Source organism: Lytechinus variegatus, chromosome 11, assembly GCF_018143015.1.
Source record: "Lytechinus variegatus isolate NC3 chromosome 11, Lvar_3.0, whole genome shotgun sequence".
Lineage (NCBI taxonomy): Eukaryota > Metazoa > Echinodermata > Echinoidea > Temnopleuroida > Toxopneustidae > Lytechinus > Lytechinus variegatus.
In genome coordinates, this window is record NC_054750.1 from 35,484,291 (window position 1) to 35,556,379 (window position 72,089).

Consider the following 72,089-nt stretch of genomic DNA (forward strand, 5'->3'; position numbering starts at 1 on the left):
TATGATTATTTATTTCATTCAAAGTAACATGGGTGTAAGCAGATCATCCGTGTTGCAATTGTAAGATACGCGATGTATATGTCTACGCAGGCACTTCTCTGTTGCTTATCATCTTTAGATGCAAGATAAAATTTATTACAGATAGAAATTCATATTATATCTCTGATAAAATGTGATCTCAGAATACCAATTTCATTTCAAAACGATAAAATATTTTAAAGAAAAAAATCACCCCAGAATAATGCTCAGAACTTTTACAAAGCAAAGTCCACAGATACTTTGCTTCTTCAAATCCCTGTCTGTAAAACAAAGACTGCACTACATGTTGGAGACCAAGCATTTTCTAGTGCAGCCCTAAAATTGTGGAATAATTGGCTATATCAAATGAGGATTTTCTCATAAGTAGAAACATTTAAAATCAGACTAAAACCTCTATATCTAGAAAGTTTTTTTCCTTTTATTTTTTATTTGATTTCCCAAGCATTTCAGGGTCTCTTACAGCACATAGGTAGATATAATTTTGTGCTATATATATATATATATATATATACAAAAAGAAGATGTACATTATGTAGATGGTGTCCTTCATACTCAAAATAACGAAAGAGTGCATTATCTCATTTTCACCAAACAATTCACAAATTGATGTAGGAAAACTGCTGCCAGGTTACAACTTGCTCTGTTATCAAAGGTCAAGTTCACCTCAGAAAAATGTTGATTTGAATCAATAGAGAAAAGCATAAAAGATTCATCAATATCGGATACGTATTGTGACATTTTAGATTTTTGTTTCTTATTTTTCACAAAATAGTTAAATGCACAATTTATTCACATGCAAATAAGAGAATTGCTGATGTACTTCAGTCACTATTTCTCTGTTTTTTATTGCTTGAATATTTCAATTTTGACAGATTTGACAAAAAGGATCAACTTGACTAAACTATAAAATATTTAACAATGGTAATTCCACATGTTCAGGAGAAATTAGAATATTCCATATTTCATATAATAAAATACAAAAGAAATAGTGAGTGAGTGATGTCATCAATTCCCTCATGAGTATACTGACCAGGATATGTATATAACTATTTTGTGAAATTAAGTGAAACTTAAAAATGTCATAACTATCATATTTTACATCCGATTTCAACGAAATTTTCAGTGCTACACTTGGATTTTTCTCTTTTTTATCTTAATCAACTTTTTGTTGGGGTGGACGTGTCCTTTAAAAGGATGCTTTCTTCTGATAATTGGGAATTATTTCTTTAATTGAACTTACGTCCAAGCATAAATTGCATAGAGAAGGTTATATTGTACATAGGACATTCCTAATCCTTCTTCACAGTCAGATGCATTCCAGTGTACCGATGCATTCTCGCATGTAAGGTTCTGTGAAATAAAAAAAAATACAATCTCACAACCACCATCAAACAAATAGGCCTACTCTTCTTATGTAATGTAGGTCCCACTGGTAGACAAGGGTAATTAAGAAAGATGAAAAAATGGAACACAACCTCAATTGGTAAAGAAATAAAAGAAATGTCATTTTCTCAGAAAATTGAAAATGAAAAAGGTTTTCACTGTACCTCTTGTACATCACTAGACAAAACACTTCACATCCAATCATGAAAAGAAAACAAAAATAAGTCATCAGGGTCCATTTAGAAAAAAAGTTAAATTCATGCATTTTATTTTACATAACATATGGTACAGCTGCTTGTTTATGACATCACAAATCTTAAAATTCTAATAACTTTCTAATCTATAACCAATTTTCCTCAAACCTTCAGCAATTTTTTAAATTATTTTTATCTGCTATTTGTTACAACAAACTTTTCTTCAGGGTAATCACCCCCTTTCAGACAATGTTCAGCAGCTGTTATGAGGTTAAATTCAAGAAAAAAAATACATATATTTATACATATGTAGGCCTACATATAGTACAAACTTCAGATTCAGACTTGAGTGTATTGATAGAAACAATTACCTTGCATTGTTTGTACTGAAATTCATTTTTTTGGGGGGGGCTCTCCCCCATCTCATTTGTCTTCTCTATATCTTTTTTTCAATTCTTTAAACATCGCTGATCTCCGATCTTAGCAGAGAAAAACGCAAGAGAGAGAGCCAGGGTGCCAACATATAGGTATGCCATTCAAGTCATCATGAAAAGCAATATTAACCAAATCAATAGTAAGATTGAAGATTAGTTTTGACCTCTCAGAGCCTCTCTTCATGCTTACCCCTTGAAAGACCCCCTGTAACACACTGGGCATGTCAAAACAGAAGTATGTTCCAAATGTCAACATGCAGTTGAAGAACAGGACCACAAACCTGTAATAAGCTGGAGGCCAGAGGAAAGACAAAAAAAGAAACAATATTGTATTGATTATTAATTGATGGGGGAAAATCAATAATAAAATTAAAAAAACCTAGGCTTATCAAATATTGGATCTGAAGAAACAATAATCAGATCAAATTTTGGTCTATTCAGATTTGACATGAAAATAGTGTAAATGCCAGTTCTGGTAATAATTTCAAATGCACACATAAAGAATCAAATTTTAGAAAAATAATCGTTTCTAGTTAGTAGTATAAATAAAAGATGAGCGCCAAAAGGATTCTGGTCTCTGGAAAAAAATATGTAGGCCAATCTGAGCAAAATAAAGCATGTGTTGTGTTGAAGTTGGTGACCTTCACTACGTCTAATTTTTGAATCAATATACCCGGTATATCAAAATATGAATCATAACAAAATGGCCGATCAAGACTGGAGTAGGCCCTAGATTAGAAGAGAACTTTTCGTTTTTTGAGGTTCCAGTCTGTGCCTCGATGTCAGGATTCTAACAGGATTCGATAGACCTTCATCCATATAATCGTGGTAAGTGCATAATTTCTGTTTTCACAATCTATCTTGTTAGATATTTTGACCATAATTTTGACCCTTGTCCCGTTAGTATGGCCTGGGTAAATACACAAACACAGTGAGCTCCTGGGTATTAATAGTCAAAGACAATTTAACTTACATTTTGATGCGTGTAGAAGCACCATTTTTTGCGTCTCACTCTGACTTTTGTCACGACAAAGTCAAGGAAGTTGGATTCAATTCAGATGTGTCAAAAAAAAATCTGTCACAGCCACGGGCACGGCTAATCTGGGACTGGGTCGAATTCTCAATCTCACTCTCAGCATCCACCACCGGGAGCATCCATTTATGCTATTTCTTGTCTTTTTAGTTTGAACTGAAGACCAAAGCAGGCTACTGTCTTACTGGCAGAAATTAGCAAGTTCGAGTTGTCCTACATGTAGGCCTAATAATAGTAATAGAGAGTCTTGCCTCTTGGCTCAATCGAATAACAACAACGCTATACCGGACACAAGCGACAAGTCACAACATAAATTATAAACGTAGTTAGGCCCTACACTACAGCTTTGTGTCGCATGCAAAGTCAACTCTCAGCATACATGTGATCAGAAGAAAGTCATGTGAGCAGTCACCTGAGGTCATGCCAGTGGGGCCAGTGCATAGAGATATATCTCTATGGGCCAGTGCCCCTTTAGGCCCGTATTCTGAAGTCGGATCTACCTCCAACAAAAGCTTGATTTGAATAAAAAGAGAAAAATTCAACCAGCATAACACTGAAAATTTCATCAAAATCCGATGTAAAATAAGAAGTTATGGCATTTTAAAGTTTCGCTTCGTTTCACAAAACAGGTTATAACTATATGCACATCTCGTTCAGTATGCAAATGAGGAACTGATGACATCATTTACTCAATATTTCTTTTGTATTTTTTATTAGATGAAATATGAAATATTATTTTCTCGTCATTGTCATGTGAAATGAAGTTTAATTCCTCCCTGAACACGTGGAATTCAAGGAGGTCCTAATCGTCAAATTCGTAAAAATTGAAATCTTGTATAATGTTCAAACAATAAAAAACAAAAGAAATAGTGAGTGAGTGGCATCATCGACTCTCTCATCTGGATGTAACTGACTCGTTCATATAACTATTTTGTTAAAAATAAGCGAAGCTTTGAAATGTCATAACTTTCTTATTTTACATCCGATTTTGATGAAATTTTCAGCAATGTGCTTGTCTGATTTTTTTCAATTGATTCAAATCAACATTTTTTCTGAGGTGGACTTTACCTTTAAATAGATGGTCCGGGCTGAAAATATTTGTATGTAAATAAATAGAATAAAATTCATAGAGCAAAATTCTGAAAATTTCATGAAAATCGGATTACAAATAACGAAGTTATTAAACTTTTAGTATCAATATTTTGTGAAAGCAATTATGTGCACATCGTCATGAATATTCATTAGGTGGGCTGATGATGTCACATCCACACTTTCCTTTTTCTGATGTTCTTACATGAAATCATAAATGTTTCATTTATTTATAAATGTGTAAATGATGTGTCTCCATTATGATGAAATAGGATATGTGGCACTTAATGCACTTACTCAGTTGTCAATCCAATTGTTTTAGTTCTTGTATGGTAGAACATTTTTGAATAAACATAATTTTGTATAATAGAATACAAAAGAACAATCCAGATTCAGATTTATTTCCAACAGAAATGACATAAATATTGATACAAATCATTTTTCATACATTATAACAAATATTTACAAAACATTAATGATAATTAACATATGAAAATAATACAAAACATTTTTGTAGACAAATTATAATATATAGTTTAGATAGAAGAAAGGTATCTGTGGAAATGGGAAATTCACTCAAAAGCATAGCTTGTAAAATGTGACCCCCCCCCCCTTTGGGGATTTGACATCATCAGCCCACCTAAAGAATATTCATAAAGACATGCCTAGACATGCTAGAACAGTTTCACCGGAATAATGCAAATCTTTGAAATTCAATAACTTCGTTATTATCCGATTTTGATCAAATTTTCAGCATTTGGCTTTGAACTTTACTCTGTTTAGTGAGATATGAATATTTCCAGCCTGGACCATCCCATTAACCATAGATATATATATCACAATATCGTATGGGTTTAACTATAAGACCACGGTCTAGCACTGTGCTAGAATTATGGGGAGCCAAAAGTTAAAAAATTATGTTTAAATTTTATATTTCTTAGGTATACTATTTCAGCGACTGTTCTGCATGATCTGTAGATTCTCCCACCTGGATCTCCTAGCAAACTGGAGACTCGAACTTGATGAGCGCGAAGCGCACATGGTGAACGCGAAGTCCTTTGCAGTCGGGGTCCAGCGAGTTCTCGCTACTAAAGGGCCCAGGAAGCTCGAGGGTTCTGCTCTTTCTTGCTATCTCAGGCTAATTTTTCAATATATGATGGCAGACCAGTGGTGTTATGAGCCAAAAATTTGAGGGGGCTCGATATGGCGTATCGCATAAAATTAACCAAGTTGCGAGCAACCAAAATACTTTTACTTTTGAAATCCAACATTGTGATAGATTTTTGACATGATATTAATGTAAAGAAAATGATATCATAATTCACCCTAGCTTCTCTCTTTCCTTTTCTCTTTTGTTCTTGGTCGTGATATTTTGGGGGTGTACGCCTTCGGATGGTACATAATTAACAATTCAATGAATCAAAACACACATAGAACCTAATATAAGGAGGGATCATGATGCTAGCTAGCTAGCTTGCTCGCGCCCGCTAAATTTACGAGTATTAGCATGATTAGTTCTCATTAGTGCAGGCTTTGCACAGATTTTACACACAGGCTTGCACAAGCTATGCACAGAAATTAAACAGGCTTTGTTATATACTTTGCATGCAATTGGTGGTTCACTCTCTTGATGAAACCAATTGGTATGTTCATTCTTCAAAATTAATGAAACCACTACATGGTTCATTGAGTAGTAGTATGATATTTTCCCCTTAAATTAGTCCATTACAGTACTTGATGATGATGATGATAATGATAATGATTAGGATAAGGACAATTTTTATTGTATATTTGGTTTTCTATTCCAGTACTGACTATTTAACATATTGTAAAATATACACATAATATTAAAAATCAAGAACAAAATGTACAGCTGAAATAATAAGTAAAGCGAGGTATATCTATTTGATATAATGATATCTATACTATTTAGTAAAGTTGTCTTGAATTTTATTACAAATATATTTTATATGTCCATAAACATGAATGAATAGGAACTAAATTATGTTTTAGTAATTCAAAAGCTTTTTATCTTCTTGAATTGTAAAAACATTTCCGATATTAATTGCTTTTAACAGACAAAGCAGTGATTTACAGATTATAAAAAGTGGGGTATATAGTTTGGTGTTGACATTTAGGTGTTGGTTCGATATTGAAATCACCATTGCACCAAACATAAACTAAGGCCGGTCTTGGGATTTGTCTAACAAGATGTTGAGCGACAGTAATGAGTTCAAACCTAAAATGAAGAAGGTCCTGGGATTTATCTCACAAGGTGTTTAGCTACAGTAATAAATTTAAACCTAAACTGGAGAAGGTCCTGGGATTTATCTCACAAGGTGTTTAGCTACAGTAATAAATTTAAACCTAAACTGAAGAAGGTCCTGGAATTTATCTCACAGGGTGTTTAGCTACAGTAATAAATTTAAACCTAAACTGAAGGTCCTGGAATTTATCTCACAGGGTGTTGAGCTTTAGTAATACATTTAAACCTAAACTGAAGAAGATCCTGGGATTTATCTCACAGGGTGTTTAGCTACAGTAATAAATTTAAACCTAAACTGAAGAAGGTCCTGGGATTTATCTCACAAGGTGTTTAGCTACAGTAATAAATTTAAACCTAAACTGAAGAAGGTCCTGGAATTTATCTCACAAGGTGTTTAGCTACAGTAATAAATTTAAACCTAAACTGAAGAAGGTCCTGGGATTTATCTAACAAGGTGTTTAGCTACAGTAATAAATTTAAACCTAAACTGAAGGTCCTGGAATTTATCTCACAAGGTGTTGAGCTACAGTAATGAGTTTAAACCTAAACTGAAGAAGGTCCTGGGATTTATCTAACAAGGTGTTTAGCTACAGTAATGAGTTTAAACCTAAACTGAAGAAGGTCCTGGGATTTATCTTACAAGGTGTTTAGCTACAGTAATGAGTTTAAACCTAAACTGAAGAAGGTCCTGGGATTTATCTTACAAGGTGTTTAGCTATACAGTAATGAATTTAAACCTAAACTGAAGAAGATCCTGGGATTTATCTAACAAGGTGTTTAGCTACAGTAATGAGTTTAAACCTAAACTGAAGAAGGTCCTGGGATTTATCTAACAAGGTGTTTAGCTACAGTAATGAGTTTAAACCTAAACTGAAGAAGGTCCTGGGATTTATCTTACAATGTTCTAGCCAGGGATGGCATCGGGAATTGTACTTCTAACATCAAACTTGAAATCACCCACTGAATGCACATTACCCTTTGGAATTTGGCCATTATTTTCCAGAATTCTGTTATGATTTAATTTGAACTAAATTTCACATCACTTTAGGTAGAGTCATATCTTTCTTTTCACATTATCCGTATTTGGATGCTATGAGGCTTCACAGTACTTCTTAGGTACACTGTAATACTCATTATTGAATTTTCATTATAATTATACATTGTAGATGATCAGAAAAATTATTGGGCACAATATTTCCCAGAAGAAAGCAATTGCCGAATATAATAAATGTATTTAAATAATGTATCTTGGGTCTGTTATATAAAAGTTACTTTACCATGGTAACATTACTCTGCAGTCGAACAGATTCAAGGATTGCATTAAACATGAAATAAGAAGTAAATTTTATGCTAAAAGAGACCCAGTTCTGTACTAGATTACTTTGCCAAATGACAACATAATGTACATATTATGTACATATATATGTACATGATATTGTTATCTCATTTAATAAATTCATCTCTAGAAAGCAATGATGGAAAATGGATATATTTTGTTAGAGGGTTTTGACCATTTTGTTGTCTTTGTTAGTGGAGGTTTTAGTTAGTATTAAGTAATTTAAAAAAGAGAGAAAGAGATCAGTGGCGTAACTACGGGGGGGGGGGCACGTGCCCCCCCCCCATGGGCTGGCAAAGAAAAAAAAACGGGGAAAAGGGGAATAAGATCAGGGAAGAGAAACGTAGTGGGAAAAGAAGAAATTATTGTTCATTATAATGTTATATTATGTTATGGGATATGTTATGTTACATAAGAAGCATTTTTTCATAACTTCGTAAAACATTATTTGCTTCATTGTGTCTTCGTTGTTCATGTTGTTCCTGGTGCTCGTATAGACTAACTACATATATATATATATATATATATATATATATATATATATATAATCATGTTGTACTAAAACCTCCCGTTTTCAAATCAATATACAACAAATATATTTCCTCGCAATTCGAGTTATTATTGTTTTATGTATCGACATATTCTTCTTTTTCATGACTACTTAAAGTGATTACCCTATTTTAAGGTGTTAATATAAAACATTTCCTGTCCGTGCTAACGTTCGCATAAGTAGATTGGTGAGATTTCTGCTCTTCATGAACTTAAATCAGTCCTTAAAACGTCAATTTTTCTGATCTGAATATAAAAAATGTTCAGCTCGCGCCTCGTGCTCGCATCACTTGGTTAGTGAAATACGTAGGGTCTTAGTGAATTTCTACAAAGAAGCCTTAAAATCCCCCTCTTCAGGTCTGAATTTCCTACATAATTTTCAGCTCCCGCTTCGCGCTCGCAGTATTTGATTAGTGAGATGCGTATGATAATCATGATTACAATTATTTCAAAAAGTACTTAATGTGTTTAGATGTAATTCTAACAAAATCAGCAAGCGCTTGACACTCGCATTAGTTGACTATGGTTAGATAATTATTATGTATACTCTTATTGAATTCCTAAAAAACATAGTCCTTAAAATGTCCATGTTTGGGGTCAATATATACCAAAATTTTAGCTCACGCTTCACGCTCGCATGATTTTGTTATTGAAATATGCACGGTCTTAGGGAATTCCAACAAACAAGCCTTAAAATGCTTCTCTCCATGTCTGAATTTCCTAAATTTTCAGCTAGCGCTTCGCGCTTGCAGTATTTGATTAGTAAGATGCGTTTGATAATCATGATTACAATGACTACAAAAGGTGCTTCATGACTGTTTAGATGTAATTCTAATAAAATCAGCAAAGGATGGCACTAGCATTAGATGACTATGGTGAGACATTTATACTCCTAATGGATTCTGAAACATAGTCCTTAAAATTTCCCTGTTTAGGGTCAATATATACAAACATTTTGGCTCGCACTTCATGCTCACATTGTTTGTTTAGCGAGACAATTACGTATCATGATTAAAACAAAATTGCTTATAATGTCCCTTTTTAGCTCTGAATATCAAACATTTTCAGCTCGCGCTTCGCGCTCGCATTATTTAATCAGTGAGATACATATCCGTTTAATGGCACTGCATGTCCATAAAATATCTTGGCTCCCAGTAAAGAAGAATATTGTCTTTAAATTACTTCTTTTTGTCTTCAAATCCTTTAATAACCAGATGCCAAAATATATCAAAGATAGCCTTTCTTCCCATAGACCAACTCGCCCTAATCTCCGTTCATCTAAAGACCCATATTTGCTTGCCATACCCAAAACTCGTACAAAATCAGGTGATCGCACATTTAGTGTTACTGCTTCTAAAGAATGGAACAACATACCCACTTTCATTAAATCATCAAACTCTTCAGATCAATTCAAGAAACTTCTAAAAACATACCTCTGTTCCGATTAATTTCTTTTGAATGTATTTTTATTGTAATTATTACGCACTCTTGTCTTAAACTCGTTTGTGAACGTTGTGATATAGTTAACTATGGAGAGCGTACTAAATGCTAGTTATTAAATATCTCTATTAGGCCAGTATACCTGACAACTGCGCGCGCTTCGCGCGCTCCCTAAGTGACTCAAATTTTTTCTGGTGCCCCCCCAATGCCGTGATCCACGGTATACGCCTCAGTGGCGTAACTACGCGGGGCATGGGAGGCATGGGGGGCACGTGCCCCCCCCCCCAATCGGCTGGCCAAAAAAGGGGGAAATGGAGAAAAAGAGGGAGAGAAAGGAAGAGAAACGTAGTGGGGAAAGAAGAAATTATTAATTTTATATTATACTATGATTATGTCATATTACTGTATATTATTACAAAAATAAACTTTTTTGTAATAACTTATGAAACATTTGCTCAAGGCCCATGTCTTCATTGTTCATGGTGCTCGCATTGTCTGTTTAACTAGATATAATAGCTCAAATACTTTTTTTCCGGAATACTATAGTTTTCAAGTATATTTGAGAGACGTGATGTTGTCAAATCAAGTCAATATACACCAAATAGGTTTCCTCGCACTTGGAGCTATTATTGATGTAGTGACATATACTTCTTTTTTATGACTACTGAAAGTGATCGCCCCATTTTAAGGTCTTAATATAAAACATTTCCTGTCCCTGCTTACGTTCGCATTAAAGGATTGGTGAGATATGTCTGCTCATTCATGAATTCCTAAAATCAGTCCTTAAATGTCCCTTTTTCTGATCTGAATATAAAATATTTTCAGCTCGCGCTTCGCGCTTGCATCATTTGGTTAGTGAAATACGTACTATGGTCTTGGTGAATTCCTACAAACAAGCTTTAGAATGTCCCTCTTCGGGTCTGAATTTCTTATATTTTCAGCTCGCGCTTCGCGCTCGCAATATTTCATTAGTGAGATGTGTATAATAATCATGATTACAATGACTACAAAAAGTGCTTCATGTACTTTGATGTAATTCTCACCAAATCAGCAAGCGCTTGGCACTCGCATTAGATGACTATGGTGAGAAATGTATACTCTTAATGGATTCCCTTTAAAAATAGTCATCAAAATATCTATTTTTCTGATCTGAATTTCAAAAATTTGCAGCTCGCGCTTCGCGCTCGCATCATACGGTTAGTGAAATACGCACGGTCTTAGTGAATTCCAACAAACAAGCTTTAGAATGCCCCTCCTCGATCAGGTCCAAATTTCCTGTGATATTTTGATTGTGCTGGGTATAAAACATGCATTGTTTTAGCCTTGCCATTTTACCTCTGACATTTTAAGTTTAAGTGGTGTAGCTACTGATGCCATCGATGAAATTAATCGCATACATTCGTAATTCCGAAGCTTCGTTATTTCGAAGGTTCGGATATTCCGAACGTTCGTATTTCCGAAGGTTCATATTTCCAAAGGTTTATAATTCCGAAGTTTCGTTAGTCCGAAAACGTAATGATTAACGAACGTTATTTCGTTTTCGGACTAACGAACCTTCGGAACATCGAACCTTATTTCCTTTTCGGATTATCGAACCTTAAAAAACATCGAGGCAGTGGCGTACCGTGGGTCATGGCGTTGGGGGGCACCAGAAAAAAAAATTGAGTCACTAAGTGAGCGCGCCCAGTTGCCAGGTATACTGAACTAATAGAGATATAAACATTTTCTGTCCGTGCTTACGTTCGCAGTAATGGATTGTTGAAATATGTCTGCTCTCTGTGAATTCCTAGAATCAGTCCTTAAAATGTCTCTTTTTCTAATCTGAATATAAAAAGAATTTCAGCTCGCGCTTCGCGCTCGCATCATTTGATCAGTGAACTACGTATGGTCTCCGTGGATTCCTACAAACAAGCTTTAAAATGCCCCTAGCTCTTCAGGTCTGAATTTCCTAAATTTTAAGCTCGCGCTTCGCGCTCGCAAGATTTGATTTGTGAGATGGGTATGTTAATCATGACTACAAGTGCTTTATGTGCATGTTAAGATGTAATTCTAACGAAATCAGCAAGCGCTTATTGGCACTCGCATTAAGATGACTATGGTGAGATGTGTATTATCTTAATGGATTCCCAAAATATAGTCCTCAAAATCTTCCTGTTTGGGCGTCAATATTTACAAAAAATTCAGCTCGCGCTTCGCGCTCGCATTATTTAGCGAGACAGGTACGTATCATGATTACAAACGATTGATTATAATGTCTCTTCTTAGGTCTGATCATTATTCGACCAGTGAGAGACATATCCGATGGGCGGGACTTAGTCCTCCTCTCAACCAATTAGAATTAACAAACATGACGCAGTACTATTCCACGTTTCTTCTTTGTAATCATAAAATGCAATCACTGTCTCTTAACAAATCAGACAGCAAATCCAATTTCAGAAAAAGAGCAAGAGAAGTACCGCATCGCAAAGAAAAGAAGAGATAAATTTATAGGTAAGAAATTACATTTATCCAAGTCTTATCATTTCTTCATCACATCTATTTCTTTGGCTAATTGCATTAATTTTCAGCAAAAAGTGCGCAGAGATAATCTAATCTTTTTCAAATTTATCATTTCTGCTATGATTTTCAAGTAGTGAAACACACAAGAAGAGTGTTGGTAAAGAAAAGGGGGTATATCTTCATCCCTACACTAAGGTTGGTGGTGCCATACGAGTCATGGAAGATAAGATCGCGCGAAAAAAGGGAAAGTATACTCAAAACACTAGTATACAAATTCAAGAAATACACCCATTTCTCTTTTATTCCCCCTTTTATCTTTTGAAATATAGACCCACCATTATCATTGACACGAAAATTTATGCGAGTCGCACATGTTTCAACCATCTTGAGTTGGGTACTCCTCCAATGAGTTTTATGCATCTAATGTGATATGTAACAGGAGCATCAAATCCATAGCTGTGACATCGGACATTCAAGATGGTCAATCTATTACTCTGGATGATTTCTGTTACCACAATTGCTACTGCTTCTGGTCACGGTCCGATCAGTGGTATGAAGTCCGGCAACATTTTATTGCCTTCTCACCCAGTGGCGTAACTACGGGGCTGACCCCCCCCCCCCAAAAAAAAAAAAAAGAGGAAAAGGAGAAAAGAGGGAGAAAGGAAGAGAAACACAGTGGGAAAGAAGAAATTATTATGCATTATAATGGTATATTATATCAATATATGTTATGTTATATTGCATATAGGAAACATTTTTTTCTTAACTAAATGAAACATAATTTTCCCAGAACCTATGTCTTCATTGTTCCTGGTGCTCGCATTGTGTGTTTAACGAGATATATAAATCTGTTGTACAAAAACCTCCCGTTTTCAAGTCAATATACACCAAATATATTATTGTATTATGTAGTGACATTATGCTTCTTTTTCATGACTAGAACTACTTAAAGTGATTGCCCCATGTCAAGGTCTTAATATAAAACATTTCCTGTCCATGATTACGTTCGCATCAGCGGATTGGTGAGATATATCTGCTCTTCATGAATTCCTAAGATCAGTCCTTAAAATGTCCCTATTTCTGATCTGAATATCAAAAATTTTCGCGCTCGCATTATTTGATTAATGAGCTGTGTATGTTAACACTCATGATTACAATGACTACAAGTGCTTCCTTAAAATGTTTCTATTAGGTCAGTATACCTGACAACTGACCGCGCTTCGCGAGCTAAGCGACTCAAAATGTTTGCTGGTGCCCCCCCCCCATGCCGCGCCCAAAGGTACACCACTGTTCTGAAGATCTTGAAACGGCTTGATAATATTTGATGATATTCATATTTCTAAATTAATTAATTTGGGCTGCAACGACTTTGAAATATGCATGATTCCAACCAGGAGCGGATCCAAGATTTTTTCAGGATGGGGGGGGGGGGGAATTTTGTACACTAAAAAATTAACAAGCCCCCCCCCCATAAAAAAGGTGATTTAGGTCAGGAATAAAATGAAAAGCTACAAAAAAGCTATGTACTACAAAATGGATGTAATTTTCTTCCAGGTAAAATTTGACCAAAATAAATAAATCAAGTATTCACTACAAAATGAAGGTCAATTCGTTCCAGGAAAATATGATAAGCAAACAAAATAAAATAAAAAAGGTCCTCACTTGAGTATGAACGACATATTCCCCTTACAAACTGATTCCAATTTTCCAAGTTTCAAATATAGCTAGCCCGACAAAAAAGCGTATCATTTAATGATTAACATGAAAGTTATATTGTCATATAAAAGTTTTATTTGCAAGGTTTTTGTCTCACCTGCATAGCAGAGTGAGACTATAGGCGCCGCTTTTTCCGACGGCGACGGCGGCGGCGTCAACATCAAATCTTAACCTGAAGTTAAGTTTTTGAAATGACATCCTAACTTAAAAAGTATATGGGCCTAGTTCATGAAACTTGGCCATAAGGTTAATCAAGTATTAGTAAAGATCTTATTGGAGTTTCATGTCACATGACCAAGGTCAAAGGTCATTTAGGGTCAATGAACTTAGACCCTGTTAGGGGAATCAACATCAAAATCTTAACCTCAGGTTAAGTTTTTGAAATGTCATCATAACTTAGAAAATATATAGACCTAGTTCATTAAACTTGGACATAAGGTTAATCAAGTATCACCAAACATCCTGCATGAGTTTCACGTCACATGACCAAGGTCAAAAGTCATTTAGGGCCAATGAACTTTGGACGATTGGGGGTATTTGTTGAATTACAATCAAAACTTTAAAAGTTTTTGGATCTTATTCATGAAACTTGGACATAATAGTAATCAAGAATCACTGAACATCCTGTACAAGTTTCAGGTCACATGATCAAGGTCAAAGGTCATTTAGGGTCAATGAACTTTGGCCGAATTCGCTACTTTTTGTTGAATTACCATCATAACTTTAAAAGTATGTTGGTCTAGTTCATAAAACTTTATAAGAGTAATCAATATTTATCACTGAACATCCTGTGCGCATTTTAGGTCACATGACCAGGGTCAAAGGTCAATGAACGTTGGCCATAATGGGGTATATCTGTTGAATTACCATCATAACTTTGCAAGTTTATTGATCTGACTTTTGAAACTTAGACATAAGAGTAATCAAGTATATCCTGTGCAAGTTTCAGGTCACATGATCAAGGTCAAGGGTCATGTGAGATCAATGAACTTTGGCCGCATTGGGGGTATTAGTTGAATTACCATCCTATCTCTGTAAGTGTATTGGTCAAATTCAAACGTGGAAATAAGAGTAACCAAGTATCACTGAACATCTTCTGTGAGTTACAGTAGTTTTCAAAGTCAGCACTGCTGCTATATTGAATCGCGTGATGCAGGTGAGACGGGCCAGAGGCATTCCACTTGTTATAAAAATGAAGTGAATATAAAACAATTCTATTCCAATCATATATATTTGATACCGCTCATTTCACATTATTTCCATTTTTTTTTGTATTTCATTCAAGTCTTTTACGGATAAAAAGACAATGCATATAAGACAGCAACATCGAATACATAACAAATTCCAAGTTAGATAGAAATGAAAAGAATGCCTGCTAAAAGTCAAGTATTAGTCTCCACACTTGCGCCAACACATCAAATTTCAAATTCAAGAAAACAGATTTTTAAAAACAATATACCAGAAAAAAATCTTAAAGAAAGGGGTTAAGCAGATATACCAGTCATTTTAGCCCAAATTTAACCAAACTTGGAACAAATTGCAACATAATTTTTTTCACCATGATGCATTTCTGTAAGGTCCCTAGGACAACATACTTAAAGTCCCAAACTATCCGAATAGGGGAAAGACATCTAATTTGCATAATCCAAGATGGCTGCCAAAATCAATTGATTTGCCTTATGCCTTATATTTTTTGCATAGATAATGTGAAAATCTTAAAATGAATACACAATTCACGATGATTAAAATATTATATATCGATTGCAATCGTTTTCGGGACTGTCCGGTTAATATTTTTCGAAAAATGTGAGAATTTATGCCAAAATTTTCATGTTTTCTGTAAAATATTTGCATGTACGTTGATATCTTTCTTTTTGATCAATAGCATAAACAATTAATGCAAAATATCAGCATTCGACAGGAAAGGGGATATATCAAGGAGAAAATTGATATGCTTCATGACAGCTCCAGAATTGAGGAGCTGGCCAGAGAGTGGTCGAGTGCCATCTCTCGACTTCTTTCAGTTAATGTTTATGTGTACTGTGTATGCGATATGCCTGCTGCCGCTGAGCAGCAGCAGCTAGCGCAGGCGGCCTGCTTGATCTTTGACTTGGAGGATTCATGTCGATGGTAGCACGTTCTGGTCCCGAGATTACGCCCACCGGAGGTCAAATATATCAGAAAGAGTAAGTAAATCATTGTCTATATACCTTTGATGATTAGAGACATCATTTTGCCACGTTTTCTTGTTTGCATTTTTTTAATGTGAGTGAGAACATGTGGAATTCATTCTTGTTGGTGTTTCAGAGATTTTTTCTTGCGGTATGATCGCGAATGATGAATGAATGAAATTGGTTGGAGGACGTCCCCTTTGCCTTGGTCGCGGCGGAGCAGCTAGAGAGCAAGGGGAGGGTCCAATCTGAAACGACCGAGTGCTGCGATTATCATGCCGGGTGAGCTGTAAATGAGGCAAAGCTCGCTCGACAGCACTCATTCAGTGAACAAGGTTATGATACTTCTTCTTCTGGAAACAGTACAGTCCACCGTCTGGTGCATATCATAACCTTGTTCATTGAATGAGTGGTCTGGTGTATTGTCGTACTGGTGAAGTGCTGCGTGCAAGTGTATGGTCATTATCTGATAGAAAATTACTTGTCTTAGGCCTACAGCGTGCAAGTAAAATAATTAAAAACAACCACCGTTATTAACAGAGCTGGGTCTTTTGTACCTCTTGTTTAAAGATGTATAGAGAGGTACAATTAACTGTGCTTTGGGGGAGGGAGTTCCAAAGTCTTATCGAATCTGGGAAGATCGAAGAAGCTCCTCTGGTAGACAAGTGTTTTGGCAAAGGGAACAAGGATCTTCTGAGAATGACCTTTTTTTCTCTGTTACTCCCCCTGTGTGGTGTATTATGAAGTATGTATTAAACTTCCTGTTATCCTTTCAGTCATTCACCCTCACTTGTTTACAAACTCCCCCAATGTCATCTAAGTCTAAGAATTCCTAACCCCCCAATACAATTTAACTGCTAAGCCTTGACCATAAAAAGACCAACCCTCCAGCCCCAGTCACTTGCACCATGCTTGCACAGAGCATCACCACACCCCTTATACCAGAGAAAGTTTGATAGACAGTTACCTGTAGACCAATCAGATCAAGTTTAGATCACAGTCACTCCCACCTGAAATAGTTACACCCCAAAACTAATGAAATAAGACTTCTTGATTATTAGAGAATATAGAATACCAACCATGAAATACTAGACCGACACTCATCCATATGGACTGACTGACTTCAAGACTTAGTTGTCCATCGATCCAGTATAATTTTTAGCTTCACTCTGAATCTTAATCTTATACTTCGAAACTATTTCATTCATCGTCTCCCGATATATCTGAATCTTTGTGTACTTCGAACTGTAGCTGAATATTGATGATTAAATACTTTGTGATTTTGAACTGCATAAGTTTTTCCAAAGTTTCCTCATTAAGCTTCCCCTCCAATAATCACCGATCCGATCTCAAGATAACATGAGGTTGGCAATGCTTGGCTTATTTTCTCTTTTTCTTCAGGACATATGCTTGATATTTTGACACTGTCAGGTTCCATTACAGCTATTCATGATATAACTTGGCTCTTAAGTAAATTTGATTCTTTAAATTAATTTTTCTTAATTAAAAATAGAGATTAAAAAACTACAATTGTCTTACCATATTACTTTCCACCAATAGAGGGCGTACACAAAAATATGCCCAAAATTCAAGTTTTTGAGCGCTAGGGTGAATAAAAAAATTACCCCCAAGTTACTAATGAAAAATGAATTGCAACTGTATGGAAATTAGTATTTTTGGATACAAAAGTGATATTCTAATGATTTTTTAAATTGTGTGCTGTGTACAGCATTGGCATCTATCTGTAGATTCCCCTTGTGCAGGCAGGATGGTAATGAATCCTTGGGTTGCTCGACAGGTGCAGGTACGTGTGTGAATGGTCAGTTACATGTAAGCCTTTCGGTCGTATAGTTCAGAAATTTTTTGGTTAGACACATTTTGTGCCCCATTATTAAGTTTTCTTTACCGTGGATTAGCAAAAACCGAGTCTATGGTCTCTGAGCTCAGCTGAGTCTTTTCTTTCCTCAAGAGTCAGAATTTGACAGGAAGATTTTTCAGTCTAGGTCAGAAACATACCCAGGGCATGAGACATTTGTAGAGTAAAAATAAAGTGAGGATGATAAGGTTACTATAGCGACCACTAGAATCCCATGTCATAGATGTTTGTATGTAAAATCATAAAGTACCCGTCAATCACGCTACATTTTCAATTTCTGTTGGCTTTTATGTTCAGGGCGACCAGACGTCCCGTATTTCCCGGGATTGTCCCGTATTTTGCTCCTTTGTTCCGGCGTCCCGACAAACCCTTCCCTATTTCAGAATATTGAACAAAATAATGAATACATAGAAAGGTGAGAATTTTCATCAAAATTTAATTACCAACAGATGATGAAGCAGAGACAATGTTATAAAATCGATTACTGTAAACTGAAATTGTAAGTTCTGCAGTGATTTTCTTGCTACCATTATCTATTGCAATCAAATATATTTGTTTCGATCTACACACAAACACACAGGCATGTACATGAAGGAACTAAGCAGATTGTCAATGGTGCAAACAATCTCACAATGTAAGCAGTTTTTCCACCAATATAAGCACAAAATCGGCAGGAAATTTTTATAATTATATTATGAATTCTCAGATTACTGATTTGGATCATTTGGTGATGTAGTCGGAGGAGCAAGTTATTGAATTTTCAGCTTTCGTTGTGAGTCTTGTTGTGATTGGTGCAAACTTGTAATGGGATGAGAGCTAGATGCCTGTGAGTGATGCCACAATGTTTCATCTACAGTAAATGATGCCATGATGTTTCATCTGAATTTCAAGTTTTACAATCCGTCACTTTTGAAATTTTATAATTTCTTAAACACTTTTTTAGAAAAAAAATCATTTCTAAAACATTTCTATAGTTTTCTAGCAATGTTTGAAATTTGAATTATAAAAAAAATATATATTTTGGAGTAATTTCTGATGCTGTTCTGTGCATTTTGAGGAAAAATATGTTTTCTGTGATTTTTTTGTTTGAAAAGTCACTTTCAAAAGGCCGTTTTTGTGCATTATGTTTGGTTTCTGCAATTGCAGAAAATCATTGTCATGTCCCTACATAATAGCAGGTATAAGCGACAACAAGAGAAAGGTTATCAATATCACTAAGTGGCAAAAAACAAGCAATTAGTGATAAGGAGGTTATTGATAATACATGTAGCACTATAAGTATGGCATCAAATTATTTGGGAGGAGAGGACATACTCATCCAGGTCAAAAAATTATCATTAGGTGTACATGACTGCTGTATTTCCTTAAATTGGGGATTTGTGAGGAGTCATTGTCAAGGTTTTTTATATACTCACAAGGTAGAACATGAATTCACTGTCAGGTATGGACAATTTTTACTGTACTACATTTGTACATCTACATTGTACATCTATGATTGAAGTTATTGAACCATGATCCATCAGTGAATCTCTCTTTGAGCTTCTGTCCTTGCTTTACCTCAATATTGATTGTCCTTGTCTTTCTGTTGACATTTATTCTTCTCTTCTTTATCTATTCCATTTGTGGGAAGAGTTAAAATAAAAGAAAATGGATCTATGATAGCTTTCTAGTGGAAGACATGCGATAGACAGATATTGAACATTATGAAGGAGAAATAATTGTCAAAAATGTTGCATGTAATGTTAAAATTATGTAATTGTAACAAGTATATATTTTGCTGAATAACTTGGTAGAAGAGTCCCTACACAATATTTACTAACTTTTGTGAAAAATACACTTGGCAAAAAAGTTCTTAGACACTTACAAAAGTTAAAATATTCCATTTGATTAAAGGCAAATTATTGTATGTCAATATGACCAGACAATATTCCTCTTCCAGTATGACATGAAATTTTCATGTGAACAGTCATGCATGGGTGGTTAAATGCTTTTAATAAAAATAGCAATGTCAGTAAAAGAAACTTTGTTGACATACAATAATTTGCCTTTAATATCTATATGGAATATTTTAACTTTTATAAGTGTACAAGAACTTTTTTTGCAGAGTGTATACTACATGTAGTATTCATCTGCCAAACTTCAAAGTCACACATTGCTGCAGCAGTACACAATGTAAAATTGTCTGGTTTCAAAGTTCACTGGAGATATTAAAGTTCTTTGAAATATTTGAAGGCAGAACCAAACCCCTTTTCAAGTCCTCAACTACTTGATTCTGGTTAGGTTTATAAGTTACCCATTATGCAACACTCAGAACAGTGTAGTCTTCTATTTAGACTCACCTGAATGATAACATGTAATTCACTATTCAATACATTCATAATAATAATTAGTAACAAAAGCAAGTTCTTTCCTCTCAAAAACATTTTAGGTTGTTTGTGATTTTATCCAAGTAAGATTAAAAGTTTATTAATCTCAAAAGGTGTCCTTCAATTCTAGCTATTTCAGTGTTGGTCGATTTGCTCCCCTTTGAATTTCTACAGGTCTTTCCTGCTTCCATATCAATGTCTGCTTGCTTAAGCATGATATTCCTGAATTCATTCCAATGTTCTTTGTAGCAAATTTTGCTTACAATTTGTAGCATGCATTTCGAACATTAAAATAACCTCTCTAAAAATTGCATACTAGTATTAGGATAGGTATGTAACAGTTCCTGCCACTAATGATAGAAATCAATCACACTAGAAAAAGGGAATTTGGAATTGAATTAATATCTGAAAATGACAATACCCTTGCTCACTCATTCATAATAATAATAATAATAATAGACATTTGTATAGCGCCATCTATAGATCTAGAAACAATCTATTCTGAGGTGAATTGTTTTTTATCATTATTACCCCGGCTTTTATAGCTAGAGCTGCCTTTTAACACTCATACATTTAAGGAATTAATCATGCCGGGTACTCATTCACCTCACCTAGGTCAAGTGCAGCACAGTGTGGATAATTTTCTTGCTGCAGGAAAACAATGCCATGGCTAGGATTCGAACCCATGTCCCTGTGATTGGAAGACGAGAGTCAGAACCACTAGACCACGATGCGCCCACATTATACATGTACATGTACATGATTGTATTAAACATCAATTTTCTTCACTTTTACACAAAAATGTGTATTCAGTGGCTCTTATCATCAGGCTTGGCTTGAAAGGTTTGCCTTTTAGCCATTATGCTGTCTTGTGTTGTTTTCTTTGTCTTTTTCAAAATATGATGGATATTGATTTTTTATTTTCTTTTTTAGGGGGTGGGGGTGACTTAGGGCCTACATGTTCTAGTTTTTATTTTTATTATTACAGGCAGTAGTGCAAATAATATACCTTGAATCTGTGATGAATTTATTCATATCATATTAGATACATGTATTTTTAGGTTTTCATATAAAATGTCAGTAATATGTTTAAAAAATTGAAAACAACTTTCTTGAATAATCATCCTGAAATTCATGTCTCTCAATCCAGGGTAAGAAGTGTGATTTGTGTTCTATTTGACAATGCTAAAAGTGATAAAGCATTTACTAGAAAAGCTAGAATTGGTCATAGCCTAGCCCTATGGAGTCATAAAATGTGCATTAACCTTTGTCCACTATGCCATGAATGTAAGGGAGAGAAGGCTCAGTGTACACTATGCAATGCAATGAAATTTTTTAAAATGAATTGTAATTTGCAACAGTTACGAAAGTTTCAAGAATAAAAATTATTTTCTTTGAAGTTCTTCTGCATGATGTTAGGAATTATAAAAATCAGAATTCTGCTTACTAGCAAGCCCTGTAGTTAGATTAAAGTCCAAATGGGCTTCAAGTCTCAATAACAGTGGTCCTGGTGTTGATCCCAGAGCACACGATTCACTGTGATCCAAATTTCAAAGAAATATATTCCAACCAATAGAATGTTGATGAAAATAATAAAGGTATTCAAGTATTGTACTTCTGACAGTGATGATACTATTTAAAATAAACTTAATAATAATGAAAACAATATGATAATAACCAAATGAAATAAAACAATAATATTAACAATAATAACAATAATATAGTAAAACATCAATAAAAGCAGTTATACAAATAAACAATATTAATGACGAGGAATATAAAGACCAAATTCATGTATAATAATAAAATTAATAATTATAGAGTAACTCGCTTGTTCATATGTTTACCTGTTTACATGATTTATTTACTTATTTTGACTATGGAATATAAGAATTTATTACGAACCAAGACCTTCGCTATACATGTATATGATATATTATTCTGTTCTCTTTTCTATCTTGTATTATGTTCTATATTGTATGTCCTGCCTTGGCAGTAATAAGCCAGGACCTGGGGGCCGTTTCATAAAGCTGTTCGTAAGTTAAGAGTGACTTTAAGAACGACTGGTGATCCTTTCTTACGCGCTAAACCATCGCCTATGGTGTATACCATTTACCAAAAGAAAGGATCACCAGTCGTTCTTAAAGTCGTTCTTATCTTACGAACAGCTTTATGAAACACCCACCTGGGCTTTACTTCCTTTGTTAATTGTGTTTGTAAACTACAATGTAATCATTTTATTTTATATGTCATCTGATCCTTTATGAATATTGAAATAAAGTGATACAAAATCAAAAATAGGATAAGTCATAAGAGTTTGGAATAGTGGTATGATGGTTCTACCACTATTCAGAACTCTATACGCTTCTGGATTGGCAACCAATGTTGTAGCTTTTGGAGAATTAGTGAAATGTGTTGATATTTTGACGTGCTAGTTAAAAACCTGGCAGTTGTATTTCTGAGCATACTGAAGTTTACTAAAATTGCGTAAGGTTATATTAAAAAGAAGAGCGTTTCCAATATCTAATCGAGATAGTACAAATGAGTGTATAAGCATGGTGGCCTGCCAGGTTCCCATTCACCTCACCTGGGTTGAGTGCAGCACAATGTGGATACATTTCTTGCCAAAGGAAGTCATGCCATAGTTGGATTTGAACCCACGACCCTCTTTTCACAGAACTGTACAAGACTGATCCACTAGGCCACAAAGCTCCATACATGTACATTCTTCAGTTCATGTATGTTTCACCATGGACCCTAACCCAGAGGGCTCCCGACCGCTACGCGGCCGGGAGCCCTCTGGGTTACATGGACCCTAGAGTCACATATTGAGTCCTTATCAAAGCTTTTAAAAGTCGTGGTAAGGGGGGGGATGCAGGCTCAGGGTCTTCTGACTTTGAGGCTTACATGTACAAGTAGTACATCAGCAGACATCAACAAGGCATTTTATAATTTGATTTCTGAATTGCATCATTTGGTTTTGCTCATGATTTTCCCTTTTGGTAAAAAAGCTTTGAGAGAGGAGGATCCTGGATGTTTCCTAGGAAATTAATTTGCTGATGTCACCAGAGTTCAGTGTGATGGTGTTTGATTTCTCTCCAGCTATTTCAGCAGTGAATCAATGTTGAGAATCAAATTCTAGGAGTCATAGGTGACAGTGAGAGGAAGGCAGCAGCAACATTGCATTTTGGAAGTCTCTCTATAATCTTTGTTTAGCTCTCACTGTAATTGTCATCCTTCTTGGTCATAGTTATATTTATCATTTACATCACCAAGTACACATCTGTGCTATATGATCTGCATTCATCTTGATTGGGATACATGCATTGATTGTGTTTTCATTGTGTGAAGGGAGTGTATAATGAAAAGTAAGTTCTACTTACCGTTTCATGTTTGTTAAGAATAATTTACATGTAGTCCGTTTGTGTTTTCAAAATTATGCATGTGGCATTGTATATTTCCACTGAAGTCACATAAAGGAGTTTCATTTAAACGTAATTGTTCGAAGAGAAAACTTTGCAGATACCTACACATACATGTACATTTTTTTTTTTTACATTGAGACTGGAGGACAAATTTTTCATAAAACTATTGTGCCTTTGGACAAAGAGTACTCATTAGAATTCAGGCAGAAACAGACTTGTCTATTTCAAAGGGGGAGAGTTGTACCTCTATGACATCTTGGTTGCATTGTCATTGAGAGGATCTTCATAACATTAGTGATTTTGCTTTTCATATTCTCATAATTTTCCTAAAGAAATTTGGCCACTGCCCAAATGTTCTCAACTTTTCATTTGTCTTAATATTCTTACAAACCTATTCCAATAATTTTATTCTGTAATAAAGTGCTAAATACTGTGTAGATCAAGGACTTACATGTACTCCATGATTAATCTCACAAGTAGGTACATAGGTGTTTTGGTATACCATTGGTCTATTATATACACATAAAGTGGGAGGTGTCCCCAGATATTGTTTTATGGTGGTAATAAAGTTCAGAAAATAATCAAAAGAATATTGTTTACTTTGGAAAATAACTGTTTTTAGAGGCTGATAGAGCCCAAATAAACAGTCATTTTGTATTGTACTTGTGCAATGAAAATATTAAGAATCATACTTCATTTTGTGCAGGTAAAATTTACAAGAAAATTACTATCATTTAAGATCGATTCTGAAATGCGTTTCTATAATTTTCTACATGTACATCAAATTTACTTGCACCACGGCATGGAGCCACAGTACTAGTAGCTCAATGCATTTGTTGCACTTTTTTTAATGTTGGAAATTGCACCAATTGCTGAAACACCAGACGTTTAGTGCGCAATGATGATAAACAGTAGATTGTGTAGGTTAAATCTTTGTTTTGCTCTTGATAAGAATAAGCTGTATGTATCTAGTGAAAAATCAATAGGTTGATTGAGCACTGTTTACATGGTAAAGTTCACTTTCAAGATGATGGCATAACAATTTTATACAATGATTTGGAAATTTAGCATTGATTATTTGTTTTGCAAATAATTTAATGGTACCTAAAGAAAAAGGATCACCTTGATCTTTTCACCTTGCTATTTAAAAAATATAAAATACTTTGACAAGTTTGTATAGAAGTTCTGTTAAGATTAAAAATAGGCAACAATTTGTGCTAAGAAATCAACTTCAAAATGAAATGAGTGAATATATTGTTTCAAAACTTTAATATTCTTGTACATATTGATGCGAATTGACGAGAATTACTTGTACAGGATATTATTGATAGCAATAATTTTAAGGCAGTATTGCATAAATTTATTTTACAGGCGTTAAAGAATATTACAATGTTTCAACTAATACCCCGCGTTCCAACTAACCCTGATCTCCCCTACATGTAAAATGCAAAATTTCACCTTATAAAAAACTTATTTTATAATTTTGATGTACTCTATTACTATACCTTTAGCCTTATACGTTTTAAATACAAAGTCTTTCACTTTCAAAAAATTGATTAAATAATATTGCAAAAAGTTGTCACATTACACTTGTCCTTTTTGCAGTTAGGGCATCGGGGGGGGGGGGGGGGGGGCTCAAATAATTGTCATTGTATGATTTTGTTGTTGTATAATTATAATTTTTTATATACATGTACTGTATATCTTTGTTTACTTAACTTTCTTTGAAATCTTTTACAATGTTTTTTTACCATACATTTGTAGCTTTTTTTATTTTTGGCTAAATGCCGACAAAGCTATCGGTAATAAACTATGAGACACAACAATGTGCAAATGAGAGAACTATTAAATGATATCCCTCTCACAATTTTTATATTTTTTCTTTCTCGCTAGTTTTTGCATGTGAAATTACTTTTTTTCATTTTCATATACCCTTTTTACACACACTAAAATTTCCTTAAAGGGGAAGTTCACCCTGAAGAAAACTTTGTTATAAAAATAGCAGAAAAAATAGTAAAAATTATTGGTGAAGGTTTGAGGAAAATCCGTTAAAGAGTAAGAAAGTTATTAGAGTTTAAAATTCTGGATTTGTGACGTCATAAACGAGCAGCTGCCCCATGTGTTATGTAATATAAAATGTATGAAATTCAAATTTTGTATGGTTCCTGATGACTTAATTTTATTTTCTTTTCATGATCGGGTGTGAAAAGATTTGTCTATTGATATACAAAAGTTACAGTGAAAACCATTTTCAATTTTCTGAGAAAACGACATTTCATTGATTTTTTACCATTCGCTATGTAGGAATGCTGCTCGCATATGACGTCACAAATCAAATAATTGAAATTCTAATAACTTTTTAATTATTTGATGAATTTTTCTCAAACCTTCGGCAATATTTTTTATTATTTTTTCTGCTATTTTTACAATGAACTTTTTGTCAGGGTGAACTTCCCCTTTAACCCCGTACTATAGGTGGGGCTAAATTGCCATTTAGCCCCACCTATAGTACGGGGTTAAGCTTAGCCCACTTTCTTTTTACACAGCATTTTTGCAAAGTGGGCTAACCCCACCTTAGTACAGGATTATTTGGCCCTGCAAAAAAGCAGGGTTATCCCAGCAATTGCGGTGCTAAGAGCGATAGTACGGGGTTAAGATCGCTAGTGTAAAACGAAAGTGGGCTAACCTTCACCCGTACTATAGGTGGGGCTAAATGGCAATTTAGCCCCACCTATAGTACGGGGTTAAGGAAATTCTAGCGTGTGTAAAAAGTGGACGAGTGAAGTACCTGTACTACAAATGAGCGACAAATGTATTTAAAGCATGAACTACCACTAGTCGGGGTTAGCGAGTTTCGTGTGTGAAAAGCAAGCATTCCTCATCCTGGGTTAGCAATAACAATTTGGCATGTGTGAAAAGGAAAAAAAATAGTACGGGGTTAAGGATAGTACGGGGTTAGCGATAGTCCGGGGCTAAGAAAATCCTGTGTAAAAACGGTAATAGATTACAATAAACACCAAAGAGCTCTTCTTTGAATCACAATTAGGTTAAAACTTATTTTATGTTGTTCGATGGGAAGTTAAAGAGGCATTTTTGTTCAATTAAAGTTGAATTTTCATGTTTTTATCAAGTATAAAAAGAAAAGTGAATGGATGATCTTTACATTGATTTTATAAGCTCTCCTTTGTTTTGATTCATACCAAGACTTCAGAACTTTCCTATTTTTTTTAGAAGAGTAACATTTCTTCTTTCTTTTCAGAGACTAAGAAGACGGATCAAAGTTAGTTAGAATTATTCCAAAGCAACAGCACAAAATCATGATGAAGAAGACAAAATTAGGTAAGTTTTAAATTTCTCAATCAGATTTGTGAAAAAAGTGTTGTCTTTGGAAAGAGTAAGATATGTTTAAAGCTTGTGTATAGTTTTGGTAAATCCACCAAAATGCACCTATCACTATTCCAATTCATTGCTAGCTAATATGAATGGATATGCCCTATAACAGTTATGATGGGGAGGATATGAAATGAAAATGTGTTTTACAGGATAAATTTTGCGATTTTACATGGAAATGTAACTCGGGTCACTCGATCAAATTAAAATATCTGTGTGTTTTTGTCTTTCAATTAAATCCTCTTCCAAATCATGGAATGGGCTGAAACTTTCAAGATATGTTCTTTGTCTGTAACTTTTGGATATCTAATCACTAAATTTATAAGATAAGTGCTTGAATGCCCATTTTTTTAATTTAAAACAAGCATCGCAGAGAGAGGGCGCTATATATCCAAGATTTGAATATTTGAAATTTTCTCAGAGAAGTGCAGTTGGAAAAATATCTAACGGTCTCTACGCTGCAGTAAGACTGTCATATTAGATGATATTCGATTATCAATCACATTATTGACCCTTTACCAAAGCTATACACAGGCTTTAAAGATTCTTGAAGAAATGGATCTTGACAAAATCTTGCATTTGAATTAAAATCGGTTTATCATGTGGCAGAGTTGAAAATCAATCTACTAAGGCTGCGTTTATGCGACCTCGACCCAGAATCATGATTTGAATCACAATTTGAATCATGATTCAAAACAGCAGCATGAATCACGATCCGACAGAATCAGCGTTTATACGACCATCTTTCTAACGCTGTTTCTCCCAGAATTCGGGCCGATCCAGTGCGCATCACAGTGCGCAGTTTGACCCAGGAAGTATAGGTCAACATTTTCGCACGTGTTTCTAACTTCACGTCGGCTGCTAGATTTTTGCTGCCGCCGGAGCTAACGGGCGATCGTTTGTGCAAGTGCAACGCTTACTCGGCTTCCGAAAAATAAATCTTTTACTTCCAGAATTCCGTGTATTGTACCTCATATTATTTTTGATTGGGAACCAGAAGGGTCATCATCCTCCCTCCCACCTCCCAATCGATTTTTCTTGTCTATGATGGTCCTGTACTGGGCACGAATTCTGTTAATTTTGTCCCGACAGGCGGTGCCACATCTTCGTTGAAATCCCTCCCTCGCAAGCGCCACTGAAAGGATCGTCTTATTTCTGTGAATCCCGGTAAGGGATGCTTGTGCTTCAGGCTGAGCCCAAAGCACAAGCAGAGCCCTGAGTTCATCGTCAGTCCAATTTGTGCCTTTGGAACTTGAAGAAATGATTGATGAAAACAATGAAATATACAAATGATGCTGCAGTACAACCACGGAGGTACAATACACAGAATGATAATTCCTAAATGCTGGCAATACTGCTACACGAAAATTAACCTGCACGAAACACAGTGCACGCCTTTGAGTCAAACCCGGAAGAAGCACGACACAATGACGTCATAGAATCATGATTCAAATCACGATATCGTTCATACGACCTTTTTCGTTCGTGATTCTACAGAAACGTCTTTCCAAACGCCCCTTTTTTCGTGTTTCATGTTTGTGATTCTAATCATGATTATATTCAATTTTGACTAAACGCAATCGTGATTCTGCAGAATCGTGATTTGAATCATGATTCTAATCATGATTCTAGGGTAAAAAAGTGTCGAATAAACGCACCCCATGTACATCTGAGCTGAGGTATGATTTCTATGAATAAACGATCAGATTGTAGAATGTCAACAATGAAGAAGTCTGAAGAAAATTCCTGTACTTTACTTTTCTTTTCGTTAATGCTCTTTAAAATTAAACTTCAGGCTCTTGGCTTTACTGCAATTTCCTGGTATAAAGTTTAATGTCACCATTAGTGACAATATTTTTTTTCAAATATTTTATTTTATTTTGTTAAAAGCAGGAGGGATGGGGGCATTGGGCAGGGGGGTGGGGTTACTCCATTACAGGGTACTGATTACTGAATTACTTTCAGATCCATGTAACAAAACTCTGAAAATGAGGTACAATGTTCGAGAATAATATTTTAATATGCCCGTCCTACATGTAGATGTGACGTATTATGGTATCACGCTCGGTGTCCATCCGTCTGTCCTTTCACTTTTCCTTGTAAATGCGATAACTTCGGTTTAGCTTAACCTAGGCTCATATAATTTAGTATGTATGATAAGAAATGACCCAGAGGCAGAGGGTTTGTTCTAAAGATACATGTACAGTATGATCTCTGATTATTTTCATCAAAGTCTGTAGTAGAGAAGTTGATGGGAATCAGACTCAGAGAGTGAATAAAAAATATAAGAGGGGATAAGGGGAAGGGGTTTGATAATTATGTGGAAAACAAAAACTTGGTCAGGATCGGGATACTCTGTCAGATAGTGGAAATTTCTTTTGATCCAGGTTATTTTTCAAAGTCCCTGACCTACTAGGAATTTGTTCTTTTTCTGGGGAGGTCAAGCAAAAGGTTAGACAACAGCCTCAGTTTTTATTGGCAATCTGGGAAATGGGAAAATTAGGATGGCTTTGACGATGAGGTTGGGTTTACACCAAATCCTTAGATACTCTTAAATTCAAATATACTTATGTTTGGTTAATAATTGTTTACAAGACATTTGTGTTGTAATATTGCTGAGCTAATGTATATGTATTTCTGAAAAAGTTGTAATTTGAGAACGATGAATATTCTTGGCTGACTGCTTTTTGTCTCACCTATATAGCAGAGCGAGACTATAGGCCTACATGTAGGCGCCGCTTTTCTGACGGTGGCAGTGTCAACATTAAATCTTAACCTACATAACTTAGAAAGTATATCGACCTAGATTATAAAACTTGGACATAAGGGTATTCAAGTATTACTGAACATCTTGCCTTGGTTTCAGGTTACATAACCAAGGTCAAACATCATTTAGGGTCAATGAACCTAGACCATGTTGGGGAATCAATATCGAAATCTTTACCTAAGGTTAAGTTTTTGTCTCACCTGCGAAGCAGAGTGAGACTATAGGCGCCGCTTTTCCGACGGCGGCGGCGACGGCGGCGGCGGCGTCAACATCAAATCTTAACCTGAGGTTAAGTTTTTGAAATGACATCATAACTTAGAAAGTATATGGACCTAGTTCATGAAACTTGGCCATAAGGTTAATCAAGTATTACTGAACATCCTATTAAAGTTTCATGTCACTTGACCAAGGTCAAAGGTCATTTAGGGTCAATGAACTTAGACCATGTTGGAGGAATCAACATCGAAATCTTAACCTGAGGTTAAGTTTTTGAAATGTCATCATAACTTGGAAAATATATGGACCTAGTTCATGAAACTTGGACATAAGGTTAATCAAGTATCACTGAATATCCTGCATGAGTTTCACGTCACATGACCAAGGTCAAAGGTCATTTAGGGTCAATGAACTTTGGCCGAATTGGGGATATCTGTTGAATTCCCATCATAACTTTGAAAGTTTATGGATATGATTCATGAAACTTGGACATAATAGTAATCAAGCATCACTGAATATTTTGTGCAAGTTTCAGGTCTCATGATTAAGGTCAAAGGTCATTTAGGGTCAATGAACTTTGGCCGAATCGGGGGTATCTGTTGAATTACCATCATAACTTTGAAAGTTTATTAGTCTAGTTCATTAAACTTGGACATATGAGTAATCAAATATCACTGAACATCCTGTGCGCGTTTCAGGTCACATGACCAAGGTCAAAGGTCAATGAACTTTGGCCGAATTGGGGATATCTGTTGAATTCCCATCATAACTTTGAAAGTTTATGGATATGATTCATGAAACTTGTACATAAGAGTAATCAAGTATCACTGAACATCCTGTGCGAGTTTCAGGTCACATGATCAAGGTCAAAGGTCATGTATGGTCAATGAACTTTGGCCATGTTAGGTTTTTTTTTTGAATAACCATCATATCTCTGTAAGTTTATTGGTCTCGTTCATAAAAAGTGGACATAAGAGTAACCATGTATCACTGAACATCTTGTGCGAGTTAGAGTAGTATTCAAAGTCAGCACTGCTGCTATATTGAACCGCGTGATGCAGGTGAGACGGCCAGAGGCATTCCACTTGTTGTAATGTCATCATAACTTAGAAAGTATATGGACCTAGTTCATGAAACTTACACATAAGGGGGATGAAGTATTACTGGACATCCTGCCCGAGGTTTCAGGTCACATGACGATTAAAGGTTAAAGGTCATTTAGGGTAAATGAACTTTGGGCATATTCGGGGTATTTGTTGAATTTCCATCGTAACTTTAATGTTTTTTATGAAGCTTCAGCTAGTTAATATAGCTTGTACATACATGTAAGAGTAATCAAGTATCACTGAACATCCTGTGTGAGTTTCAGGTCACATGACCAACATCAAAGGTCATTTAGAGTCAATGAACTTTGGCCATGTTGGGGTAATCAATATCAAATCTTTAACCTAAGGTTAAGTTTTTGAAATGTCATCATAACTTAGAAAGTACATGGATCTAGTTCATTTTACTTAGTAGATATCTAAGAGTAATAAAATATAACTGAACATCTGGTCCGAGATTCAGGTCCCATAACCAAGGTTAAAGGTCATTTAGGGTCAATGAGCTTTGGTCATGTTTGGGTATTTATTGAATTGGCATCATAAATTAAAAAAAATTATGGATCTACATGTAGTTCATGAATCATAGACAAAAGGGTAATCAATAATGAATCATTGTTTTGCACACATCTTACATGTAGGTCACATGATCATGATTAAAGGTCATTTTGGGTCAATGGACATACATGTATTATCTTATTTTCGTATGAATGTTTTCTTTTGTGAATAATTATTCAATAGCTTTTTCAAAGTTGGCACTGTTTTTTTGTTTTTTTTAAATATCTTTGCAGTTTTTATTCATCATAAAAATAATCAAAATATACAATACATATTGTTGCACTTCAATAAAAAAGAACATTGTATACAGTTCTTAATTATACTAGAAATAATTAATTTACAAGAAAATTGTACCCTAGCGCTGCCGACAGGACGATCCATTAACCGAATAAAGGGGGTACGGTAATACCCAACGGTCCAGTGTCGACCTGATGGCATCGCCGTGGTATAGTGCATCCCAAAAAATTGACATTTTCATGTATTAACATGACCGAAAGCACCACTACAACATGAAAAGAAGATAAAACAAAGTCACAAAAAAGGATAACACAAAATATTAATCTCCAGTGGTTACAATTTATGCAATGGAAAAATACTTGTTTATGTTTTGCCATTTTAAATTGTTTATTGAGTTTGTTTTTCTTTTTTACAATAATATCTTCAGTAACTTTTTATAAGATAAAAGATAGTAATTAAATTGTTTTATTAAAACTAGGGAGAGTCTCTTGGTATTTACATCGCAAAATGAATTGTTAACCAAGTAAAATTAGAAAATTAAATGCTTAAGTTGGCACTGTTGCTATTTTTAATTGTATAATGCAGGCGAGACTGCCAGAGGGGTTCCACTTGTTTATGGTAATTGCCTACCTTTAGCAGTATAAACCAATTTATGATTCACTTGCATTTTAATACATTGCTAAACACCAATTCATTTTATTCCAGGGCTGTATGATTATAAAAAGACAAGCACAGATTCATGTGCAGATGCAGACCTACATGTAAAGGGCTACAATGATAAAACATTAAAATGAAACATTCATACCCCTTTCATAAACCCAATTAAAATGAATTAGGCGGCTAATAGCAGCATAATTTGGTCGTAAAATTGGAGGAGGACAAGAGTTATCCGCATTACTCTGATGCTGCTATTATCCGCATAATAGCGGCATCTGGATAAGATTTTGACTTTATGAACGCATTTCCAAATAATGCGGATAATTGCCATGGTGCGGTCACAAGGTCACCCTTTTCCAACACAACCGCATCGGAGGGGGCGTGTCCAGTTGTCATGGCGATTATCCGCCTTTTTCAGGACGGGCGCTCGTAAAAATAATGCAGCTTATTTTCGGAGTTTATGAACGCAATTTTTATTGAATTATCCGCATTACTCTTAGGCGGCTAATTGGAGGATAGGTTTATGAAAAGGGTATCAGTTTGAAATCATAACTTGATGGGAATGGACAAAGGCCAATTGTATGTCATCTACTTTATATTTGAATAAATATATTTTGAATTTATATTTCAGGTATAATAGTGCAACTAACATGTACATAGTGTTATTTGAACTTTACAGTTATTATTTATTCAGATATGATTTTTGAAATAGTATTTCATTGTAATATTTGTTTTTATTCTTTCTTTTATTCTTTTTTTTTGGGGGGGGGGGGTGACTGTGGAGGTGGCCATCTTCTTCAAGCTTGCCAAGCTAACATACATGTACATGTATGGATTAAAAGTGTTGCACACTTTTGTAGTGTACAGTATGTTCTACCTATTAATTTGCATACTATGACCCTGTTCTGATTACAGTCCTAAACTACATGTAATTTTAGTAGAAACCAGTTTAGTGGAATAACAGTAATGGAAAGGCTCAAAGTGGTCTTGGAAGTGATTTTCCAAACCAGTTTGGAAACTACTTTGCGATGTGGTTTTCAAGACCGCTTTGACTCAATAAAACTTTGCCTTGTTAAAAGCATACATGTACATGTAGGTGAGGACACCATGTTCTTCAGAAAGCGATCCTTGCAGAATGTCTGTGCTGCAGTCCGGGGGGGGGGGGGGGGGCTTCCATTGACGAAACAAAACGATACTCTTGACAAGTATTCCCTGAATTGACCCCCTAATCAAGTACAGCAATATCTGAATTGTTATGTCATGGATGTGGTCACGGGACGTTGGCTTTACCTTTACTTTCAATTGGGTTTAGTACCACCCCACACACCTTGCTCAAATTGGACCCTAAATGCGTAGTGTTGGGGCAAAAAGTATTTTAGCCTTTTTATACCCTTGCAAATTGGACCGTAAACACATAGTTTTCCTAGCTGGTTTCCTGAACCTGTCTCCAGTAAACTAGTGTAAGGATGGTATTGAGAGCGGGGTTTTGTGTGTTCTTTTTTTATGCCCTCTGAGCTGGTATAGGTTCAGATTTCAGGAAGATACCATCTAGTGTGGAAGATCCATGTAGATACATAATGAACCTTCTTTTTCGCTCTCGGCCTGAACACTCTCTCACTGCTAAGATTTATTACCCAGAGATTTGCATTGTTTGGAGGATCATGTGGTCCAAGACAGAGTACTTACAAAAAAGGGGCGTCTTCATCAGAATAATGTTGTTGTCTACCCTGCTATTTTTAGGGAGTTTTAGAATTGTACAGGTCTCATAAGTAGACGATTGGTACTTCAAGATGATGTTATTGCGCAGACTCTATGTGCATGTGAGCATGTCATGGCCCACTCGCTATTATGCTCTTTCATGTGCTAGTACACGTTGAGTGAAAGCGAAAATATTTATTTCTGAAGTGAACATAGACAGACGACTATGTTGACTCTTGATCAGTCGACTGGTACCCAATAGGCCTACTTGTTCACTGCATTAAAAAACTCCTTTCATCTGGATCGTGTAACATGTATGGTTCAGTATTTGTGCCATTCAGTGGAATAGATTAGAAATAGATATAATAGATGTACATGTAAATGTCTATTATTATTATTATTATTAAGATTAAACATACAATCATGGAAAGTTACCATTATTTTAACAACTTTTATACTATAGGAACACATTTCAGAAGGAAGAGTTTGGTATGTACATGTATGTGATAACAGTATTCTCTGAAAACCAGAGTAAAGGTGCCCTACAATATACCCGGGGGGGGGGGCACTCGACCAAAAAAATGGTGGGGCCTTGGAGCGGGCTTATTGTAAAAAGGAGGGTCCTCGGAATGGGCTTCAGAACTAAAAATGTTTGTGAAAACGGGGGTCATTGGAACGGATCGCCAGCGTGTGAGTGCGTATGCGTATGGAACGGTCATGCTTGCATGATGCAGCTAGCGCGGCCTCTGCCGGGTGCGCTGGCGGGGAGCTGAGGCGATGGTAGGACAGCGCTCTGCGGCCGCTTTTCACCAAAATTGCAGCTCATACTAGCAGATCAATGCGATCGGAACGGCGTAACGAAAAATATGCGAAGCTTTGGAACGGATTTCTTTCTTCTTTTTTCTTCATAAGAAGAAAATGCTATGCCTTGGAGCGGCTTTCTTTGTTCTTCTCGATAAGACAAAAATGCTACGCCTTGGAACGGAAATTTGAGTGTAAAAATGGGGGTCCCCTCTGTGGCACTTACCCACTATGCATTATATACTGAGTGCCCTCCCCCCCCCCGGCCAATATACATGTATAGTAATGGTAACTTTCCATGATTTTATGTTTTAATCTTAATAATGATAATAGACATTTATATCTACATATCTATTTTTAATCTATTGCACTGAATGGCACAAATACTGAACCAGTTGACTGATCAACATAGTCATCTGTTTGTGTTCACTTCAGAAATAAATATTTTAGCTTTCACTCAATATGTAGACACAGGTGGACGAGGCACAATCTGGCCATTGCCTTTTTTTAATATTCAATTTTCTGTTCTTAATTATTTGTTTACATACTGTATTTTCAGATTTTGGTGAGGCCCGAGAGGATCGTTTCATGCTTCCAGGAATAGATTTCAAATCTAAGATGATAGGAATAGAACCTGTAGGAGAGGCTAGGGGTGATAAGATGTGTATGGATGCTATGATCAAATTAAAGGTATAAATCATGTCATCAATGTTATTGTGTCAATGTCCTTGTTTCAGCTTCAGTTGAATCTGCATAATTTGACCTTTTCTTGAGTAATCTCCAAATTAGAAGCAATTTTTCAGACCAGGGACCCATAAAACTTGTTATAATAACAAATAACAATTCAAAGCTACTGCAATCATTTGCTTTGATCAGCTGATACCAAAGTTCTTTATAGAACTTGAGTATATTATGACAAGTCTTTATTAAATAGGATCCAGTTTATCAAATTAACAATCAAACAGATTTTTTTTTTAATTACATTTATGTGTTTTATTGGTATTCAAAATCAAATATAATCACAATATTTACAGGTAATTGGAAATGATTTGAAACAGTTCAAAAGCAGTAAAATCACAAAACAAAGATGAAATAAAAAAATAAATGAAAAGGGTGACATAAATCAAAATAAAACATTGGACGATGTTTTATTTTATATGGTCCCAAAAGATTTGATTTGATTGCACTCACCTGTATGTACTTGTGTGTGGTTGGAACATGTTAAAAGTTAAAGTACATGTACTATGATGTGATGAGTTAAGTTGTACACTGTCCTGGTCACAAACAGTAATAAATGGAGGGGATGGGCAATACTGAAACTATTACAACATCATTTAATTCAATTTAGAAAACAACCTCACCGACTGTGCGCTACATGCTGGTATTGGGAAATTCTACTCCAGTAGTAGATTTATTTGAAATAGATTATTGTTAAATCTGAAGCAGTTTTTTATCTATTGAAAAATAATTAAAGATCGCAACTGTATAGAATGATGTATATGTTTCCTCTTTCTCTCTATTCCAGTACTTAGTTAAAACATCAGGAGAACACAAAGCAAGAATTATAATCAATGTTTCTATTGAAGGTATTAGAATTCTGGATGAGAAAACAAGGGTAAGAGCATGTCAGTTGTTTCTATTTTACATTTGTTTGTCTATTTTTTTGTGAAATCGACTTAATCAATGTCCCATTTTTATTGTAAAATTCCCTACCTTCATGATAATTGTATCTATGTCACAAATATTTTTATAGACCAATAATATAACGTTTTCTTTTAAATATAGATTTTGTTTGTATGATGCTGAGTTGTTATTTCTAAAAGTTAATTCTTTTTATATGGAGTTGTTATTTAGAAAAAATTGTTAAAATTTTTGACAGCTTTGTCATGCTTTATGTTTGCCCATTAGATGACTTTTTTCAAACCATTTTGATAATTTTTTATACTAAAATATTATATCACCTATTGGGCAGAGTCTATGTTTAGAGCCCAATCTCCTCAAACTAGTAGCTAAAACTCTGTTTTACTGTTTTTTTTCTAAAAGCAATTTTCTCCTGTATTTTTTTCTATTCAACATATCTAAAGTATTTCAACCATCATCAGCGAAAATACAATTGAAAAAAAGCAAAATATGTATGTAATATATCACACTTATTGTCATCAACAATGAACACATATGATGGGTTGTATGAGCTTATCAACAATATTCTTGATTTTATATTGAAAGCAAATCATATGAAGCAAGTTTTTGAAACAATTATTTACAATAAAGGCTCAGATAGTATTCTACAGGAAATATTTGTGTCTAAACACATTGCATTGATATGTTTATTTTTATTTATATTTTAAGATTTTGTTGTTCTAACTTAACAGGAAGTATTACACCAACATGAAGTCCATAGAATATCCTTCATATCAAGAGATCCAACAGATCCCAGAGCATTTGGTTATGTCTATGGAGAGCAAGGAAATCACAAATTCTATGGAATCAAAACAGAAAAACAGGTAAACATTCTAATCCAATTCTTAGCCTTTACTATAAAGCTTCAGTGAATTCATAAACTGCAAGTTTTACTTGCATTGTACACACATGACACTGCTGGCAGTAGACTGGAGCAGACTAGAAGAAAACATCAATGAGTATCTTAGTATAGTGCGTTTTCCTTGAATTACATAGTGTTTTATAGATTCCTCCAGATAGACTATGTGAAGGCGATCAACAGTGATAACATTTCAAAAGAGACACTAAGCAACCATCAAACTGGGTATCAAAAATGAAACCTTGGATCTCCAAGCTAATGGGAATTTGGGATTTTTATTCAAGGAATGTGTACAAGGGTAGACTTCCTTGTTGATTGATTTAATTTGATTTTCAATTCATCATAAAAAAAGACAGAACAAAAAAGATACATTCAAAGTAAACATACAATACATGGGAAAATTTTTTAAATAATGCAATGATTAAGTATTTGGAGGCAACTAGAAAGGCAAAGCCTGATGAGTGCTGACTCCTTACAAAAAACTGGAAACTGAATACATACAAAAATATATTTTGTACATATACTACAAAAACAAGTGGAAAAGAAACCTGATCAAACATCATTAGAATATTTACTAAGAAGTTGGGTTTTATTTCTCATTTTAAACACATGATGGACTAGATTTAACAGAAAGTGGTAATTTGTTCCAGATAATTGGACCTTTGTAAAAAATACAGATCTTTGTGAAAGAGGTGCGCATTACATTAGATCCTCGCGTATTATGAGAATGAGCATTAGCATTACAGCCAAATATTTTTGAGACATTCTTTGGCACATAGCCATTGTAATATGAATACATAAAAATTGCAATTTCATAATCAGAAAAATCATATGATACATTCAACAAATTTTATAACTGACTAAAGAGCGGCTTGGTATGGGCAAGAAAATTCGCATGTGTAATGGTACTCACTGCTCTTTTTGTTTGTAGCTGGTATAAACATGGAATATGTAGTACAGGAACTCTAGGCAATGTTACAATATAAAAAATACGGTGAAATTATAGAATTATATATCATGTTAAAAAAATTTTTTAAAGAAATTTAACTTGTTTAGGATACCTAGATACTTTCCCAAAAGTCATGCAGATGGCATCCATGTGTTCAGTATATGTGAAAGAAGTACATCTATTAATAATGTTATCATTCATAGAAACACCTTAATCATAAATAATCAATGAACTTGTTTGAAAAAATTATGTAATTAGTTTTATATATCTATCGGAGATCACCCATGTATTTATTTTATTGATTTCATTTTAAAAAAAATTAAGAATCAAATTTGTGATATTATAATCACTCAAAAACACACTGGTGTCATCTACATGTACAAATAATGTATATTATAGTATGCGAGATGTGTCATAAATGTCATTTACATAAATTGTAAACAAAAGTCGGCCAATTAATTTGAAATTCAAAGGGGAAGATCACCCTGACAAAGGTGGTTTATTGTAAAAATAGCAGACATAATACAAAATTTTGATGATATTAGGGAAGTCCATCAGAAATTGAAACAGAATTCTTCAAAAGTTAAAGGACTTTCATTTTTTTATGCGACATCATGTGCACACAAATTCCTCAAATATCATGGAGTAAGAATTCAATGAAATGCCATTTTATAAAAGAACAATAAGGCTATGTTTTTTTTTAATTGTTACTTCAGAATATCAACAAACAATTTATGTCAGTCATAAACCATTAAGAAATTGAAATATATGCATTTTATAGTATATAACATATTGCAAAGCTGCTTGTATGCATGTATGTCATCACAAATCAAAAATTCTAATTCTAATAACTTTTTGAGTCTTTAATGGATTTTTCTCAAACTTTCACCAATATTTAAAAAAAAAATTCTTGGTATTTTTGCAACAAACTTCCCCTTTAAATTGAAATTAATGATAAGATAATGTTTGCAATGCTATTTCAGTTTATAGTCAGACCCTGGACCAGACATTTTCCCCAAGTTGAATTTGATATGTAAAATGCACTTTGCAAATGATGAATTGTGTGTTCTTGTTATTAAAGTTTTATCAATGTTCTCTTTTTCATCCTTGCAAGACGTTCCCATACTGACCATTCTGACCCATATTGATCTTTAACCTTACGGTATGACCATCAATATTCTCGTTAAAGTGGTCTTCACTTCTTGACCTTACATGTATAATTGGCTAATACATCCCACTGCTGCCACCATGAAGTATTATGTCCTCATTGTATAGGGATGATCCAGACTTGTTTAGAGCTCGAAGACATAATAAATAGAGTACAATCAGTCTTAGGAAGTAGTAGCCATGATGTTTATTGCTCTCATAGTATTCGTTCGCGCCGCATCACATCTTGCTCGTAGTAACAATATAGATCTTGGATATATCACAACAATGCTGATCCTCATATCTCTTTGAAGTGATCATCACATATGATTCTTCCTGCTTGACCCTATAGGCTGATGCTCTTGTACTAACTCTCAAAGACCTCTTTGAAGTGGTCCTGGATCTGAAGAAACAACAGATTGCACAACAAAAAAAGGCAGAACAACTCACATCATCATCTCCGCCTACAGAAGAAAATAATTCTGAGCCTAAGCAGGTCGTCTCATTCAAGGTTTGAATCTGTCTTTAAAATATGGTTCAGTTGACCCCCTATTTCCTGAGTGACAAAAGTTGATTATCCCTGAATCAAACAGTCAAAAGAATATGGAATCAGAAGTTTTATGTATTGGTGTTTTTGTTTTGTTAATACATTTCTTTTTATTTTCCATTTATAATTCTGAGAAATAATATACAACATGCTGCTATGAGTGTATTGGGTCTGATTAATGCATGCGACGCGCAGTGGAATGGCTTCAGACAATTCTGAAGTTATCATAGGAGTTGATTTGAAGTGATGTATAAGTGAGAGCCTTGAGTTTTTAAGAAATTGATGGTGATTTCTAGATGTTTACATGATCACAATCAGTACTCAATTGTAGGTAATCCTGGACATTGATCCTATATACACGTACATGTAGTTGGCCCCATGAGGCAATACATGTATTGCACTCAAGTGATAACATTTTGCCACAAATAGTGGGATTGCTTCTATATCCATGCTGAAAGCAAATATCATTAGATGTTATGTTTTCTTATATGGTGGCATCTTATATTGCATCAATCATTTTAGGATAGATGCGGCATCAGATGTGTCAATTGTATATAGCAGCATCAATTTGCAATTGATCGCAAATATTTTATTGTAACACCCTTTTCAGAACCTTTTCATCAGACATTATCACTCCACATTTTGCATGGTTTTGCTTAGGCGTGGAAAGAAGGAAGAATTTCTTGGCAAACTTTGCTTTTAGTTATATTAATGCCAGGGTTATCAGAACAGTAAAGCTTTTATCAAAAGTCAAGTTGTAGAAAGGTCTAAATAGTTAAAGATTTTTCCATGTGCATTTTAAACTTTCTCTATGCATGAACTATAAAATACCTGTCATTCCTGCATCTATATGTACATGTTAAACTAACCACTTCATATCTTTTAGTTTCTACCATTAAATATATACATCCCTTTAATATCACTTTACACTGCAGGACTTAATACTCTATTCGTGCAAAGTAGTATGGGAATTGAAACAAATCATGCCCTAAAATCCCAATTTCATAACAACATGCCTCCAGTACAGGTTTTATACAATTCACATAGGGGTAATAGAGTTCTTGCTTATAAAGATTAGATAACATGTGTATTTGTAAAAATCTGAGAAGGCCTAAGTCAATAGGAAGATTGTAAACAAGCCTTACTTGTAGATGGTTGTGATTAAGAATGCTAATCTTTGGACTTTGTCTTTGGTTTTGAAAAGCTTGCTGATTTTTTTAGATTAATATCAAGTTGTTGTGAGTGATATCAAGCATTCCTAGTGAATTGATGAACTACATGTACAGGTAGTCTTGAAATGTGCAAACTTCTAACGTATTGTGTAGTTATGAAACGGAATAACAGGCTGAAGTGTTCAAGGATTATAGTTTCACACATTTTACTATTTCTTATGAGAATGATTATGTTGGTACTGCATCTGTTGCACTTTCAATGATAAAAAAGACAAAATAGTTCAGACAACCATGTGTGAAAGAAAATAAATTCATTTTTCACCATTAGAACTTCTTTAGAAATCATTAACGGCAGTGCACAAAGCGTGACAATTAACACATTAAAAGTAAAGTGTGAAGCACAGTGGGGACATCGTGGCCTAGTGGTTATGACTCATCTTTCAATCTGAGGGATGTGGGTTCAATTCCTAGCCATGGCGTGTTTTCATTCAGCAAGAATTTTCCCCACATTGTGCTGCGCTCAACCCAGGTGATGTGAATGGGTACCCGGTAGAAGAAATTCTTTTAATGCATATGGGGAGCACAGCTAAAGCCAGAGGTGATATGATAGTCAATCAGCAGTGCTTTGTATCCTCGGGTAAAAAGTGCTAAATGAAACCAGCTATTATAATTATTAAGGCAAAAAAGAAGAGAAAGAATTTATTCAATTCTTTTTTGAAGAACATAAATTGGAATAGGACAAAGTGGAATATTCATGAAACAGATTAATTAAAATGAACCACGTTGATTACATTAACCTTAGCAGGAAAAACACAATTTTGAAAATTGTTATTAAGTAAAAAAGCTAATATTTATAAAATTGTTATCAGTGTATTGTTGCATTGGCCATAGCACACATTATAAGTAGGTTCAAGATCTTATAAAAATGGGCCAAGTTATAGGGGAAGTTCACCCTGACTAAAAGTTTATTTTAAAAATAGCAGAAAAATATTGCTGAAGGTTTGAGGAAAATCCATCAAAGAATAAAGAATCTATTCGAATTTTCATTATTTGATTTGTGACATCACACGCGAGCAACTTTCTTACATATCGCATTGTAATAAATCAATGAAATGTAATTTCATAGAAACTTGAAAATGATTTATTATACCTTCACTATATCAATAGACAAATCATTTCACACCTGTTAAAGTCATCACAAACTGTTAAAAGTTTGAAATTATGCATTTCATATTACATAATATATGGGGCAGCTGCTCGTTTATGATGTCACAAATTCAAAACTTAAAATTCCTCGATCTTTAACGTAGAGGAAGTTAGCCCTAAGAAAAAGAAAATATTGAACAAATATTACAAAAAATAAAAAATATTGCCAAAGATTTGAGAAAAATCCATCAAAGAATACAAAAATTAGACTATGCGAGCAGAATTCTTACATAGCTAATGGATGTAATTTTCTCAAAATATTGAAAATGGTTTTTACTGTACCTTTTGTATATAATAGGCAAATCATTTCACACCCTGAAAAGAAAACAAAAATAAGTCATCAAACCATTAAGAAAAAATCTCTTGCATTTTATGTTACATAACATATGGGCAGCTGCTTGTTTATGACATCAGAAATCTTAAACTTAAAAACTCTAGTAACTTTCTTAATCTTTAATGGATTTTGCTCAAACCTTCACCAATATTTTTTTAATTATTTTTTTTACTATTTTTAGAAAAAAAATTTTCTTCAGGGTGAACTTCCCCTTTAAATTTAGAATAATGCAATAATAATACCTAAACATAAATTGTTCTAAGACACTGTACAAGTACAGTTTCCTTTCCAGCTACCCTATCTTTTGAGGATACGTATCCATTACATTTTTAAGCTTCTGCTAAGTGATAACAGGATGCCTAGTAAAGTAGGAATAACATTGCAAGGATGGGTAAAAGCATAATAGTGAACAATAAGATGGGTTATAAAGGCAGAGGCTATCTACATTCAACAGGGGCATGTACTGTAATCTGTTATTAATTAGCACTCCAGTTGGAAAATGATAATTATAATGATTATGTTATAATAATGACAATAACGATAATAATGTTAGCGATGATAATATTAGTAATAACAATTATAATGATAATAATGTTTTTATTATTATTATTTTATTATTATCATCATCATCATAAGGTATTTGTAGCTTACTAGTTTTTGAAATGTAGATAACACCCCCAAATTGGTGGTTACTAAGGTGAATATGTTACTTAGCAACTGTTGCTATATGAGGAGAGATCAGGTTGGCACCCTCTGCTAAAAATGTTAGCACTATTTACTCTACCCGTGAGCCAAATTTCATGCTTTTACCATAATCTGAACAATTCTTGCTACTTTTTGCACCGATCATCTAGACTATAGGACTCATCTAAAGCAAGTCTACTGATTTGGTAGCATTTAGCATGTGTGCTCTTGCAATTTTAGCGCTGTATTTTAAGTATGATCATCCCATTCTGATAGATCAATGTTTGGTTTCAAATAGTCAAAACATAGATTATTTCAAGTTGAATTGAGTTAAGAGTACATGAAATATTTCATATGACTCAAAAGTGTTCACTATGGAATCATGCTTGGGATATAAAGGGTATAAGAATGTATTACTGGAATTGAACTGAATAGTGGATTTTTTTCAAGTAAATTTCAATGCACATGTTTGAATCTTTCAATACGATTTTTCCTTTTTTGTGATGAAAAGAGTAGCTTGCCTGATGATCTGACCAGCATCGAATAAAACAATAAAATGCCTCATAATAGCATGAACATGCCCTTCTCTGCACACAAAACATTACCAAACTTTCATGTGAGGTCAATAGATTCCTTTTTAAATCCAGGTCTTGCAACTATTCTGAATTTGGAAGATAGAATCTGAATTTGACCCCTCAGATTTCTTGTACACTGATATTATTCAAGATGGTTCATTAAGAGAGAAACTTGATATTATTTCTACAAAATAGTGTGTCACATTTCCTCTTCAAAATTAATTTGTTACTTAATGATCAGTGTCACAGAAGTCTAGTGAGAAATGTATCTGTTTAAGTGCATTGTCCTGGGGTATGGAGTAAGACTGGGACTGCTTCATTATAATCCCATATCTCAAATTAATTTTCACTGTGTATTAAAATTATTTTGAAAAAGATTGTTTTGATGTAGTAATAAATACATATTAAAGGTATATTAAAAATGCATAACTTAATTTATTTCATTAAGAAATCTGTACATACATGTCAATGTAAAGTACATGTGATCAACAATAATGAACAGAACATATTTTCCATGTTGACCTGTAAAATTTGACTTGTAACCTTTGACCCTAGAATCCACCGCCAGCAGAAGGAACAGTGAATGGTTCTGATCCTATATACGCCCAGGTTGACAAGCCTAAGCTGACAGCGTTAGCTGCTGAATTAGACACTGCATCACCACCATCATCAGGGCTTTTAGATCTGGAACAAGAAGTCAAGAATATTCAAATGGTAAGACACTTCAAGGGTGCCCTAAATTATCATTTTGGAGAGAAAATTATTCATGCATATTTTCTGAAAAAAATCAGATTTATTCAGAAGGTATATACATGTATACATAGGAGAATTGAGGCGGCATGAATATTGAAGACAAAAGATAAGATTTTACAAAATTCCAAGATCTCCAATGTGAAGTAGGAAATCTCTATATACAATGATGAATTAGTAAAAGAAGAAATACCAGTCATGCATTCATTTGGCTAAAAACTGCATAGATCTACAGTTTTAAAGTTTCATTCTCTTTAAGGCTAGAGCGATGCTCCAAAAACAGACAGTTTTAAAGTTTGATTCTCTTTAAGGCTAGAGCAATGCTCCACAAAACAGACAGTTTTAAAATTTGATTCTATTTAATGCTAGAGCAATGCTCCACAGACAGTTTTAAAGTTTGATTCTCTTTAAGGCTAGAGCAATGCTCCACAAAACAGTTTTAAAATTTGATTCTATTTAATGCTAGAGCAATGCTCCACAAAACAGATAGTTTTAAAGTTTGATTCTCTTTAAGGCTGGAGCAATGCTCCACAAAACAGGCAATGCACCAACAAAAAAAGTACTAAAAAGTATTAAAAAGTGTAATGCTGCATGCACAGTAAAAGGATCAATTTATGTAGAAGGTATTCTGCATTTACAGAGCGCCATCTACTGGGCAGATGTCATTGTGTTCATGCAGTGTTATTCATAGAAGTATGGCTAATAAAGAAGGGAAAAGTAAAGGAGGAAGGCGGAATGATGATGGGGGATGAAAGGTGTCAGGACTAATGAATGAAATCCTTGGTTTTGATTTTCAGAGAAACTTTGTAACTCTCAGAGAATGGCAAAGTGCTGGCATACTTGATGGAAGGATACCCTTGTCTTATATACATCACCTACTACTAGCATTCATTTGCTGGAAGTAATCAACAAAATGCTGAAGATTTAATTAAAATACTGCCACTCTCCTTTACATTTATCTCTCCTCATGCATGTATAATACATGTAAACCTTTTTTTCCAACCAAAGTATAGGTTTATAACATGAAGACGTTTGATGGTTGGTTTGCTTGTTGGTTTTACAGATCATAAACAATGCAAAGATGCAAGTCATCCTGTATAATACATGTAATTGTCTTCTGACTTTATGTGATAAACATACCTTGTACATATTTCTTCCTCTGTCTTGTTGTTTAGGTGAACACCACCACATTCCCCCCTCCACATTGATTAGCAGGAGCAGGGACATGTGACATATAAGGCCCATTATACGCCCGTCCTAGACGGGAGGTATTATGGTAACACGCTCGATGTCTGTCTGTCCGTCCATTTACTTTTCCCTGTAAACACGTTAACTTTAACGTAACCTAGGCTCATATAATTTGGTGTGTATGATACAAGCATGGATCACAGGAACCCAATTGATTTTGAGGTAAAAAGGCCAAAGGTCAAGGTCACAGTGACATGTTTTTATCTTACCCTTCTAAGTCCTTGTAAATGCGATAACTTCAGTTTAACTTATCCTAGGCTCATATAATTTGGATTGTGTGATATTAGCTTAGATCTCAGGGAGCCTATTGAAACTGAATTCAAAAGTTTTCTTCCACTTTTCTTGCTTGTCCAATAACTCCATTTTCCGCATTACAGCTGGGCGTATTATGTGCTCGCCCTAGCGACACTCTTGTTCTTAGATTGAATGGAAAACAACAAAATGCTGAACTGTTCAATATAATGTTCTATGAAACAGTCCCAGCATCACAGAGAGTAGAGTTATTAGGAAAAGGATAAGAACACGGAAACATAGCAGATATTTGGACAAGATAATAGGGAACTAGAAATAGGAAATTCTGTCATTTGTAACAAAAATTAGCTTGCTGTTCTTTATCTCAGCACCTACCAATAATTAGTTGGTTTAGAAGTTTTCATTGTTTATATAATAGCCTCACAGAGGGATTTCAGACGGATAGAGAAAGAGAGTGGGAAAATAGGGAGATAGGGGGAAATAGAGGCTGGGGAGTGTTGGTAAATCATGACAAGATTTATGAGAGCAGAAGAAAATATTCATAGAGAAAAGGAGAGGAGGAAAGAAAGGGCAAGGTAAATAAATAGATAATGGAAGAGAGAGAAAAAAGAGAGAATGAAGGGAAGAGAAAAAAATACTATTACTAGTGAAGTAATAATGGAGAACAACGAAAAATTATGAAGAAAAGAGGGAGAGATTATTAAGAGAGAATGTAATTACATGTATAAAAAAGGAACAGGAGGGGAACGTAGTAAATAAAGAAGTGAATGAGGAGAGGTATGACTTCTCACATGTTCCATTGAAGACCATTGAGAGAAGGAGGAAGAAACAATGGAGTGTTTCATAACAAATTTTTTTAAGCTACTGCCAATTCTTGCTTCAGATTTACTTAAAGCAAATAAGTCAGTGAAATTCACTTTCCAGATGAAACAAAGTAAGGAAAAGAGAAAGTTTTTTAGACAGAGTGGTGAGAATTCAACAATGTAGGCCTACTGACAACATTCATACAATCATGAACTAATAATAATACGTCTCCTACCAAGTCTTCTATGACCCTCTCAGGAGTAACTCAGACGGCAAGACTACATGTATATTAATGGCCTGCTCAGGAGTCACTCAGACGGCAAGACTATATTAATGGCCTGCTAAGGAGTCACTCAGACGGCAAGACTACATGTATATTAGTGGCCTGCTCAGGAGTCACTCAGACGGCAAGACTATATTAATGGCCTGCTCAGGAGTAACTCAGACGGCAGGACCATATTAATGGCCTGCTCAGGAGTCACTCAGACGGCAAGACTATATTAATGGCCTGCTCAGGAGTAACTCAGACGGCAAGACTATATTAATGGCCTGCTCAGGAGTCACTCAGACGGCAGGACTATATTAATGGCCTGCTCAGGAGTCACTCAGATGGCAGGACTATATTAATGGTTCGCCCGGAAGTAACTCAGATGGCAGGCCCATTTTAATGGCCTGCTCAGGAGTAATTTACTGATATGGAAGGACTATATGTGTCCCGCTCGGAGTTACTCCCTCAGATGGCAGGACCATATTAATGGTCCGCTCGGGAGTAACTCATTCAGATGGCAGGATTAATGGTCTGCCTGGGAGTAGCTCACTCAAACGGCAGGACCATATTAATGGCCCACTCAGGGGTAACTCATTCAGATGGCAGGACCATATACATGTATGGCCCATTATAAAAATCAACAGTATTTCAAAGTAAACATTTACTCATTTTATGGAAAATATAGGATAATGAACATAATCACATTGTTTTAGGTGCACATGGATATGATGTGCACGCTTATGAGTGAAAGCTATCCCATAATTCTTTGTGTTCTGGCTTTTTTACCAACCTTTTGAACTCTTGCAGAGTTTTTGATTGTTTGAAGCTAATATGCAATGTGAGTGTGTCACCCTTCTTCATTGCCAATTAAGTCCCTTTGGAATTATGAGGTGTTGAGTATCACCTTCCTTCTTGGAGATCAAATCAATTAGAACTTGACAGCTCAAAGAATTTTAAGTATTGCCTCCTGTAATTCTCAACTACATGTATCTGTAAAGAAAGATTATATTCTTTCAATTATACAATTGATTTTGATAACTGCCTATATATGAAGTACATCGATGATGGAAAGCCTTTTTGATGGCAAATGTTTATTACAATTGTATAATTGTACTCAAGTTTTCTTACATTCAATGCAACATTATTCTTGAAGTGCAAGTAATATTGAACTGTTTACCAGTGAACAGTAAAATTATAAAACCCAAAAGATGACCAGGGCCCATCTTACAAAGAGTTACGATTGATCCCATCAATCATAAATATGTCCAAAGGAAATTTGCACAATGTCCTTTGTAAACAAAGAGAAGCACAGTGAATTTTCAAGAAAACAATGAATGGTTGAATATACATCATAGTTGAAAAATATTGAACAAACATGAATAATGGATGTTGCTGGCTGTCCATAGTTGTGATTGATCGGATCAATCGCAACTCTTTGTTAGACGGGGCCGGGATTGTTAACCAGTGGCTTACTATTCATTAGATAAAATCTGAAACCAAATAAAGATTTTTTTTTTTTAATAAAGCCACACAAAGTGAAAGCTTAGTACATGTCATTGATGTGGTATAATCTGTTGGAATGATTATTAAACATCTTAAATCATTATTTTCCTCAATAATTTATTTGGGACTCATTTTCACTTCTACATGTACCCATTCATATTACCAAAAGGTAATGATATCATGGATGTAAAAAATGTGAAATTGCATGTTACCTTTCACAAATTTACAGACTGTAATATTTCTAATGATTTTTTAATTAATGATGATTTTTAATTACTTTTTTTCAGGCTTGTATTATTACCAAAAGAATATCGCAGTATTAACTTTAAGACAAAAATAATTAGAACATAAACAAAACATATTCCAAGGTAATAAATCCTCATCCTCGGTCTGAGTCATTATACATTAATACTTTAGATGTCAAGTAATTTTGAAGAACATAAGATTGCTTTTAATGTGATATAATATGAATTAAATTAAAAGGAGCTAAAACTACCGTGTCCTCAGTCAGCTTGGGGTGGATTATTGAAAGGATAGTATTATTTGGTAATCATTTGATGAATAACCCTTTAATCTTTACTTTGAAAAAAAAATCAGTTTGAGCAGTATAGAGAATTTTAAAACGGAGGGTATTGCATTCTTGCATGTATTGTAGGTGAAAGCTCATTTAACAAATAGAAAATTAAAAATACAACTTAATATCTGCAAGACAGGAATAGGAGAATATAAGTCTCTAATTAGCAGTTGGTCTTTATGGACTGTTTCTTTGGGTCAAACTTCTAGTTTAAAAATGCACAAGAATGTTAACTTACTGGCAACACTTGGCTGCAGTGGGATACCATGATAAAATGCTGTCATTGTGTGTCTATCATGAGGTCTCCAAGGCCCCTTCAAGAATACCATCGCTGTGCCTGTTGAAACGGAAGTGCCTGGACTGGAATTGTGACTAAAACAAAAGATCAAGTATGATACGTCACCTGTTATTATAACAGCTTGTTCATAGTATCATGTGGAGTACACTTTGATATCATTGAGTGTTAACAATGACAGGTGTAAGGAGGAGGGGTCCTCTCTTCCTCTTTTTTCCTATTTGTATTGAGTGTGCCCCCCTAAAAGACATATATATATATATATATATGTATATATGTAAAAGAATTTTTTTTTTAATTAATTAAAAATGAATGAATGAATAAATCAATGTAAAAATGTAATACTAAAAGAGATAACAATATGAATCTATAGATTAAAAAATGAAATGAATCAATGAATCAACCAATCAATCAATCAATCAATGAATCAATCAACCAATCAATCAACCAATTAATCAATCACACAATGAACCAATCAATCAATCACTCAATGAACCAATCAATCAATCAATCACTCACTCAATCAATCAAACAATCAATCAATCAATCAATGAATCAATCAACCAATCAATCAATCAATCAACCAATTAACCAATCAATCAGTCACACAATGAACCAATCAATCAATCACTCACTCACTCACTCAATCAAAAAATGAATGAATGATCAATCAATCAAATAAATTAAAATCAATTACAAATATTGCAGTATTGTATTACCAGTATCAGTTTGATGAAGATTTTTTTTTGTCAAGAAAACAATTTTTATCTAGTTGTTATTTTATTTAGTATGAATTAATGAGTGAAAACATATTTCTCCTGGGGTCATTGTTAAACCTCTATCCATTAGGTCTATCAGCATATGGTCTCAGTCTTAGGTCATCTAAACACATTCGTGGCTTAATCCATACTGTAGATATGGTGTAATTATCATTTGGTCTACCATCGCTTGATATAGTAATCACTTCTTCAGATATGAGACCATATTAGTTCTACTAACCATAGAAAATGGTATTAGACTGAGTGGATATTATAGGTATAGCTTAACTTAAAATAAGACAGAGTGTAAATGGGCTATTATTGTTCGTAGACAAATTAGATGAGACTAAACAGGAAGCAGAAAATAGGAGTGTAGACCAAGTAGTAATTTTTAATATATTTAAATGATATTCCATTTTTAAAAACAATAGTACAGACAAGACACTCCAGTTTTATTCTTTTGTTGTTTGAAGATGGAAGCCACCATACTAGCAGGTTGAATCACCATCCTTTCATCAAGTTAGAAGTAAAACAACATGAGTAATCGCGCTCAGGATATCATGGTATTGCCCCTACCAGGCAGGATGAACAGATAGAATGATCAAGAAAGTAGTTCCCTGCCCCTGCCTGCCTCTGATGTGTGGGTGCATTTTTTGTGTTGAGCCGTTGATGTATGGTTTGAGCACAAATTGTTCCGTTGAGGATGTACACCATTTGAGAAAAGTTAGAATCAGTGAATGGAGCAAGCAATTGACATGTTGTGCTGTAAGCTTGGATGTTGATAGTGCCACAATGTATCCATTGTCTCTCTTGCTATGTGGATGAGGACAATTTCTTGTGTACTTTAACTGAATTGAGTGATGTAAACCAATTGACTGTCACATTCAGGAGATATTCAATTTAATGTTATGGTTCTGCTCATCTCTGATATTGATACCTTTTGATTTTAAAAATATCTGGGAAGCATTTCATGAAAGGAATTGTCAGACGTTTTTATCCCACAATTACCATAGTAGCAGTGCCTCTCAGCCAATCAGATCAAGGAAACTTGTCAGATCTGACAATTTTTTGGACAAAAATGTTGATGAAATGCCCCCCTGGTGACCTATTGTGAAGAAAATTATAATGAGGTGTTGATAAAACAGAAATTAATCTTGAATATATTCTCCAAGATGACATCAAAAATAACATGTCATAGCTATTGATACTGGGGAGACTATGACGAAATGCCATGATTTATTTATGTCTTTGGGTAATTTTGCATCAAAGACGCACTTAATTTTCACCTTCAAAGTGCAAGAAATTAAGAGTGACAATGCTGAAACAATATGCTAGGAGTACTGTTTTTAACATTTAAAATAATTCAGATTTCAAATATTTTCCATTACTACGATATTGTCTCCACTGCAACCGATTTTGAAACAGAAAAACCATTTCAGCTTCTACCTGTCAAGAAGTGCGAAGATCAGGACACTACCAATACACCTTCTTGGATACTTCAATCGTCTTTTCCTCAAGGATTATCTCTTCATTACCAAGGAAGATATTTCATATCAAGTACTTGCCTTTTTAATCCATTCTGGATGTGAAATGATTTTGATAGATCAGCCAAGTTTCTGTGATCTCCATCCATCCCTAATTTTTTTATGATGAGAAACAGCTGTTGCTATTAGAATGAAAGCTCGCTCAATCATTGGATTTTTCTCACAGCAATGAGTCACTCTGGCTGTGGGGGTCACAGCTCAGGAGTCGTAATCAATGTAATGACGATACCCTCATTTATGAACACTTGTTGCGCGCAATGGTGACTCTCTATTTGTCATTAGCTACTGATTTTGTCACTTATTTATCATAGAAATCTTCCAGTAGTTTGTCAATCACATCCTGTATCTGTGACTTCTTGAAATAATTGGAAGATGGTGACATTGTTGAAATGTGAATAACAGCTGAGCTATAGAAGATTGGATGATCACATAGATATTGTACATGGATGTTGTTCCTTACGAATTGTGTTCCAATGAAGACCTTTAAGCTTCAAAGTTTGCTCTTGGACTGAAGGAAGTAGGATGTACAATTGACTTTTGAGACCGGAGATAAAGAAAAGTGTTTCCTCTACTCTCTATTATGATTGTGTACTGATTATGACTTTGCTTATCTCCATCTACAATGTATGCATGTACCTGTGGCTCTGTTTTCATTTGCTTATGGGGCCTGTACATGTATATCAGCAAACGTATATTCCATTGAGTGAACCATTTCAAACTATTGTTTAGTAGACTTGAAGGAGACTTTGTTACAATGACGACCAGATTACAGAGAAGTTACATGCCTCGCTCTCAGTCCATGAAGACACGACGTCCACCTCCTGTGTTGGAGGCTGTAGCTAGGAGTGAGATGAGGGGTAGTCTGAAGGGTGATAGGTGCAGTCATAGGGTGCGGTATCACCCCCGTCCAAGGGAACCTAAGCTATCTCAAGATCAGTTGATTGAACTATGGAATTGGGGACGATTGAAGGAAGGTTTTTCAAGTAACATGTGGGCATGGGTTGAACACCTACTCAGAGTGCATCACCTATATTGTAAGGTAAATCAATTTTTTTTAAATCCTTTGAAGTTTTACTGAATCTTTAAAAATTTACATTGGTTTTGTGTTCATTATTGAAAGGGCAGAACTGTTTCAGGTGCATACTTTTCTTGACCTTCCTCAGGCAGCATCCTGTCTAATTATGCAGGCCTCAATTTATTATCCTTCCTTTGTCTCTCTTATTTACTTTCTTGATATTTTTTGTATTTCTCTTGTCTCAACTTTTTTTTCACATAACATTAACAAACATTTTTTGTTGGCATAGCCCTGCATTTTTTCTCTTACAATTCCAGGTAGATTATTATTAATTTCATCTATCTTTAAAAGTGTTGTTAAAGTCTTTACTTAATAAAAACAGATATATCTAATGAAATTATTTGCATACTTCCCTGTTGTACAGCCCCCAACCTAAACAGGAACACACATCCTTCATAAGATTGATCTATCTTTTGTCAAAGCCATTCTAATACTAAGAAATCTGAGGGATCATCAATCTAGGACGGTTCAAACCTCTTTACAATCAGCCTCAAAATTATTTTCCTCTTAAATGTTTATATGAAAGGGGTGTGAAAAGTCTCTCACATTTGCTCCTTGTTGGATTCCATAGAGATTGGAAGGGGATATATGACTGCACAGTTACTGCCTGTTACCATGGTAATTTACGTATTACCTCTACCTGTTGTAAACCCTGAGACTTCCTTACACCACAAGAAGATCAGGAGATTGGCAAGTTTTCTTTCGAGAAATTGCAAGGTTGTACCTGCCTTTAGAAGATCCCAACCACAAGGTTCATCAAAATTTTATCTCTTAAGTTTACAAGGGAATTTGTTAAGATGCATATTAAGAGATGAAAGCATTCATCATGAATGAGTAAGAATTAGACCTGTATTTCTGTCTCTTTCAACATCCTGTTAGCAGCTCTAAGCAGAGTGTTTGTTTGTACACCAAATGAAATGGAATTTGAAATAATGATCGCTTTTCATTTCCCACTCAATAGGACAGTTGAAACCTTTGTTTATTTAGGCACAGCGCTCGACCCCAATTTTCCTCTCATTAGCGACCCTTGAATTCCGAATTTCCAACAAATTTCTATGCTAGATGGTATCCGTATCACCAAGATGTATTGCACCAGATTTACAGGGATATACATTCAACATTTTCAGTCATATATTTAATTTGTGGCTGGTTGCAGAAAAAGATTAATTTTAGGCAAGTTTTTTAACTTGGAGTTTGTTTATATCAGACATAATTAACCTCCTTAATTCTAAATTTGTTATCCTTATTAGAATTGGACTATACAGTGCATATCAAAAAAAATTGACACTTAAAAAAGTCCTGTAAAATTATACATTTGTAATATCCTGAAGATTTTTCCACATTTTAACATTGGCACAGATCCATTTGAGCAAATGACGATATAACTGTCGAAAAATATTTCCGCTTGAGTGAGCAGTGAAAAATGATTTGCACAGAACTTTTAAATAGTGTGAATGAAAGTAGACCCTAATCATGAAGAACACATGGAATTTAGCTAGTAAATTTGATTAGAAGATATCTTTTACCGTTTAACTTGTTTCCTTGCCCATAACACTTCGAAGAGTACATTGCGCCCCACCCCACTCCCCCACACACCAAGGCCATTGTGACGATATTTGCTTTACACTGAGCTGTGATTTACATGGAATGGCTTAGGCTTGATTTTCATTTTGTTAATCATTGTCAAGCTTGGGAAAAGTGTGGAGAAACAAGTATTGAATGAAATGTAAACCCACTTTAAATGATAAAACCTTAGTAAAAAAAAATGCTGGAGATGTCTGATTTAAACTTTTGTTCAGATTCAGTAATGTCCTCAGATCAGCTGGCATAAAAATGGTGAAGGTTGTGCTTACTAAGTGTTGAAATTTCAATTTGGGTGGGAAAATTGTTATAAAATGTTTGAATATTTATCCGTTTTTATTCAATTGACTAAAAGTGCAAGGGAAATGTATGAGAAATGTTTCGCAGGGCAAGTTTGATTTCGCCCTTTCCCTTTGACACAGCATGAAAACAAGCATTTCTGCGCAAACAGGTTTCTGCGAGCTTTACAAAAATGGACAGTGCTCACTCAAGTGTAACATTCTGTCAAAACTTTTACTTTCGTGTGATAGATGAGACCCAAACCCAAGATTATATGCCAAAAAATTACCCACATGTTGCATATTTTTTAATTCACAGGGTTTTTCAAAGTGTAAACTTTTTTTGATACGCACTGTAGTACTGTTTGGACATTGATTAATATTTTTATTTTGTTTCCATACCAATAATTCTATTAGAGAGTTTTGCTTTGAAATTTGTTTACTTTATTTTGCAACATTCAGTTTACACTTCTTTATTTCATGCAAATCAAGTTGCACTGTCTGGTTAATGATTGAGAGACTATTGATTTGATTAATATCAGCAACCAGTGTACTTGATTTTCATGGTAAACTTTTATTCAAGCTTTCGAGGGAAATAAAGAGGATACATCCTTTTAAGTTGTCAGGTTTTTACAAAGTGACAACTGTATTTTTCTTGTGCATCTTATACATGCTTTTATATGAGATACATGTAGATTTATCTTCATTCAACATGATGTAATCAAGTCTATTTTTATATATTTTCAGAGACTTTTTGTATCCCAACTGAATCAATTTACTATCAAGAAGACAGATAGATTAGAATCCCAGCCAAAATTTTGGATTTATATATTTATAGAATTTGATTTTGATTGCAAGCCAATACATAAATAAAGCTGACTCTCTTTTTACAAAATAATAATCTGATTTTCTTATCTTGTCTTTTTATTATACTTTGTGATTTTTGTCTCGCCTGAATAGCAGAGTGAGACTGTAGGCGCCGCTTTTCCGATGGCGGGGGCATCAACATCAAATCAACATCAAATTTTAACCAAAGGTTAAGTTTTAAGACATTTCATCAACTTGGAAAATGTATGGGCCTCATTCATGAAACTTGGACATAATGGTTATCAAGTATTACTAAACGTTCTACCCGAGTTTCAGGTCACATGACCAAGGTCAAAGGTCATTTAGGTAGCTTGTCAAAAGTCCATGCACCGTTCTTCATCGTTCTTCCCGCATCCGGGTTTTCGCTTCGGCTTTCCCGCCCAACGTTCCCTTCTCCTCAAAGGAACGGTCTCCATCAAAGGCCCTTTGATGCCACCGTTCTTTTGTTCGTCTTTCCTGCAAGTCTTAATTTCTGTCGAAAGGCCGAAGAATTTATTCTAAATAGCTCCCTCTACGACCAAAACAAAAGTGTGCCTTCATCATGTTCATATTGACTGTTGGATCGAGATTTCGCGTCACTGTTCTGAACTGTGGTTCGCATCTATAATGGAAGTTCTGGTGCATTCATAAAGCCACGGTAGCTTAATAAAAAATCACGCACATGTCATAAATCGTTACTGATCTTAGGAATTTGCTGCAATAAACATGAAAACCTCTTTTTTGCAATTGGAAGAGAGTCAATTCATGATGTTTTAGGTGGGAAAATAAGATTCCACATATTTTCGTTTCGTAGGCCCAAGCCATTCGTAGAATTCACGTCGACTTAGAATATTAATTATTACTCGCATCTCAAACAAGTGTCGAGAGCCCCCCCCCCCCCCCTCCAAAAAAAAAACAGAAGGAAATAGAATGATAAAATAAATATGACCGGAACAGCTTGAAACTATTAGGCATAGATAGATCAAAGATTTACAAAGATTTATTAGAAACTGTTTTAAATAGTTTCTAAAAATTTTTGACGGGCAACAATTTCCCCAGGATAACATATTGTCTCTTAATTTTCTTTATCTCCATGTTGTAAAGAAGCGGGACCAAAAGAGATTGTGAAAAGAGGAAAAAGAAAACTAAGAAGTCAAAGGGAGAGGAAAGGAAGGGGAAATAGAGAGAAATAAGAAAATAATATTGGGATGGAAAAAGAGGAAGGGTGAGAAAAAAAATGGAGGAAATACAGTTGAAAGAGTGGGAAATTTGAGAGGGGTTCTCCAGATAAGCGATTCCATGTCCCTCGACATCAATGTCCGATTGTGTTAAAAACGACTGTCATCGATTAATATTAATCTTTTTTTTTCGTTGTTTGACCAAATGCGTGCGCATCCCGATTGCTGCTTCTGCATCGAAATCAATATTCATGAGAAAGCAGAGTTGTGTTCTCGCAGAATTCGTGATCAGGTGGGGGGGGGGGGGTTAAAAACATTTTCCCCAAAATTCATGACTTGCGTCTTCGGAATGAGAGTACGCATGCGCGTGGACTGGATATTTACGAAATTGTGGTCGTCTATTTGAATATTGTATTCCATGAATGAATCAGCATCCTCAAATTTCCGTTACCTTTCTACCCCCCCCCCCCCATTATGAGAGGCACAATTAAAATTTGTAATGCAAAATGCAGCCAAAACAGAAGAGTGCCCCCCCCCCTTGAAAGCGAACCTAATTTTTCCCCCTGTCATGGATCCGCCCCCGACCTTTAGACATTATGTTGTATAGACCCAATTCTTGGTTGGATTTACATTTACATAGGGCCCCCCCCCCCCCCCCCTATTGGCGGAGCAAAAAAAAGGGAAAGAAAGAAAAGGAGAGGAGAAAAAGAAGGGGAAACATAAGCGGAGGAAGGCGAGTGAATAAGATGAGGCGAAGACTTAGAAAATAACTTTAATAATCATTCCGCTACTGGGACAACCAATTCAAAGAAATAAACAAATATGAACCTTGGGCGGCCGATCCGGGAAAATATTGCTGAAAAATGAAATCATCCTCCCCCTATTGGCGGAGGCTGGATCCACCCCTGATTTAGATTTACATTTTATTCACACTATCGATCCCCTCTCGGGGCATGAGTGTACAACATAAAAACATATAACAGACTAAAGTATAACTTCATTTAATTGGTTTAACGTATTAAACGTAATGTTCGGAATTAAAGATAAATACCAATTGTGGTAACGATCAGAAAATTAGTTCGATCAGAATGCAATGAATTTTACCAACGAAGTGTTTGTTTGTATAAATGAAAAATATTTGCCAAATAGCCCTGTGAAAGAAAATGGTAAAAGTGCTGAGAAATGAGCGATATAAGCACAGAATTCCATCAAATGTCAGGTATTTTTGAGGCAATATTATAACACACTGTACCACGTATGCTTTAAAAAAAAAAACAAGTACACACCTAGTTACAAATAATGCGTGAAGCATTTCCATTTATTTGAATGCAGGATAAAAGAGCACAGGTGTCGTAGCCGGGGATCGAACCCCGGACTTTCCATGTATAGCCAGGCGCCTTAGACCACTCGGCCACGGCACCCTCACATGTTATAGCGATCATCAGAATTATCGATATTGAGCGGCGATTTCATTATTCTACAAAGATAAGTGCAGGCGCGGATCCAGGAGGGGGCCGAGCCGGCCCCGGCCCCCCTATTTTTTGACAACCTGCAGAAAAAAGTGTTTCTTGATAGAAACTACGAAAAGCAGGAAGAAAAGTAAGAAAGAGCTATTATACCCATGATGTGTAATTTACAGCCTCGTAACGGCCGGCCCGACCCCGAAAGGAAACAAGAAAAAGATGAGGGGAAGAATTGGAAAACAGACTTTATATAAAAAAAATTCGCTCGCGCATCGCACTCGCATTAACTGTGTAATGAATCCCATTCAAGAGGATTAAATGGCACTTTATATATCCAGTTCTGAAATCAATTTGCACACAATATTTTAGCTCACGCATCAAGCTTTCATTTTTTTGTTTGATTTACACAAATTGTTATATCAAAATTTTCAGCTCGCGCTGCGCGCTCGCATTGTTTTATTTGTGAGTAACCTATCCTCTTTGGAAATTCTTTCCAAACTTTGTCAAAGTGCTCCTGTATCATGTCAGTTTATCAAAAAATTAAGCTCGTGCTTCGCGCTTGCATTTAATTGTTTGAGACATGCAAACAAGCTTGTTCTTTAATTTTGAATAAAAACGCACTTAGACCGTCCAGTTTTCAGGTCGGAATATCACTCATTATTTAATTGGTGATACTTGTATCCTCTTCACTAATCACTAAAAACAGTCCTAATTGAGTCCCTTAATTTTCACGTTTCGGCTCGCGCTTCGCGCTCGCATTGTTTAGTTGGATACTTATCTTTGTTCATTATTATAAAAACTGCTCAGAATCTTCGAATTTTTTTGCACGCGCTTCGCGCTCGCATTTTATATTATGACCACATGAGATACCTTATCTTGTTTATAACAATAAAAACTAACATTTACTTAAAACTTCAGTCTTCAGTTAGGACTACCCCCTGAAAAACCAACAAAAAATAGAATTATGGCGGCCAATCGAGAAAAATTTTGCTGAAAATATTTATCGGCCCCCCCCCCCTATTGGCGAAAGCTGGATCCGCCCCTGAAGTGCACATTAATGTACTAGATCTAGATTTATGACAAATATTTCGTATCGAAATCGTCATGTAATCATATTTAAAATTGCTCCTGATATCTTGTGCTGTTCATGGTCTATAACCTCCCATAGTTATCGATATCGTCATCACCGCTGTTACTATCGCAATCATCTTCATTTCTCTATTATAAGTATTATCTTCGTTAACATTTCTATTATTTCATTATAATTTCATCTTCATGAATCAATCGGGTGGGAGGAGGAGGAGAAGACTGAGAATTACCAAGGAGAAGCAGACGTACATGTAGAATGGAGGAGCAGTAAAAAGGGATGATAATAATAATGAGAGATGAGGAAGGATACGGAGAGGAAAAACAAAGATAGAGAAAAAAAAGGAGATGCAAGAAGAAAAAGAAGAAGAACGAAGAAAAAGCAGTAGGAGACGTATAAGAAGAGCAGGTGGGCAGAAGAACAAGAAGAGAGGAGACGTAGAAAAGGGGGAGGAGGGAAAAGAAAGAAGCAGCAGAAAAGAATGAGGTGGAGAAAAAAGAATAATGAAAGACGACTAAGGATATGAAGAAGAAAAAAAGATAAAGAAAAGGAGGAGTAAGAAGAGTAGATGAAGAAGGGGGCGAAGGATGAGAACAAGAAGAATAATAAGGTGGAAAAGAAGAATAACGACGGAGAAAGAGAAGAAATAGAAGAGGGGGGGGGGGGTGAGTTTGTTCTAAAGTAAAATCAATGTGAGTAGAATTAAATTAATGTTTTTATCTATATTGCAGTGATTACATCATTACAATACTAGGATGCCATTATGTTCAATAATTTAAAGGGGAAGTTCACCCTGACAAAAAGTTTATTGTAAAAATAGCAGAAAAAATAATAAAAAATATTGCCGAAGGTTTGAAAAAAATTCATCAAATAATTAAAAAGTTATTAGAATTTCAATTATTTGATTTGTGACGTCATATGCGAGCAGCATTCCTACATAGCGAATGGTAAAAAATCAATGAAATGTCATTTTCTCAGAAAATTGAAAATGGTTTTCACTGTAACTTTTGTATATCAATAGACAAATCATTTCACACCCGATCATGAAAAGAAAACAAAATTAGGTCATCAGGAACCATACAAAATTTGAAATTCATACATTTTATATTACATAACACATGGGACAGCTGCTCGTTTATGACGTCACAAATCCAAAATTTTGAACTCTAATAACTTTCTTACTCTTTAACGGATTTTCCTCAAACCTTCACCAATATTTTTTACTATTTTTTCTGCTATTTTTACAACAAAGTTTTCTTCAGGGTGAACTTCCCCTTTAAGCTTCAAAATTCTGTACTTCACGGGTGAAGATATGGGGCCGTAAGCTGCAGGGAGATATGTAGAGTGATATATTAGCATTAGATCATTACTCTAAAATAGATGGAACGTGATTATTTATTTATAACTAATATTAGTTAGTACACTTACTGGCCTAAAAGCCAAAGCAAATAGGGCCATGATATAAACTTCTCCATCGAGAGAATTGAACATTATTGACCTTTCAGGATTGCTTGGCATTGATACTCATCGAACTGTTCTTAGTCATTGCCCAGGCCTATGATCATGAAAGAGCAAGATCACTCACCCGTATAGTAGAGAATCATTGACAATAGCATGCTCAGCGGGTTCGCCACAGAAAACAATGAGAGAGCTAGACGCTCACAGTCTTTAATTCCCCATATCCGCCGTCGTGATTATTGTCGTAATTTCAATAGATAAACCTACTTCAAAAGACCGTTGGCCCGCCCGATGGGGAATCTTTTGTAATAATGTAGTGTATTAAAGTACGTGTAATCAGTAACTACCATCCCGACTTCTGTTGTGCTATTTAAAAGATTTCTTTCACCATCATCGAGGAGCGATTAGCGTGTAAAATCGCATAAATTATCTCACAGAACGGATATAATGTTCATGATTACCAACATCACCATAATCATTACTATTATCTTTCATATTTTTTAATGATATAAACTATAAAATTGATACTGGAGAACGATTGGAAATAGATAATGAATGAATGATGATGATGATAACAGTGATGATGATGGTGATAATTAGAACTTTGAAGTGATATTAATGGACATGATAATACGAATAACATGAATAATAATATCAGTGATAATGTAAACATTAACAAGCGAAGATGATTGGTATATTTGAGGCAATGAACCATGTAAACCTTGAGACGCGTTTTTCCTTTATCATGTTTGTTATAAAAGGGTTTTCATATCATGATCCTGAAAGACATAGATTATATTTAGATTAAAAAGAAAGAGAATGGATTGCAATCTAATTATGGGAAATATTTTGCGGGATGTCAAGTCCCGGGGGGGGGGCACTTACATTGACGAGTGGATACCATGCGCGACCAAAAAAAAACACGTAAAAAGGATGTCTTTTTCACGATAGGGCACGTTACGTACGTAACGTGATAAGGGTGTCAAAAACACAAAAATAATGAAAAAAGGGTATCTATTTTGCTAGGAAAATTACGTGTTTAGGGTCGAATTTGCGGGGATGATAAAACAAAGATAGAATGTTTTATAAAGGATGTCTTTTTTGCCCCAACACTTCGTGTTTAGGGTCCGATTTGCGCGAGGTGTAGAAGGTGGGGTCGTACTAAACCAAATAAGGTAAAGCCGACGACCGAAGGACCCGTAACAATAAAACATTCCTTTACTTGTTATTTAGGGGTTCATTTCAGGGAACATTTGCCAAGAGTATCGTTTTGTTTCCAATACTTGTTAAGGGTAGGGTTTCACACGCCAGTACTTGTTAAGGGGTACATTTTCAGAATATGGAAATTACGTGTTTAGGGTGCTTTTCGAGACCCCATGGTCGCGCATGGTATCCACTCGTGAATGGAAGTGCCCCCCCCCCCCGGGTGTCAAGTCCGATGCAGTATAAAAATTGATTGCATATCGCGGTCGATGCGATTCTTATATCAACGATATCATCCCCAAGAGTCTATCAAGTTATGAGTTTATGTGCATTTTTAGCAAAATTGACATTTGTAATACGAGATTATTCCAATTTTAGAGTGCTGTAACATCCGAATTGCATGGCATTCCTGCTACGTACGTTTTGAATTCATCGGACATTTCGATTTCTGGATGCATGTTATATCAGTTAAAGCGGTGTACGTCTGAATCATATTGATTGTCATTTGTATTAACTTTATGATAACGTTGATATACAAAAACAGAATTCATCAGGTTCTTTATCATTACACCAATGGTATGAACTTATGCACATATAGGCCTACGTCTTTTGCTTGATAGAACACTGACACCCCCCCTCCATTAGAGCGAGAACAATATTGTGCTCTTTCATTAATATTGATTTCGATAAGGAGATCGGGAAGCGCACGCCATTAATAGGAATTTACATTATTTGTATACCACTTACAAGTGAAGCACAAAACATGTATCTAAACGCTACGGAACAAATAGAAAGAGAGAATGAATTTCACCAAAAATTAAAGTAGTTGCACAGTTCACAGTAGGCTGTAAACGATAGGGGGCTTCATATGCGGCGGGAAAGGCTATTTACCCCCCCCCCCCAAAAAAAAAAAAAGTTGAATTTCTCTCTTGAATCTGCTTGTTTAGTACTTTCTGTTAGATTGTTCCTGTGTTGGATCTAGTGGGGGGGGCAAGGGGCCCGCCCCTCCCTCCTCCCTCTATTGGCGGAGCAAAAAAACGGTGAAAGAAAGAAAAAAAGGAAAAGAGAGGAGAAAAAACATAGGAGGAAGGACAACGATTGAATAAATAAGATGAGGGAAAAACAATTAAAAAGAATTCTTTCATGTCATTAAATAAAATTTTCGCTCATGCTTCGCGCTCGCATTGCCTTTTAGGTGATTTACACATATGGAACTTAAAATATCAAATTTTTAAGTCAATATACATAACATATTTTAACTCGGAAATCGAACTTTCATTTTTAAAAAGTGTTCTGAAAAAAAAAAATATTGTCTGAATATTAACATTTTCTGCTCCCGCTGCGCGCTCACAAAATTTGATTTGTCAGGTACCTATTATTTTCCTGTATTCTATTTTAGTTATCAAAATATCCCTATTCATGTCAGATTGTGAAAACATATTAGCTAGCGCTGCACGCTCGCATTTTGATTGGTGAGTTATGAAAATTTAATTATTAATTATATTACAAACTAATTAAAATCTCCATTTTATGACAGTTTATCAACAATTTTCGGCTGGCGATTTGCGCGCACATTGATTTTTGAAAATATATCAACTCATGCATCTTATTCATAATTATAGAAGTGCTATAATATTGACAGATTTCGCGCTCTGATTAGGCTTATTAGATTAATAAATTAATTCAATGATAAATTGTCCCCTTTTCAGAATGGAATATCAAAAAGTTTCATCTCGCGATTTGATAAGAAGAGAAATAGGAAGACAGTCATAATTTTCATATGATGGAATATTGTGCTTAGAATTTTCCGGCCCTATGTCAAAACTCAAAGTAATAATAATGAATATATGTTCCTTTTTAAATGTGATCCATATCCACTCACAATTCTCCTACAAATCTCAAATTTTCCGCTTGCGCTTCGCGCTCGCATCGATTACTTAGTTATGTATGTACCTTTTTCATGATTACAAAAATTGCTTAGAACTTCCATTCTTCAGGTAGAAAAGTAAATATTTTCAGCTCACGCTTCGCGCTCGCATTATCTAATTGTTGAAATATGTAACGTTTTAATTTACGGATAATTACGAGCAGCCGTTAACAGATTCCTTTTTTTTATCAGAACGATCAATGCGTACTAAATTCATTCATCTCGTTTAGGATCAGAAGCATTGCCAGAATGCTATTTTATGACAAAATACATGAAATGAAAAATTTAAAAAAAGCGGGCGCTTCGCGCTCGCACTATTTAGATTAGGCTTGTGAGATTATTTTACATTTATTTTTACATTTGATTTAAAGAATAAAGCTTAAAAGTGACAATATTTGGTTTACATATTATAAAGCGCCTTCTTATATTCCAATTTTACCTTAAACGTAAGTATTTTATTTTCAAACGAAGTCTATGAAAAAGGTGCAGTTAGGCTTTCATTTTGATGCCAAATAGTCTCATAATTGGGATTAGTTGCAAACACGGTTTTCGAATAGAAGGCACATCGGGGAACATCAAAGTAACAAGACAGTCACCAGCGCTGACAAAGTGATAATCTCCCCTTGACATACCCCTATATACCAATCAAGAGGTCATCTTTCTATTGAAATCCGCCACCACTCAGACCACCTCTATATGTTCAAGAATATAGGGTAATCTCCGCAATCAAGAGTGGGGTGATTTAAATCTACCTTGACAATGGGGTAAGCCGTTAAATACAGCTTGCAATGCACTGGCCCATGTCATTTTCAACGTCCGGCTTTCGGGGAATTACAATTAGCATCAAATGGGTAGTTCTCTTGTTCTCGTTTTGTCCCCATACTAGAACCTTGATTTTGTTTCTTTTCGTAATGTGCATTTTGATATTGTTTCCAATATATTTCTCAACATTTCGACATTTAATGTAGTTTAATGCTTGCCTTTATAAAGAGCAATATTACATAAAACCTGCTTGGCGAGCAGATTATAACATAACCTTCGAATATTTCATCAACACATTTTTAATTAAGCATGTAAATTCCCTCTTTATAGGCATGATAGGTCGACTCTTAATGTAAACATTCGAGTTATATTTATTGCCTACCATCTCTCTGTGCATTTTAATCCCGGGGGGGGCACTTACATTGACGAGTGGATACCATGCGCGACCAAAAAAACACGTAAAAAGGATGTCTTTTTCACGATAGGGCACTTTACGTAACGTGATAAGGGTGTCAAAAACACAAAAATAATGAAAAAAGGGTATCTATTTCGCAAGGAAAATTACGTGTTTAGGGTCGAATTTGCGGGGATGATAAAACAAAGATAGAATGTTTTATAAAGGATGTCTTTTTTGCCCCAACACTTCGTGTTTAGGGTCCGATTTGCGCGAGGTGTAGATCGAAGGTGGGGTCGTTCTAAACCGAATAAGGTCAAGCCGACGTCCGAAGGACCCGTAACAATAAAACATTCCTTTACTTGTTTAGGGGTTCATTTCAGGGAACATTTGCCAAGAGTATCGTTTTGTTTCCAATACTTGTAAAGGGTAGGGTTTCAAACGCCAATACTTGTTAAGGGGTGCATTTTCAGAAAATGGAAATTACGTGTTTAGGGTGCTTTTCGAGACCCCATGGTCGCGCATGGTATCCACTCGTGAATGGAAGTGCCCCCCGGGATTTTAATAACCAAATATATTTTGAAAAGGGGTGTTTACCAGGCTAAAGTGAAGGTCCTCATTTGGGTATGAACGACATATTCTCATTAAAATACATGTTGTGAGTTTCAAAGGGGGCACACTTGTGTAAAATGGCATATTTACATTAACAAAATTGATAATGGCTCTCAAAGGGGGGCCGGCACACGGGCCGGATCCCCCCCCCCTGGATTCACTACATAACTGTACCCTCCATGTGCAGAATATAGACCCCCGTACAGACCCACTACTTCTTTTAGTAGAGGTCACAAAATAGACCACAATACTTTTGAGAGCCCAACTATTGTTCAAAATAAATACGGCGCTTATTGGATTGTATTGTGTTACTCCGGCAGGATCCGCACCAGCATGCACTCCATCCTTGTTGATCTAGTATGCTAAATACCTCGGTCACATTTGTTCTAAGGCAAGTCGAAAACAGTCATGTTAACAGTTTTTGTACCAGCTAAATATAGGAAATTTGAATAAAATGAATAAAACGGCTGTTTTCGACTCGCTGTATGGCCGCCGTAAAGCAAATATGACCGAAGTATTACCATTTCCTGTACTGTACGTTAATTTATTTTTGGTGCGCATTTGAATATGCAAGCTATACAGAATGCAGCTATACAATTAAGAGGTGAGGTACAAAGTTGGAAGGGAAACTAGGCCAAAGAGGCTTTCGTGTTACGTCGGTAAATTATGTTTACCTTAGACACTGGGAATCTAATTTGCAATAATTTGACAGACACACATTGCAGATTAATTCAGATATTTGATAGGAAGAAGAAATCAACGGCAATATACACGTATTGTTCAAGTCAAACGTGAAGGTTAAAAGAAAATAGGTATAGAAAAGTTTTAGAAAAATTCAAAGGAAGAAATGAAGTTGGATAAAAAAAAGGAACCATCAGTATTAAGTTGACAAAATTGAATATTGTATGTAGAACAGGAAAATTGAAAGAAATAATTAAGTCCCCTTCCCCCGAGCGGACTGGTTTGAAGGGGTGGGGTCACCATGCATAAAATTATGGTACTTGTGGAGGCCTCAGCCCCAGACCCCCTTCGGTTCTGTGGCTCCTGGATGGTAATCAAGAACACTAGGTCACAGAGCACTCTAGATCACAGGGGAAATTTATATAAGAAAATAAAGACGGATCACAGGTAAAAAGATATAGATTTTCCTGTCCAGTGTCATGTCGAAGTCACTTCAATGTGTTAAGTTTCATTTTAATTCACGCGATATTTTTCATCGGTCATTCAAAGTTTAGAATGGGATTAATAGAAGACGCTTAATTCCTTTATAAACACTCAACTCTATTCATGGTCAAGACTACCTCAACTTTGATAATTTCAATATTTATTTCTAAGTGCTTTTGATTTCGTTCGAAGGTAAAGATTTTTGTAATGGTCTTAAAAAGTAACGAAAGTACTTTTTGTTCTGAATTTCGGGTAATGAAATTCAAGAATTGTGCATTTAAGCTACAATTACCGATATGACAGCTTGAGCATCCAATTTATTTTTTAAAGTTCAAATTAATGATATTTTATTCGTTTGTTTTGCACGGCATCTGTATTATGTGCGAATATATAAGTTTCTAGAATTCCAATGTTTAAACAAATGCAGTGGCGTACCTCGGATTTTCCACAAGGGGGGGGGGCAAAATCGCCTTAAAAGAGTCCTCAACAGGATATAAAGGACATTTCACAGCTAAAACAAATTGACAAGCAAAAAAAAAGGTCTTCAACTTCTCGTCGGGGGGGGGGGGATAGGTCCGTTGCATGGGTTGTGACTCGTCAGGGGGAGGGGGGGGGGGGAGTCTGCCCCCTGTAGGTACGCTAGTGAACATATATATAAGAGGGCTAAATTAAACATAGGCCTATGTTAAGCTCAAATTTGAATTTCAACGCTGCCCTTAGTTTTCAACCTTTTTTCCAGAAAAAAAAAACGGTTGCATTTTATGTATTTATTGTTATTTTTTGTCACGGTAGCGTTTCAATGTATATCTTTAAATGCCATCATTTTTGGACCAAGGTATGATTTATATTGTATCTTTTGCGTGGGTTTTTGCATTTCGTTTACAAAGATGTTAAGGACAATTCCATATTTTTCCTCTTCACCCGACAATGCTGACTGTGTGGGCTCAGTGTGATGAAAAAAAATCTTACCCTCGCCTGAACACTTACTTTCAGAAATTCAATATGTTAACGGTATGTTCTTCAAAATAAAACAACATGCTCGTGCTATTAAGGGCTAAAGCTTAATTGTTCTATTAAAGAAATGAAATCTAAATCTAATTGAAATTTGTCATATACTGAAACCCGAAACGAAAAATTCTCCCCAAAAAATGTGAAAGCGTAACTTTTGAAAATATATACCCCACTGGACTACGCACACCGATACAAGGACACAACAATATTCAGATCAGTGACTAGAGATTGGGCGTTTAATAGTTTGCCTAAAATGCCGATATCGTGGACATAGAGGGCGCTCATGCAGAAACATCTTATCGGAGAGACAACCGGGTGGTGTCAAAAGAAAAGATCAAAGCGCACGCTTCCGTTTTCGCTGCAAAAGGGAACGGTGGCGTCTTGAATGGCAAGAGCACTGACCCGTAGGAAAGAAAAATGGACAATGGAACGTTGAGCGGGATCGCCGTGGAATATAAAGGTAAAGACGCACGCACACCTATGACAAGCCGCCTTAGGTCAATGAACTTAGATTATGTTGGGGGAATCAAAACAAAATCTTAAACAAGGTTTAGTTTTTTAAATGTCGTAACTCTGAAAGTATATGGATCTAGTTCATGAAAAATGGACGTATCAAGCCTCAGTGCACATCCTGCATGAGTTTCAGGTCACATGACCAAGGTCAATGAACTTTGGCCGTGTTTTTTTTTTTTGGGGGGGGGTATTTGTTAAATTGCCATAATTTTGAAAGTTTATGGATCTAGTTCATGAAATGTGGACATATGGGTAATCAAGTATCATCGTCTTGCAAAAGTCTTGTGTCACACGATCAAGGTCAAATGTCAATTAGGATTATTTTATCACCATATGAATGTGTTTTCTGTGATATTCTATAGTTGTTTTCAAAGTCAGCATATGATTATTGAATCGCGTAATGCAGACAAGACTGCCAGAGATGCTCCACTTGTTTTATCTGGTTTATAGCTGAATGCTATTTCCTTGTCATAGTTTTCCCTTTTATAGTATTCTATGGTGTACCTCATGATTTAATACACACAGCCAGCTCAGCTGAAGACTGAGCCAACTGTAAGAAAGGAGCATACTAGTTTTGATAGTCTGCCAATAAATTCAGTTAATTGACCTGAGCTCTTTTGAATGACAATTGAATTTGATTCTTATATTCAATTTCTCATTTTGTGATTTGATTAGTATTTTTTTATATTTCTTACTGTATTGTTGATAGGAAAGTACTATTGATTTTTTTTCAAAATGATATGATATGTTCAAAAAGTGATTTCAACCATGTTTTCCAATTACCATATTTCTGAATGTTTGTAAAATCCTCCAGAAATGTGAAGTTTAGTCACTTTGACCAAGGGTCGGTATATTACAAGAATACCTGAGTTAAGATAACACATTTATCTATTGAAAAGTAAAAAGAAAACTTTTGGTATTAAACACCATAGTTGTCACCCGTATATCTCCCTGGTAAACAAACCTGTTCTCATCTATGCTCTTGAACTGGTTTCCCTTACTTTAGTGTTTCCCGGAGGGGGGGGGGCACTCACATGTATTGGTGGTATGGGGATGTGCCGCTTTGATGACCCCCTTTTTCAGAGCTAATTTTCAGTTCTCTAGATACTCAGAATGAGTTCTGTTGAGAAGCCGCCCTGCCCCGCTCACAAGACACATCTTGGTTCCTTAGCCCTGCCCCGCTCACAAGACACATCTTGGTTCCTTAGCCCTGCCCCGCTCACAAGACACATCTTGGTTCCTTAGCCCTGCCCCGCTCACAAGACACATCTTGGTTCCTTAGCCCTGCCCCGCTCACAAGACACATCTTGGTTCCTTAGCCCTGCCCCGCTCACAAGACACATCTTGGTTCCTTAGCCCTGCCCCGCTCACAAGACACATCTTGGTTCCTTAGCCCTGCCCCGCTCACAAGACACATCTTGGTTCCTTAGCCCTGCCCCGCTCACAAGACACATCTTGGTTCCTAAGCCCTGCCCCGCTCACAAGACACATCTTGGTTCCTTATCCCTGCCAAATTTGTCAAGCAAGAGCACCGCATGCGAGAGTTGCCCACATGGCTTCACAACTCCTTCGCTGGCAGCTCCATGCACCGCTAGTGCTCTCATATACATGCACAGCGCAGGGACGTTAGAGGTATAGTATACACTAGTAATGCACCATACTGTAATCCTGTTCCGTAGACCCTGTTTTGCACACTGCCTAGTATACATGTATTTAGTTCCTAAGACCCTGTATTTTACCCTTGTGGTCAGTTCCTTATTTCAGGGTTTCGTGAGGCACACCCCTATCAAAATGTGCACACATTCTCTTCTTTCCTGTAAAAATTGCTTCTCAAAGATGTGTCTTTACCCCCGGGGGAGGGCACTCGACCAAAAAAGTAGTGGGGGTGTGCCGTGGGCGAGACAAAAAACGAGGGCCTTGGAGCGGGCTTATTGTAAAAAGGAGGGTCCTCGGAACGGGCTTCGGAACGACAAATATTTATGAAAACGGGGGTCCTTGGAACGGATCGCCAGCATGTGAGTGCGTATGCATCCCTATGGAACGGTCATGCGTGTATGACGCAGCTAGCGCGGCCTCCGCCGGGGAGCTGTGCAGCCACTTTTCACCAAATTGCAGCTCATTCAATGCAATCGGAGCGGCGTAACAAAGAATATGCGAAGCTTTGGAGCGGATTTCTCTCTTCTTTTTTAATGATAAGAAGAAAATGCTATGCCTTGGAGCGGCTTTCTTTGTTCTTTTTCTCAACAAGGCAAAAATGCTATGCCTTGGAATGGAAATTTGAGTGTAAAAATGGGGGTCCCCTCCGCGGCACATACCCACTATGCATTATATACTGAGTGCCCCCCCCCCCCCCCCGGGGTCTTCACCTATGCTTAAACCAGTTTAACAAGGCAAAGTGGTCTTGAAAACTACATCACAAGGTGGTTTCCAAACTGGTTTGGAAGACCACTTAAGGTTGTTTCCAAGGCTGCTTGAGTGTTCCCATTTCAAGTTAAACTAGATTCCACTATCCACTAGACTAGTTTGAAAATGAAGATGAGAATGGGTTCAAGGATAGCCTACAATTAAATGGTGTATTACTATACATGTATGTGCTGATATACACATTTTAGGATGCAATAAGACACTGGAGCAACCTTGGCAATGGACTGAAATGTAATATGCCGTTCTTTAATTACAGCCAAAAGAAGAACAAAAATCATTGCCAAAATTCTCCAAGCCTTTAATCACTATAACCTGGAATTTAAAGGACAGTGGAATCATTGCAATTTCCTGTCTGAGGCTTGTGGGGTTTTTACTCCTGTTTTTATATTATCATTACTATAATATTGTACATAGTTAAATGTTTCATATTGCACAGTTCAACAGCACTAGAAATCTTATAGATATTGTGTTTGATTTAAAGTCAAATTTAGCCATGTATGTTAATTTTTTAGTGAACTCTGAAATTCTCTGATTTCAGATATGACAGATTGTTCAGAGTATAATCATCTCTCCTCTTTAGGTCAAATTAGGTGGGTTTTCTTTTATTTGACACAGGTTTAACTTTTGGGGCTGATGAATTTCTTTTTTTAAACAGAACTCTTTCAATTATTATGTACTTGTCATAAAGAAAGAAAGAAGAATAGGTTAGTCTGCAATTTAGCATG

The 72,089-nt window shown here is 35.4% G+C and overlaps 2 protein-coding genes across 2 annotated transcripts in view; one reads left to right on the forward strand and one right to left on the reverse strand.

Annotated features, from left to right (window-relative positions):
• Positions 1-3,525, reverse strand: part of LOC121423453 (major facilitator superfamily domain-containing protein 1-like) — a 26,879-nt gene extending 23,354 nt beyond the window's left edge. The window contains exons 1-3 of the mRNA XM_041618795.1: positions 3,024-3,525; positions 2,241-2,341; positions 1,280-1,389 (exon numbers count right to left, since the gene is read on the reverse strand). Coding sequence (XP_041474729.1) covers positions 1,280-1,389; positions 2,241-2,341; positions 3,024-3,048 — 236 coding nt within the window. The 5' untranslated portion in view covers positions 3,049-3,525. The remainder of the gene's footprint in view (positions 1-1,279; positions 1,390-2,240; positions 2,342-3,023) is intronic.
• Positions 3,526-16,032: 12,507 nt separating this feature from the next.
• On the forward strand, positions 16,033-48,982 carry LOC121424036 (disabled homolog 2-like). Its single transcript, XM_041619611.1, has 7 exons — positions 16,033-16,164; positions 27,078-27,155; positions 35,800-35,930; positions 36,766-36,855; positions 37,613-37,744; positions 40,227-40,385; positions 44,948-48,982. The coding sequence occupies exons 2-7, from the start codon at positions 27,134-27,136 to the stop codon at positions 45,233-45,235; spliced, it is 822 nt and encodes a 273-aa protein (XP_041475545.1). The 5' UTR covers positions 16,033-16,164; positions 27,078-27,133; the 3' UTR covers positions 45,236-48,982.
• Positions 48,983-72,089: the final 23,107 nt, after the last annotated feature.

What these genes read in the sequence shown, in the direction of transcription:
- LOC121424036 (XM_041619611.1), top strand. Translation starts at nt 27,134, where the DNA reads ATGATGAAGAAGACAAAATTAG. An exon ending in TTCTGGATGAGAAAACAAGG is followed by an intron (nt 36,856 to 37,612) that starts GTAAGAGCATGT and finishes CTAACTTAACAG; the next exon opens with GAAGTATTACACCAACATGA. An exon ending in AGCAGGTCGTCTCATTCAAG is followed by an intron (nt 40,386 to 44,947) that starts GTTTGAATCTGT and finishes CTTTGACCCTAG; the next exon opens with AATCCACCGCCAGCAGAAGG.